General features: G+C 40.1%; 2 protein-coding genes and 2 long non-coding RNA genes across 4 annotated transcripts; 3 read left to right on the top strand and 1 right to left on the bottom strand.

Annotated features, from left to right (window-relative positions):
* Window positions 1-13,684: 13,684 nt before the first annotated feature.
* On the bottom strand, window positions 13,685-16,463 carry LOC311081769. Its single transcript, XR_014606006.1, has 3 exons — window positions 16,164-16,463; window positions 15,457-15,525; window positions 13,685-13,975 (listed from the first exon to the last, which is right to left on the bottom strand). It is a non-coding gene; the product is annotated as an uncharacterized lncRNA (long non-coding RNA).
* A 6,680-nt stretch (window positions 16,464-23,143) lies between these two features.
* On the top strand, window positions 23,144-24,318 carry LOC311082090 (uncharacterized protein; the record flags this gene model as incomplete). Its single annotated transcript, XM_084112834.1, has 4 exons — window positions 23,144-23,339; window positions 23,626-23,836; window positions 24,106-24,188; window positions 24,311-24,318. The coding sequence occupies exons 1-4, from the start codon at window positions 23,174-23,176 to the stop codon at window positions 24,316-24,318; spliced, it is 468 nt and encodes a 155-aa protein (XP_083968960.1). The 5' UTR covers window positions 23,144-23,173.
* A 246-nt stretch (window positions 24,319-24,564) lies between these two features.
* Window positions 24,565-25,055, top strand: LOC311081370. Its single transcript, XR_014605883.1, has 3 exons — window positions 24,565-24,649; window positions 24,770-24,860; window positions 24,937-25,055. It is a non-coding gene; the product is annotated as an uncharacterized lncRNA (long non-coding RNA).
* Window positions 25,056-25,380: 325 nt separating this feature from the next.
* Window positions 25,381-26,524, top strand: LOC311082089 (uncharacterized protein; the record flags this gene model as incomplete). The annotated part of the gene is made up of 5 exons (XM_084112833.1): window positions 25,381-25,432; window positions 25,519-25,776; window positions 25,921-26,088; window positions 26,196-26,344; window positions 26,441-26,524. The coding sequence occupies 5 exons, from the start codon at window positions 25,381-25,383 to the stop codon at window positions 26,522-26,524; spliced, it is 711 nt and encodes a 236-aa protein (XP_083968959.1).
* Between the last annotated feature and the right edge of the window lie 45,565 nt (window positions 26,525-72,089).

Below are 72,089 nucleotides of genomic sequence, written 5' to 3'. Positions count from 1 at the left end.
CTTTTTTTTATGGGTATTTCCCCAGCTGAGTTAATGCTGGGGTGGCGTAGTCGTGATTAATTATAGCTCTGTATTTGAGAGCGTGCCCTCCACCATCCTTTCGTCATATTGCCACACAACACAATGCAGAACAAGGTTCTGATTGATGGAAATAATGTTGTTCATGCGGAGGTGCTAATCCCTGATCACCTGTGGTGTTGGAAGACCAAAAAAGAGTCCAAGAGACCAGAGTCTGTGCACACTGTTCTGATTGGCTGTGGTTTATGATGAATTTTGTCCCATCTCATAGTTGCATCGTGTCTGGTGTGGAGAGACTAATTTCTTGTCGCTGGAATCTTATCGCATCACGTCTGGTTAGGATACGCTTTTAGCTGCTTATGTACATACTCCCATGACCAGAGGCAGCCTTCACAATTTGGAGGCCCATTTCAAAGAAACAGTCGGAGACCTTTAAAAACGATACAGACAAATATTAAAATATTGCTTTCAATGTGACTGCAATAACTGTATCTCTGTTATATTTAACAATGTTAACTCATATTTAACCCTTACCAGTCTATTTATAAACACATTCTACCACTATCCATGCACTGACTGAAAACAAAAGCAACATTCAGTCTTCGTCAATTCAATCTTACCTCTTGGACAGCACCTTGGTCAGCGTCATTATAGGGCTCAAAAGCAAAGAAATAAAAATTGAGAACAGGGATTAGACAAGTGATTTAATAGGAATTAGTTATACATATGAATTTATACGAATAGGCTACATCAAGAGGAAATATTTTACACTCCGAATTTGACATTTAGAACTTGGCTTTTCGAGTCCTGCAAAAGCTCTGACAAGTTAATCTTATTATCCAGCGATCTCATAATGTCCTGTTCAAATGACATCTGGGCAAGAGCGGATAGTCTTTCTTGCAGCATGTTGGACCACAGGAATGAGATAAATATAGAAAAATGAAATGATGATGGAAAATGAAATGAAACAAACTACCAGTAGGTGGCAGCAAATCGTTGTCTTAACGATTGAGTAATTTAATCATTCAGTCAGTCAAAAAATCTGTTCGAAACTCCTGATTCATTCAGGGACAAAGAAATTGTGACAGGGTTCGAAAGCTTGTTGCCTCTCTGTCTTATCAGGCTATGACTCGCGTTTGCACATGAAGGATCCTCACGAATCTGATTTCAGACAGACTTCTGAGGTAGCGTAGGTAGAGTGAGTTTTGGTGATAACTAAGGGAATATTTAATTCCTACAATAGTAATTTCTAAGAAATAACTTCAAAAGTGTATCATAAATGTACGTTTAAATAGGCTACAACTTTCAAACACTATATACACTAGTATATATTTTTAGCTCTGCATTTTTGTATAAAACCAACATGCTTCACGTTTGCAATAATATCTTACAAATAAAAATAGAACTCTATATCTTTCATTAAAAATATATGCTAGCAGCTTCTTTTTATTAAACAAACTCAACAAAATACTGGAGACTCTCTGTGACAGGAACAGAACAACCAACATATGTAATGATGTTGACAGACAATTAAACAGGACTAAACTCAGGCTTAAATACACAGGCAAACAAGAGTAACTTATGAGACTAATTAACAAGTAGTAACCAGGGATACAAACAGGCAGGAAGATTGAACATAATTAATATGGATAAGAGTTAGTAACAGCATTGAGAATCTGTGCGGGTGTAATGAGATCAACACCAATTAAAGCAATCCAGGTTGAGTTAGAAGTGCCCTCAGACCTGAGAAGAGAAACTCATGTGTAGCGACTGAGACAAATCAGACACAATTATTTACCATATGCACAAACAAATCTTTAAAAACTTTCATCCGAGAGCTGTGGTCCCAACCCCCCAGGCGGGTGAAAGGGGCCTTGTTGCCATGGCTGCGATCAGATAGGATGTTTTTATGACTCTCAGGAATGCTAACAAGTAACTAACTCTGACACAGATATCAGAACAAACTCTCCTGCATTCATTTATTGATGAACTGACTAACATGAAATGAACATGCATTCCAGAACATTTTGAGAATGATTTACTGTTGTGTGTTTTGTCTTTTAATAATTCTGTTGATACTATGATCTCTTTGATACTATGTAGTTATTACAGGACCAACTGTCAATGTAACCCCACTTATACCATGTTTGGACTCGATAAATTGGTACTTTGAAGATCGAAATGATTGTGTACATGATATGCCAATAGCTGTGCAACACATTAGTATTACTAAGAATCTTCCTTAGTAGTGTCATTAAACACCAATCCAGCATGCCAGTCCGAAAGAGCACGTTTAAGACAAAGGCTTGTAAATCCTGGTGACAGAGGAAACTCCCGCCAGAAATTCTACCCTTCTCATTGGGTGAACTAGCCTGCATAGGGCTGTCCTTTGTCAAGCTTTAAAAGTCACTGACCACAAGATCCGACCCTCTTAGCTCTTGTCCTCGGACCTAAACAGCAGCTTCAAGTGAATCCTGTGGGGGGGCCCTTCCCCCCACTGGGCCCTGCAGGCCGAGTCAGCCTGCCTTCCTAAAATACAACCAAGAAGAAAACGGACAACTCTTGCCTTAAGGATGCCGTGTGTTCCAGCATGGCCTCAACAGGCCCAGGGCATGAGGCTTCGAAGCTTCCAGGACATGTGCTCACTTCAGCATCAAGGACAACTTCAGGAGTTCAGAGACGTCATTCAACACGGACGAAGTCCCTCGCATCTTTCACCATGTGCTCTTTGTGTCCTGCCGGCAGAGCGTGGAGGCCACAATCTGCACTCCAGCCATGAGAACAGCGACAATACAAGTTCATCCTATCTTCTTCATCCAACGGAGAAGAAACGATTGCAACTCGCACCATGACTTTTGACATTCAAGGACCCAGCAACGAATTCAATCTTCAACCACTTCAAGAATTGATCATGCAAGTATCTATTTTTATGAGGTGCGCTGAAAATGATAAACTTATGGTTCTTCTCATACAAAAATAGATCTTGCTCCATAGTTCTATTTCCTGTTTCCGGTTCCACATCACTCACCCCTTTACCTATGCATGTATGTATGGATGTATGAATGTATTTATGTGTGTTAGTTATGTTTATGATTTAGTTAATAAAATGTGTGCACAATTATGAATTTGATTTCTGATCCTCTGTTTGCATACAAAGTCCCTTTTACGATTTTGATCTTATTACATTATGCTCTAATTTCTGTACATGCTAAGGAATAATTATCTTCCAGTGACGAGGAAAGATACATTGTTCTTAGAATAATTAATAATCAATCAGTTTGTTGGAACTGATTAATTGATTGTAATATTAATTTGGCTTACCTCAAAGTTAATCTAATTAACTGACCCAAATATTAATAATTAATCATAATTGGTAATTATGGATTATTATTAATATTTCCCCTTTGAGCTAATATCGTTACACATGCTTACATAGGCTACTGGAATCGCTTAAGTTATTATAAAATACAAAAATCAGTCAGTATAAAGAGTTACATGGAAAGGAACAGGAAAGAGGAAATTGTAATGACTAGACTCAGGGTGGATCACATGGGGCTGAATGGCACACTGTTTTTAATGGGGAAAAGGAATCGTGAGAACTGTGAAAACTGTGGGGTTAAAGAAAATGTAGAACATGTAATATTGTATTGCACATTGAATGAGGTGGAAAGACGGGTGTTTAAAGATGAGTTTCAGGAGGCAGGGCGGGAGCGGAATCTGGTAGGGATACCGGGATCAGAAGGAGAGGGAGAGGAGATAATCACTAGGAAGGCACTATTTACATTTTTAAAAGACACAGGGTTATGGAGTAGAATTTAAATAATTATGACATGATACACACTCCAGTACAGTAGGTGGCGGTATGCAACTAAAAGTTGTTTGCAATCCGTTATTAAATAGGAGAAGAAGTCATCTAAGTGGATGAGGGTATAAAAACCATGCAAAGAGCATTATTCAGGAATGTTGGGAGTATAGTTCTTTTAAAGGTAATGGCTTTGGCTGGGTAACAAAGGCTGCGTCCGAAACCGCATACTCAATGAGTAGGTACTTAATTTCAATAAGTACTTACTTAACGAGCGCTAAAAGAGTAGGTACTTTATAGCCAGATCTCGTTGAGTATGAATGCGAACCGGACATCTGCCATGTTGACGTTATCATGTGACCTACGACGCGTTATCACCATGGTTATCACACGCGCAACAACTTAAAAGTTTTGAACGACACGTTTAATTCATCTATCCGTAAATATCTTGATATTGATTAAACTTGTTCATTTTGTGGTCTTTTTGAAGAAACTGCTGCCCATTTATTTTGTGAATACATTTAGGGTTGATTTAAGTTATTTTATTTAACCCTACTAAAGTGATCCACCGTTTTATCCTTAACGATATTTATTTTTTTATTACGGAATCCCAAAATTGTCATCTCTTGAATATATTGTTAATTTATTTATTTTATATCCAAACATTTTCATCCACAAGCAAAAGCAGCTTACTGCTTTATGTTTTCCTCTTTTTCTGGTTGAATTTAATAACTCTCGTTTCATCCCTCAGGCCTAGGCCTATAAATAACAAAAAAATGCATTTCTTAAATGTATTATAATTAATTATTTAAGAAAATATATATTAAGATATTCAAACTTGTAGGTTCTTTTTTCCTGTGTAAATACTCTCATATTATGTATGCAAACCCATGATATATATATATATATATATATATAGGCTATATACCTTATAACATCAGTAACTCGACAGCCCTACCTAGAATGGTTTTCCTCAGCGTTTGTAATGTCTGCACAAAGGGCAGCTGTGCGAAAATTCGCCTTTGGAGAAAACTCGTAAGTATCATTACTATTAAAAATTAATATTACCCCAGAATTAATTGCATTGCTATCCCACCCCAAAATATACAATAATAACAATGATAAATGCTGACCAATACTTAATTATATTACTTTTTACTGAAAATGATATAATTCAATAAAACAAAATGTAATGTATGTCATATGACATAGCTATGCATAATTGAATACACTCTAGATGTGTATATAGTGAACATCTACATTTTCATTTAAACAATTAAATAAAGCATTAATTAAATTATTATATTTTATTTACCTGACAACAATGAGAAATATTAATAAATTAATAAAAGAATGAATGAAAGTCACCATCACACAATAAACAAATGCATACAAGTCAACACATGAAACAAAGCTTTATTCAAACTACAATCATGTATGTAGGCTACAGGCGCTGAACCCCACATCCTTCTGCCATCTCAACACAGCGGTTCCCATTCTGCGGCTTTATTCTGATGAATCAGCTGACCGCCAGAGATGAGCCGTTACTTCGTGCCTGAGCTTTTTGCATGATGTGTTGTGCTTCACAATCTGAGGCAATAAGGGCAGATGGAGTGATGGAGGGTCTCATAAGGACAGGTGGAGGGTCTCATAAGGGCAGGTGGAGTGATGGTGGGTCTCGTAAGGGCAGGAGGAGTGATGGAGGGTCTCATAAGGGCAGGTGGAGTGATGGAGGGTCTCGTAAGGACAGGTGGAGTGATGGAGGGTCTCATAAGGGCAGGTGGAGTGATGGAGGGTCTCATAAGGGCAGGTGGAGTGATGGAGGGTCTCGTAAGGGCAGGTGGAGTGATGGAGGGTCTCGTAAGGGCAGGTGGAGTGATGGAGGGTCTCGTAAGGACAGGTGGAGTGATGGAGGGTCTCATAAGGGCAGGTGGAGTGATGGAGGGTCTCATAAGGGCAGGTGGAGTGATGGAGGGTCTCGTAAGGACAGGTGGAGTGATGGTGGGTCTCGTAAGGGCAGGAGGAGTGATGGAGGGTCTCATAAGGGCAGGTGGAGTGATGGAGGGTCTCATAAGGACAGGTGGAGTGATGGTGGGTCTTGTAAGGGCAGGAGGAGTGATGGAGGGTCTTGTAAGGGCAGGAGGAGTGATGGAGGGTCTCATAAGGGCAGGTGGAGTGATGGTGGGTCTCATAAGGGCAGGTGGAGTGATGGTGGGTCTCGTAAGGGCAGGTGGAGTGATGGAGGGTCTCAAGAACAGGTGCAGTGATGGAGGGTCTCGTAAGGGCAGGTGGAGTGATGGAGGGTCTCAAGAACAGGTGCAGTGATGGAGGGTCTCGTAAGGGCTGGTGGAGTGATGGAGGGTCTCAAGAACAGGTGCAGTGATGGAGGGTCTCGTAAGGGCTGGTGGAGTGATGGAGGGTCTCAAGAACAGGTGCAGTGATGGAGGGTCTCGTAAGGGCTGGTGGAGTGATGGAGGGTCTCGTCCATGGCACCATCTCCAGGATTCAGCTCTGGGCTCCTCATCCTCAGTGCTGACATTTCAGATCCTACAAAAATGCACAAACATAACACAAAAGCAGTAATTTTAACAGCACAATGTCATTTGATTTCAGTATTAATTAGAAGACAAAAACGCTTTTTTTCACAAATGCCGCCATCATCTTCCCTTGCAGGTCCTGCTCCACAAAAGATCTGCAGCAAATGCACAGAAATCAAGAATCAGAAAAGTGCTGTAATAGCTCTGTTTGATATTACAATAATTAAAATAAACTACAACTTAATATTGAAATAGTTGTTGTTGTTATTCATTTCTGTAGTGTCACTCAAAGCCTTTGATGGCAGCATTCAGCTTCATGAGCCACTCTCCACCGGATAAACACACATCTGTTCATCTGTCCCTGTAACATCCAGACAAGATTCACATTTACATGTTGAGGTTGTTTTAACTTTTTATCCAACATAAATGTTCCTCAATTTATCAACAGTACTCATGGACAAATAAAATAGATAACTTATGTTTATTACTTTATAGATTTGTTCTACATAATAGCACACATCCATCACTCAGATGTCTATTTCATGTTGTAATGTGCTCTTCTGCAATACTTACTGAAGATTTTCCTGTCAGATGTAAATAGATATTTAAAATAAGCATCTTTAAGATGTATATGGTTTATGTAAATCCACTTTAGAGACATAACTTATGTGTCCTTACTGGAGCTCCCCTGTTAGCTAACGTTATACATAATAAAACGTGTTTTTACAGCAAAATCACAACTATACTATACTGTGTAACGTCTTTACACCTTCAACAATTCAACAGTTTACTCTACAGTAGTTCAACACTTGCAATTTTAACACAAGAAACCGTGTTTACTCACATTTGAAAGCACCCGCGTCGCTGATCTCTGCGATGTTTGATAATGATGTATCCTCTCGCGTGACCTCCTGGGATAGAAGAGTAGCCATCGGTCGAGCACTCGAAAATCTGGCCGAAAGCAGTAAGCCATCCGGGAACTTCTCGCCTACTCTTTTATGAATACTGATGTTTCGAACGTACTGCTTCCTTCACGTACTGTTTTCGCCTACTATATAGTAGGAAAGTAGGCATATTCGGACGCACTTAAGTCCGAATCTCGCGATAATTAGTACGTCATCCAGGTAATTCTCGCCTACTCTTTTGGATTCGTACATACTTTTTCGCTCGCCTACTCTTTTTCCCATACTAAATAGTAGGGAAGTATGCGGTTTCGGACGCAGCCAAAGACTAAATCAGAGGAATATAGAGTAAATAATATCTGGTTTAATTCCCCTACACCTATTAGTAATATCCCTATATGGTTATTTCCAGAAACTGAGATAGACTTATATTGGAACTAAAAAGTGAATGGGAAGAGAGTAGGAAAGGACATCTAGTAAGTCAGTACATAGTACATAAGTAGCAAATATTACAGTTACTTAGAAATGTATACAGACGGATCTAAAGATGAAGAGGACAAGGTAGGAATAGGAATATGTATGTATGTATGTAATGTATGTATTAATTATACACTCACCTAAAGGATTATTAGGAACACCATACTAATACTGTGTTTGACCCCCTTTCGCCTTCAGAACTGCCTTAATTCTACGTGGCATTGATTCAACAAGGTGCTGAAAGCATTCTTTAGAAATGTTGGCCCATATTGATAGGATAGCATCTTGCAGTTGATGGAGATTTGTGGGATGCACATCCAGGGCACGAAGCTCCCGTTCCACCACATCCCAAAGATGCTCTATTGGGTTGAGATCTGGTGACTGTGAGGGCCATTTTAGTACAGTGAACTCATTGTCATGTTCAAGAAACCAATTTGAAATTAAAGCTGCAAGCAGCATTTATCGGGGTTCAAGCAGTTAAGGCCTTTAAGCATACAAGCATCAAAAGACATTACGTTTTATTTAGCAAGCATTTAACAACTGCCATCATAGATGAAAAAGTCAATTTACAGCCAATACAGGCAGTTTACCATAGGAAATATATGGTTTTAAAGCATTTTTACAGTTATAGCACCTTTTCTTAAGGTCTTGCCTGATCTCCACCACTTTTATTAGTAGTACTCAAAGTGTGCCTATATATATGTGTCAAATTTGTTGTAAATATGTAATTTTGATAAGGAGTTTAGACAATTATATTCAGTGGCGTAACGAGCCAACACCGGGCCCTTAAGTAGGATTATCAAGGCGGGCCCCTTGATGACGCAATTGATGACATTGATGACGCAATGTCCGCGAGTAGGCTACTATGAATAGGGCAGGATATGATCATACACAGCATATAAGAGATGAGATGACTAACAAAATCAGGAGGAGCCTACACTCACCAAAAACAAACAAACAAAAAAACACTGGTGACAGCACACCATAACACATTGTTAGGCCTAGGTCCAAATACATAAAAAAGATGCTCTCTTACATTATAGCGGGATTTTCCGGGCTTTCCTATGTGCAACTGCAAAGTTGTCGATTAGATCAGGATTGTGCGCACGGGCATTCTCAATTGACCCTTCGCAGGGAGTTTGATTGACAGGCGATCTGACTAATCATAATCCGCCATTTTGTCCCACAAAGCAGTCAGGAGAGTTAGTAGATTAACTTTGGAGGATTTAAATTTGAAAAACAAAGTGTGCTGACGTCTTAGCACTTTAAAACAACATTCCTTTTATGTTCATTCATGTTTATTTTAATGCTATAAATTAACTAGAAGGAAGAGATGATTGGTTCACGAGCAGCTTTAACTGAGCCTCGAGTCTACAGCGATCTGTCAGACACATTAAAGAGTCACAAAACGGTATTTATTGTTTAAATGTCTCTAAAAAATGACTACATTTGAAAGGTGAGACTTTTGGCGCTTTTCCATTACCAGTACCAGCTCGACTCGACTCGACTCGACTCGGCTCGCTTTTCGCTCCATTTTCCATTGCAGATAGTACCTCCACAATAGTACCTGGTCGTCAAAGCGACGCCGCAGGAAACTGCCGTGACTTAATCTTCTATACGAGATACATCCATTGCCACACACACAGGACAATGGAGGAAATCGAGTGTATGCTGTTTTTGGATGTTTTTGTTTTTGCTGTTTTTTATTCAGGATACTCCGTCTGGCGCGTACAATAATGACGCAGTGAATAGTGACGATTCTCTCTGACCAATCAGCAGTCTGCCGTGTTTTCACGTCACATTTTAGTATCGCCTCAGCTCGCTTAGAACCTTGCCGGAGGTGGTACGAAAAAAAGTACCTGGAAGCAGGTACAGGTACAACTTTTACACAGTGGAAAACCAAACAAAGCCGAGTTGAGTCGAGTCGAGCCGAGCCGAGCCGAGGCGAGCTGGTACTATGTAGTGGAAAAGCACCATTTGTTTCATATCAAAAGTACTTGTCTGTCAGCGCGCAGTCTCCTCTCTGATCCGCAATGTATTTTTCACTGCGTGAGAACTTGGTGTGGTGTGAGAGTGGCATCGCTTGTCAGACATAGCAACAGTAACTAAAGTGGGCGGGTCTTTGCGAATGGTCATTGACAGTATGGACGGGGATTCGCCAGTCCCAATTCAAAACAAATTTCATCACAATCCATCATTGTTCGTTTCAAACATGTGAGAGCATCAAAATGATCCATGGGTGAAATTGATTGGATTTAATTCATTTTTTTGTCAGTTCCTATCATAATTTTAAAGGGGTGGTATAATGCCCTTTTCACAAGATGTAAAATAAGTCTCTGATGTCCCCAGAGTGTGTATGTTAAGTTTCAGCTCAAAATACCCCACAGATATTTTTATATAGCATGTTAAAATTGTCACTTTTTGAGGGTGAGCAAAAACGCACCGTTTTTGTGTGTGTCCCTTTAAATGCAAATAAGCTGCTGCTCTCAGCACAGGGGGTGGAGCTTCAAGAGCTCCTGTCCTTTTACCTCACACAGACATGCACTGGAAATGTCAATGTTTATGTTCAAACTGGAGTCAGACAATGATGGAGAGACTCCAGTGAAGAAGTGACAACATGTAGAATGCAACAGGACGTTTCTGAATGGTTAGTTGATGAATTTATGTAGCTTATGTGTAGTTATCTTCTAGTCATTGATTAGCATATTCTGTCATGATAATCTATAAATCTTGTTCCCAGGGGCGGGGCTTATGTAAATTATAGGGTTAGTGATGTCACTAACCCGGGAGGAAGCTCGTGTAGTCCCTACCAACCGTTTGCTGTAGTCGTTAAAAAACGATTTCTTTAAAAGCAAATATCTCCCTTTGCTTTGAACTTTGAGCGTTGTTACTTTGCAGATGTTGTTTATGCTCAAACAGCAACATTACACACTAACTAAAGTTATAAAAGTGAAATCATAATCAACCACCCCTTTAACATTTTGGCATTATTGTTTAGCTATGTACCTATGTTTTCAAATTTCCTTTGTTTTTTTGTTGTCTCGATCGGACTAACGGCTTTGAAGATAAACACAATTTTTTAAAGCTCTAAATGACACTTACAAAAACCATAAGGCGAAACCTGGCATGTTTGGTATTGTTGGACTCGGCAAGGATTCAGGAGTCTTAGGAGGTCACTCCTGTGAAAAAACACTGGCTTGAAACTTCTAAGGCTCCTTCAAGGCATTGTGCCAATGACGTATACTGAGTTTTTTGAGATACACCAATGTTAGACTATCATGGCACCCTGGACAAAGACACTGCATGCCAATTTTCAGTAGACTAACAGTTGGGTGCACTTATAGCTATTTTTATGATTTTTTTCACTGTTATAGCGCCACCAAGTGGCCAATTGTCACGATTTTTTTCATGTCAACTCAGATTGAGTTTATGAACGTGTCCCAAGTTTAGCGAAAATATCTCTTTCCGCTCACAAGTTATAGCCATTTTATAGTGCCACTAAGTGGCCAATTGTCATTTTTTTTTTCACGTGACCTCAGATTGAGCTCAGGAAGATGTATCCCAAGTTTAGCAAAAAAATCTCTTTCCGTTCACAATTTATAACCGTTTTAGTAAAAGTGGCCCTGGTGCCATCAAATATTTTGGTTCCCCTTATCGACCGCTAATTGAAATTTTAAATTTTTTGGATGATTATTGATTGTCAGACTCCAGAGAATATTCTTGCAGTGGTTTGGTTCCGATCGGGCCAAAAACCTAGGAGAAGTTAGCAAAAATAGTTTTTTAAAAAAAATGCAATTTACTCGAAATTGGCGCCTGAAGGGCGAGCAAATCGGAGATAGCCATTTTGTCCGCCTTGAGCCAAGGATTCCAACGATATAAGACACTTGATCCTGGGACAAACGGTCTAAGAGTTATGAGCGATTTTGAACTTTTGGTTGCTGTAGCGCCACCTATGGGCCAATCGGGGTCATACTCTGATAGGTTGTCCCCAAATTGAGGCCTACCATCTGGCCAGGTTTCAAGTCTCTAGGCCTTACGGTTTGTCCTGCACGATGCGTTTTACAAATCCTTACAATTACAATAGGGTTTCAGCATTTCATGCTTGAACCCCTAATTATTTGAGCTTTGTGACATGGTGCATTATCCTGCTGGAAGTAGCCATCAGAGGATGGGTATATGGTGGTCATAAAGGGATGGACATGGTCGGAAACAATGCTCAGGTAGGCTGTGGCATTTAAACGATGCCCAATTGGCACTAAGGGGCCTAAAGTGTGCCAAGAAAACATCCCCCACACCATTACACCACCACCACCAGCCTGCACAGTGGTAACAAGGCATGATGGATCCATGTTCTCATTCTGTTTACGCCAAATTCTGACTCTACCATCTGAATGTCTCAACAGAAATCGAGACTCATCAGACCAGGCAACATTTTTCCAGTCTTCAACTGTCCAATTTTGGTGAGCTCGTGCAAATTGTAGTCTTTTTTTTCCTATTTGTAGTGGAGATGAGTGGTACCCGGTGGGGTCTTCTGCTGTTGTAGCCCATCCGCCTCAAGGTTGTGCGTGTTGTGACTTCACAAATGCTTTGCTGTATACCTCGGTTGTAACGAGTGGTTATTTCAGTCAAAGTTGCTCTTCTATCAGCTTGAATCAGTCGGCCCATTCTCCTCTGACCTCTAGCATCAACAAGGCATTTTCGCCCACAGGACTGCCGCATACTGGATGTTTTTTCCTTTTCTCACCATTCTTTGTAAACCCTAGAAATGGTTGTGCGTGAAAATCCCAGTAATTGAGCAGATTGTGAAATACTCAGACCGGCCCGTCTGGTACCAACAACCATGCCACGCTCAAAATTGCTAAAATCAGCTTTATTTCCCATTCTGACATTCAGTTTGGAGTTCAGGAGATTGTCTTGACCAGGACCACACCCCTAAATGCATTGAAGCAACTGCCATGTGATTGGTTGATTAGATAATTGCATTAATGAGAAATTGAACAGGTGTTCCTAATAATCCTTTAGGTGAGTGTGTGTGTGTGTGTGTGTGCGTGTGTGTGTGTGTGTGTGTGTGTGTGTGTATGTGTGTGTGTGTGTGTGTATATATATATATAATATATATATATATATATATATATATATATATATATATATATATATATATATATACACTGTAAAAAAAAAAATCGTAAAATAACGGTAAAAAGTCTGGCAGCAAAGTTGCCAACCACTTACCGTAAAATTAAAGTAAAATATCTTAATTCCAATAAAGTGCAAAAACTATAATTTTACAGAATTTTTCCTTGTTTGAATTAAGATATTTTACTTTAATTTTACGGTAAGTGGTTGGCAACTTTGCTGCCAGACTTTTTACCGTTATTTTACGATTTTTTTTTTACAGTGTAAAACTTTTATTTTATGGATTTTTCCAATATTATAATGACCAAACACCTTTAATAAAGTTATGGCACTAAAAGTTCTACTGAGAAACACTGTTATTTTACAGGTATTTCCTAAATTATTACAATCAAACACCTTTAATAAAGTGACGGCACTAAAAGTTCTACTGAGAAACACTGTTATTTTACAGGTATTTCCTAAATTATTACAATCAAACTCCTTTAATAAAGTGACGGCACTAAAAGTTCTACTGAGAAACACTGTTATTTTACAGGTATTTCCTAAATTATTACAATCAAACACCTTTAATAAAGTGACGGCACTAAAATTTCTACTGAGAAACACTGTTATTTTACAGGTATTTCCTAAATTATTACAATAAAACACCTTTAATAAAGTGACGGCACTAAAAGTTCTACTGAGAAACACTGTTATTTAACAGACCTTTCCTAAATTATAACGATCAAACACATTCAATAAATTGTCAAGACGTGCTCAAGAATGTAATAAAACAGTTTTATTTTAGAAGACAAAATAAGTCTGTAAAAAAACTGTATAAAACTGATTAAAATCATCTCAAACTTTAATTTGCAGCACTTGTTTACATATAATTTAATAGTATTTAAACAATGTAAACTTGTAATCTAAATAAAATGGAATTATTCAGACCCCTGGGGTCACATAGTTCTGATATTAAATATTATATGGTCTTTACATTCAGAATCCACTATACAAGTTTATTAATAAGTTAAATCAAAACATACAACAAAAGTGTACCAGAAGTGACAGATACAGCAAATAAACAGCAATCCAGCAAACGGCCAGTAATCAGCTTGGTGCATCTGGGAAGAAAAAAACAAAAGGACACTGTCACACTATGATTTTCTCAAAATGATTTCAATTATTTTTGTTTCCTTTAAACAAGCTTAATAAATTTTTATTTAAATTGTCTGTTTGTCTTCTGATTTGTCTGGTATCTAAAACTTATGTCCAATTGAAAAATGTGCATCACCAAAAGAAGGAACATGTAGATTCACAACAATGGACATTCTTTTCCAGAGGTATCATTGCAAGGTAAACGCCTAAAAATGCCAATTTGTATTACAAAATAAAACCAACAATATTTGTATTAACTGGAGGTGTTTTCAGACTGCTGTGATATGGGTAATGAGGGTCTTTCTCTCATTCTCCAGGGAATTAAATATATGATATGTGTTTAAAAAAAAAAAAATTCTCATTGTGTGAGATTATTAAAGTACTTGAGATAGTAGTTCACCCAAAAATGAAAATTCTGTCATCATTTACTCACCATCATGTCTTTTCAAACCTGAAATGTCTCTCTTTTGTCAAGCATTAAAATGAGATATTTTTGAAGAATGTTGGTAACCAAAAAATGCATAAAGGTTTGGAACAACATGAGGGTGAGTAAATTATTTGGGAGAATTTTCTTGTTTGCCTGACTGTGAACTATCCCTTCAGTTCATGTGTGCCAAACTCCTGGAGGGCCAGTGTCCTGCAGAGTGTACAAACTGTTTCTGGTTATCCTGAGGATCTTGATTAGCTGGTTCAGGTCAGTTTAATTAGGGTTTGAGCTAAAATCTGCATGACAGTGGGCAAATTCCAATCAAAAGTGAGCATCCCTATGCCCTGGGGTTTTTAATATATGCTTAGTAAGGGGCCGTTTACACGACTCAGTTTCCAACTAAAATTGTCTCGGTCTAAACTACTGAAATGTGAATCTGTGAAAACGGTAAAGGCATACATATGCGTATTATGTGTTTAGTCTATAGGTATGCGTGTGTGAATGCGAATGCGCACAGGCGTGGTCTTTTACAGAGTGACATCACCAGTTACTTTGTGGCATGGATAAGAGCGATTTAGACGTTTTCGCCGATCTGTGAGAAACGGGAATCGTTTTAATAACGTTATCATCTGTACAAAGAAAAACTTTTTTGTTTTTAGTACATCGTTGTTGTGTAAAGTACCTAAGTTTGTGTGTTCTTGACGTCTTTTCTTTGAACCCTGCAGGTAGTTACATTTAACGTAGCTATTAATAGTTTTACCTATGGAACTTTATATGAAATGTATGATGAAAATGTGTGTAATATAGCAAACCCAAACAAACAACTCAAATTATTCTGTTAAATTGAATTCTTCCACCATATCTAGTTTTAAAATGAATCACTGGGACTTTCCATCCTAGGTCACATTACCATAAATATAAAATAAAATTACTATAAGATAAAATTACTTCAGTTAATTTACCATGGGAGAAAAAAAAGAGATAACTTTTTTTGTTTTATATACTGCAGTGGATACTTACTACTGAATGATGGGCTTGTTTCTCTGTTGGTGCTGTTGGCGCTCCGTAAACATTGTTCCAATGCTTGATCTAAAAAATATTTTAAAAACAATAATAATTTTTAAAAGTGTGTTAATTATTACATGTGTGTTAACAGACTATTGATCAGGGTGACATAGGACAATTTTTTAATGTGTTCCTTAAGTGTTATATAAATCTGGAGAACCCCAGAGTTTTGCTATATTAACCAAATGGTAATAAAGTATTGTAATCAATCCACCATAAAAACATGGTTTATAAACTTTTACTATGATAAAAACCAAGGTTAATTTAGCAAAGGACCCTGGGAACATGTCATTAAAAGAACAGCTCATCCAAAAAATAGAGTTCTCTCTTTATTTACTCCATGTTGTTCCAAAACTGTATGAATCTCTTTTGTAGAACCTTAATTAAGATATCTAGAGAAATGCCTTCATTGTTTTGTTTTCCCATACAATGGGTTCCAATGTTGTTTTATTCCCAACATTCTTGTGTTTCACATAAGTCATACAGGATTGAAAATACTTTCATTTTGAAAGGACATAAATGTTTGGGTCAGCTAGGCCTGTGAACTCAAGAAGATAGATAAAATATTGTCTGGAGGGTTTGAACCAGTGTGCCTTTGAGCAGAGTTTAACGTTACATGTTCTGTCTCTATTTCACGTGTATTTTAATATAACAATACTCACCGCATCTGAAGATCATGTGGCTGGATCATATTTATTCCCAAAATTTCTGGATCATGAGGGAAACACACACATACACAGCAATATTAGCTATTTGTATATTAGCATTTTACTAACAGAGACATTTGCGAAAGCTTGCAAAATTTTACTCACAAACTTCAAAACATATTATGATGACTGATCGGTAACGTTAGGCCTAACGTTATAACGTATCCCGCGATCAACAACTATTCAAAAGCCTAGTTTGCATATTCTTCTAGAGTCAAAGAGTGTGGTTCGAGTCCCTCTCCGTCTAAAGAGACAATGTTCTCAGTCATTGAAGTCTAAAACTATGCCGTTTTTTTTTTTACCTAAGTTAAGTTAACGTTAGCTGACAATATTTACACATGCTAGTAACACATAACATTAGCCTAATACATTGAAACATGTACTAATATCGATATCTAAAAGGTATTTTTAATTTTTAGATTAGTATACATTAGTTATCGTAACCACTATACATCATTACATATTATGAAAATTTGACTTTTTAAAACGTTTGCTGAAGTTGTCCGCCGTGTACCACTGCTAACCGTTATGCTAACACTACGAAACTAACGTTAGCTGCTAAATGTTGCTGAAATGAGACGACGTTATATTTCACATATTCATATATAGACATATAAAATCATAACACTACTGAATGTGTTAATTTTGTTGTTTTAGATGCCAGGGGGAAGAATTGCCAACGGACTAACCCCACAGCTGACCGACCGAGACACACACATACACACAGCTGCCAGCGCATTTGAAGACACACACACACACACACACACGGAAAGAGCACAACACCTTTACAATTGTTCAAATAAATACTTTGTTCCTTACAACGTGTCTGTTTTCTTTGGTTAGCCAGAAGTAAAATAAAATAAAAAAAGGATGTTAAAAGGACTTCTAATGAACGTTCTGTAAAGGTCCCCGAATGTTTTCCAAACGTCCCACGAAGGTCCCTCGGGACGTCGCACGACGGTCCTGCAAACGTCCTGCGAAAGTCCCCCGCGACGTCCTGCTAACGTTTAAAGAACCCTACACGAAGACGTCCAGAGGACGTTCGCAGAGGACGTTCAGGGACGTTCTAGGGACGTCTTTTTGTTAGCTGGGCAAACACTATGTATTCATATAAAATTCTGTATGTAGACCTATATGAAAAATGAATGGATTGGTATACTCTGGGTGACATTATTACATCCATGTGACCCATAATGACCCTTTTGCACTTTAACAAATTATTGACCTTTCCTTTAGAAACACTCTTATGCCTAATAATGTCTTGCTTTTCACCCTGTGTGGCACTGGTACACAACCTGTTGGTTTAGGGTTAATCCTCTGTCCAACACAACACTTTGCTAACATTGGCATAATTCTATACAAGTTGCAACATATACCCCGGGTTTCACAAGCAAGGCTTAAGCCTGTAGTCCCAGACTAAAATGCACATCTCAGCTGTTTTACCTGAAAGCAACTTGCACTGACTTATCTTAAAATATGTCAGTGCCATTGTTTTGTCTCAAGATGGTGTGGTCAGTGAGAAACATTGAGGAATACCACAATACTTATACTGTAGCAGTGACATTGTCAGGCTTTTCTATTTACAATGAAGTAAGCTAATGCCTGCACAAAATATGAGCATTATAATATAACAATATAATATGTAATGATACAGTGGCTTCATAAATTCATTTAAAACATAAAAAAATAAATAGTAAAACCTCATGAATACAAACTTCCCAGGAGGACCTAAACGCACCATATGTTCCACCATGAACCCTGTTGGCCTGCTGTCTGACCAGCAAGGTCAGTTTAACAAAAATTGTGCAGTTTGCTTGTATCCAGAATTACAGAGTTTAAATGTAAAAATACACTTAAATCTAAAACTAATAACATTTACTTTAAAATGACAAGGAAATATGTTAAATTGTTAGTATGGATATAAACCTTTAATATAATGAGCTACATATTTAATTACACAATTTGATTGTAATTTTACACAACTTTGTATGTAATTTAAGAAAAAACAGAAAAATACTGTATAAATAATACAGTAATTGTCCTGTGAAAAAAATAAGAATCACTGTAATTTGTAATTAATGATATAATCCTTAAATTAACAGTCAATTAATTAACTTACAGATATTCTTTGTAATTTTACAGAGTTTTGAATATAATTTAAAATAACAGAAAAATACTCTAAAAAAATACAAAAATTTAGAGTTTTTCTCTGTAAAATTAGGATTTTTTTTTACAGTGTATATATATATATAGGTTAATCAGTTTACATAAAAGGTACTAATATATAAAATAAAAATAAGTTAATCAGTTTACATAAAAGGTACTAATATATAAAATAAAAATAAAAGTAAATCAAAACCAAATCGTTTACAAGCTTTGACTGCAGGAGGCACAAAAGCAAAGGCATCTAACACCGGAGAGGCCGTCCTCTGTGAATCAGCGAACATTCCTTTCCAGAACATTCCCTTTTAAAGTCCATTCAGAAATCCCCTCCTGGAAACTCCCTAGGACTTGTTCATATAAAGCCTTTCGCCTCTTCGTCCTCCTTCTTCGCTGCATTCTGTGTCTCGTCCGCAACACATAGATGGTAATGCTTGCAATTTTCTTCTTTCTTTGGCAAAGCTCTTTCTAATACATGTTTTGTTCCTCACTATGCTTTTTAATAAATACTTAAAATATTAAGTGTGGTAGGTTTTTCTTTATAAATCACTTTCTCAAAACACCATTTTACAAAAAACAATTGCAGTGTTTTTCTTTATAAACCACTTACTCAATATATGGTTACAATGATTAAAGTGTCTTTCATTATAACACTTTCTTAACAAATCGTTTAAAGAACAGAATGTTTAAATTAGTTAAATTGCTTTAGATTATATAATTTATATTATACACTTTTAAAAAGAACTTTGGCATGATAATTATTATATAATTTATATTATATAAATTATATAAAGGATAGGATGTTTTACATATGAATGTGAAATAACTAAATGTTTTTTCAACCTTTAATTGTTTTAGATTATATAAATTATAGAATGTTTTATATATAAATGTGAAATAACTGAATGTGACATATATGAAATAACTGACCCCATTTATATACTGCTCAGGAATGTAATGGGAGGGGGGCGCAGGCACAAGCCATATAACCACACACGCACACACATAACCACACACAAACCCATATAACTGGGACAAAGTTCAAACAACCGGCAAAAATCACACACATATAACCATCAAAACTATGATTTAGGGCTAAAAAGGTTAATAAGGTCAAAACTAACCGTCAAAACTATGATTTAGGGCTAGCTAGGTCATAGGGCAAAAACTAACTGTCAGAAAACATGATCGATAGGCTAGCAGGGTCAATAGGTTAATCCCATGACCTCATTCCGGAAGTTCAACCCATCAATCATAAAGGTCACCGGAAGTTCAACCTGTCAAAAGGTCAAAGGTCAAAGTCATTAATCATTTTGACACAAGGTGCAGCATAAGTACTACTGATACTGTTAATCATGACATTTTATTATCTAAACTGACACATTTTAACTTCTCTTCAAATGCCATCCAATGGATTAAATCTTACTTGGACTCAAGAAAACAGTGTGTGAACATTAATAGCGTCAAATCGTCTTTCTTAGATGTCCCCGTTGGTGTGCCTCAAGGGTCAATACTTGGTCCCTTATTATTTTCTTTATTCACCTTATTCCGGAAGTAGCACTGGGTGGCGCCATCCGCGTAATCTCACTTCCTGGTTTAGCTACTTAGCGCTTTGTTTGCCCTGGTCCAATCTGTTATCTGTCTTGATATAAGTAGATAGACTATAATATTATAGCCAAATGCGTTGGCCTATGGTTATTAACAACTGCTGCAACGTACTAAAGTACATTTCACTTGAAGCTTTTGAAACAATGCCACAATCAAATTATTTAATAGCTGTGTCTTTCTAATAGCTATTACTTAGTTATGAAGATGTGCACAAACACTACTACATGTAAAGTTTGAAACATTATTACACCACAGTTTGTTTGCTTAATCACCAGATACATTTGCAGTGTATAGCCAACAGTTGAGAAAAAAATAGCCACGAACTGGTGTAGAAAGAAAGTAGAGCCTCAACTAGATGAACAAGAGGGTAACGTTAGCTTAGCTAACTGCTAGCTGCAATTTCTTATGGTTTGATCTCTAACACAAGTAATGGCTGTAAAATAAATCCAGCGACTGAATTCTAGAGGACCATAGCTTTCAAACAAGGTATAGCATGTGTATGTGTCCTGTAGTGAGACCATTACAACATTAGATGTTTGTGGCTAATGTAGGCTAAACACTACACATCGGCCGGGCTGCGATCAGACAGGCAGACGGGTCATATAAACACCTAAAAGTCGTTTAAAAATTACCACGAAAACCGGGCATTGCTGTGCTGTTGGTACACACGTACATAGCACATTTGGCACAAATTAGCTTATCTTATATGACATTTTATCAGTGAGACTTCTCTGCAGTTCTCCTCGAAATTGAATGAGGGTCCGCTAAACCGGAAGTTGGTTTACAACGGAAGTACTGGACAGAAGTAAAAGTGGGCGGGGCGGAATAAGGTGAATACATAAATGACCTTTCAAACACTTGTGTTGATGTGGAATTTCAAATGTATGCTGATGACGCAGTCATCTACACAAGTGCGAAAAGTGTTCAAGAGGCTTCTGCCATCCTGACCTCTGCTCTGGTCCCTATAAATGAATGGCTTTTTAAATCCTGTCTGCTACTCAATACTAAAAAAACAGTTTGTATGATGTTCACTAAACAGTCCCGCGACATAAAAAAATCTGGTGTATTTTTAAGAGGAGAAGAATTAGAAATCATCTCGGAATTTAAATACCTTGGTGTGACCCTTGATTCCACATTAAGTTTTAAAAAACATGTAAAAAGAATATCGAGTACAGTAAAATTTAATTTACGAAATTTTAAACAAATTCGTCAATTTATACCATTTGGGGCTGCTAAAGTGTTTTTACATTCTATGATTTTATCACATATTGAATATTGTTGTACAAGTTGGACATTGACTAGTATGAACACACTCAAATCAATAGAATCACTCTATAAAAATGCCTTAAAAGTCTTTGATAAAAAGCCAATGTCCTTCCATATTTGTAATATTTTACAAAAGCATAATCTATTAAGCCTAGAGAATTTTAAACATTTTAAATATGCCTGTTTTGTTTATAAAGTGTTAAATGGATTAGCCCCCACCTCCCATGTCGGACTTCTTTAAACCAAAGACTCACAGTGGTGCCAGGACACGGGCCTCCGCTAGAGGTGACTGTGAGGTGCCTTTTAGAAGAACAGCCTTTGGACAAAATGCTCTGTCTGTGAAGGCCTGTAAATTATGGAACAGTATCCCCATCACTGTCAGGGAATGTCCTACATTTTCTACATTTAAAACCAAACTCAAAGTGTGGCTTAAAGCAAACCAGTCTTGTGATCATTAAGTGACTCTTCTTTTATTTTGTTTGTATGTATTCTTTTTTTTTTTTTTTTTGTATGTTATAATCTTTCTATTTCTGTAATTTGTCTAGGGACTACGGATGTAAATTAGCCCTGTGGCTATAATCTGGCATGTTTACGTCTGTTTTTGTTGTTTCAATGCAGATGTTCATTAATGTGCATTGTCCCTATCAAATAAATAAATCAATAAATAAAAATAAAAATAAAATCACCTTAAAGTGTAAGTTGCAGGTTAAATTTTTCACGAAGATAATGCAATGTGTTTATTAAACATAAAGATAAGAACCGCCCACCATTGTTTTTTATACCAAAATGCTGAATATAATATGAAAAGTTGGCACTTTTAACAGTGGTTTTTAAAACTCCCGCTCCCTTCCACTAGATGGGGCGTGACGTCATAAGAGGAACTCACTAGTAGAGTTACCGGCATAATCCATAGTACGCTAGCAAAATGGTAAACCGTTGTGTTTGTGCGGGATGTACAAATTCGTCCAAAACAGGGTCCACAATTTCCCCAAGGCCAAAAGTTTGATACGTGCCTGGGTGAGGTTTGTGGCTACCAAGCGGGCGGATTTTACTGCTGCCTCTGTGACCAAGTCAGCCGTCATATGCAGCGAGCACTTCACTGACGATGACTATGACCCTGGAGACATGCGTCGGCTTAACATGGGGTTTAAATGCCGGGTTAAACTAATTTCGGATGCCATTCCCTCACGGCATTCCCATTCCTGCTCCTCTGCCTGTCCTGTCCGGATAAAGAAGCCTGTGAAGTTTCGGTGTGCCCGCCGAAAGCGAGAGTTGACTGAGGTAAGTCTCAGCTATTCTACAATAGTTGGCTAGTATGTGCGTCAGTGAGAGCTGTTTTTGTACAGTCAAGTGTCAGTTCTAGTCAGAATTAGCCAGGTTAGTTGTAAGTAGTGCTACGAGAGGAGATTTTCTCTAAGTAACTGGGTCTTCATGAGTTTTTTGAAGAGGGATGTCCCTGCTCTAGTATAACGTTAGGTACTGGTAGCGCGTTCTACCACCAGTGAGGACGGATGAAAAAGTTTGGATTGGCCTGAGCGTAACTTACTGGTGGCAGAGCTAGACGTTGTTCGTCTGAGGAGCGCAACAAATACCTTCGCCTTTACTTTGTTTTTGAGAGTGCACTCCCTCTAACGTCTTACGACTAATACTACTAGAATTATTAGAAAAGTATACTTAGTGAAAATTTCCAAAAATTTCCAAAGCTAAATGAAAATATCCAGAAGTAGCTAAATATTAGCATACCCGAGGCAGACAGACATTACACTTTTGCTACTGTAGCCATCACTGGTGCTGAAAGTTAGGAGTAGTGATAAGGCTATCTTCTCGCATAGCTCCCAAACGTTAAATGCCTTGCCATGAGTGTTTGCTCATAAGACCTGTGTTAGACAATGTATTATATAAATACATGTTTACATACTTTCTTACTCATTATGCTTGTGATTCTCCCCTGTTTTCACTGGTTCTCACACAAGATTTTGGAAAATGTAACACTCCAAGAAAATCCTGACATTCCTGAGCCCGAAACCCTTCCACCTGCATCTGGCCTATGTCACACTGGGTCGCAGTGTGATCTGAAACCTCATGGAAAGTCCTTTGGTAAGTCTAGGGATATCTTTTAGTCTGGGGTTCAGGATTGTAGTGGAGGCTAAACATCAGTAAACATAGTCAAGTCATCTTCATTTATATAGCGCTTTTAACAATGTACATTGTTTCAAAGCAGCTTTATATATTTGACATATTCCAAAATCACACTGTATGTATTATTCACATTCATATATGTACACTGATTAATAAGCTATTGTTGTTTAAACCAAAACATAGCAGCATTATTATACCATCATTGTCATTGTGGCTATGTTTGTCTTATGCTTCTCTGACACAGCTGTGCAGGTAAGGCCCAAGATGGTCAGTGTGGGGACACAGACCACACGCATAAGAACATCTACACCCCTTGCCAGTCCTGATAATAGTGATGAAGAGGCGTCTTTCATCAGAAGTGACACATCCTGGGTGCCTGATGAAGAGGACGTGTCCTCAGATGAGGAGGCATCATATGAGGATCCGCCACCTCATCCAAGTGACTCTGACCTAAAGTGAGACGATAAGCCTCCTAACTTTAAACTGTGATGTCTGTCTACCATAGCACCTAGTCATGGTCAATGTATCATAGGGTCAGTCCCTACCAAGCCTTTGTATCACTTTACATGCCCTTTACTTTACTTTTTACATTTCTGTGAGTTATTTTCATGTGTGTGAGATGTTTGTATGTGTGTTGTGTTGCAGTGTGGTTGTATAAGCTACTGGATACATACATTCCCCCTGGGATGAATGAAGTATCTAATATTCTCTTTTTGTTTTACAGTGGTCCAGATAAATACATTGTGTGCAAAGACCAGCTGATGGCCCTGTTCACCATTTGCCCTGCCTGTTGTAGTGAATCTAACGGTAGGATGGTGCAGCAGGGTGGCACATTTATCAAAATAAAGCAGGTAAGAAGAAAATGATATAGAGTGAACCTTTTATAATTTCAGTAATGTTTGGATTTTAGTGTTTTACTTATTCCACAGTGACCTGATCATTTTCTGATTTATTTTCTGCATATGGTAGGTCTGTGCAACATGTGGCTTCCAGCGGTTCTGGCAAAAGCAGCCAATTTTGCACAGAAACATGCCAGCCTGCAACCTACTTCTGAGTGGGGCAATTCATTTTTCGGGATGTCTACCAACCCAAACTCTCAGAATGCTGACATTATTTGGTCTACAGTGTATCAGCAAGAATACATTCTTCCGCCACCAGCGTTACTACACCATCCCTATCGTGATTCAGGCCTGGCAGGAAGAACAAGCAACCATTATAAGTGAATTGAAGGAGATGGGGGGTGGCCTGATTGTAGCAGGGGACTGTAGGTAATGCACAATTTGCCTGATGTTAATATGAGACATGTTTACAGATGACATGGTCTGATGTGCTATGTTGTATCTTTAACACAATTACAATTACAAAAAAATACAAATAATCATACCCAGGTCAGACTCTCCTGGACATTGTGCGAAATACGGGACCTACTCGCTGATTGAGGAGAGAATAAATAAGGTTGTCGACCTTCAGCTTGTCCAGGTAAGTGTGATGTTATCAGACAAAGAAATAAAGTTTATCCACTTTCACCACTCACAGTGATTGTGTCATGTTGCAGTGCTCAGAGGTCCCGAATAGCAACTGGTGCGAGTTAGAGGGTTTGAAGAGGAGCATAACCCTCCTCAGGGGGCAGGATCTTCAAGTGTCGACCCTCATCACCGACAGGCATCGCCAGGTAAATACAAAGATATACAATATAGATGTATAAATTCTCCCCTCTATTACTGAGTGGTTTCAATTCCTGCCAAAATGTCAAGGAGACCTGGGAATAAGTAAGTCTTACACTGACAAAGCATATCAGACCATGTAAATAGTGCATTAACTACAGTCACCTGCAACAATTAGGTCACCACCCTGCCAGGCCTGAATGATGACAGGGATGGTTTAATATACACTGATGCCAGAAGAATGTACTCATGCTGATGCACTGATGGCAAGATAGTGCAAGCTTCCTAACAGTTTGTGTATTACTTTTAAGGTTGCCAAGTGGGTGCGAGAGGAAATGTGTACTGAGGGGACAAGGCATTTCTTTGATGTCTGGCATGTCGGGAAAGGTATGTATCCCGATGTTGGAAGCTTTAAGGTAATTCTTGAAATTACATTTCCATCGATATAATACTTTCCATTTGTTGTAAACAAGGTCTCAGCAAGGCTTTGGATACGGCGGCCAAGGAAAAGGACTGTGGGGACCTGATGTTGTGGAGGCCTGCAATTATAAACCACCTCTACTGGACTGCAGCCTCCACTCCTGATGGCAACCCAGAGGTCATGGAGGCCAAGTGGAAGAGCATGGTGAACCACATACAGGACATCCATGAGCATGACACTCCTGCCTTTCCCTGTTGTGCTCATCTACCTCTGGAGGGGGAGCAACGGAAAAAGGAGTGGCTAGAACCAGGTATACACCATGAAATATGTGTACTCTATGGTTTTATGATAATGTGACCTGAGAGATTTTTTGCTGGAACCTGTGTTCTAATACAATTTAATCAGGGTAAAACAAAATGTTTTGTTTGGGACTTTTTTTTTTTTTTTTTTACAGGCTCAACGGTTGCGGTGAAACTGGAGGGTGTTGTCACAAAGGCATCCTTGCTGAAGGATGTGAAGCAGCTGTCGCCACAGCACCAAACCTTTTCCCTTGAGGCGTTTCACTCCCTCATCCTGCTCTTCGCTCCCAAACACACAGGGTTTTCCTACCTTGGGATGTACAGTAGGTCAGTGTTGCGAAATTGATTAACTACATCTCATATTGGCATGTCATACAGACATCTGATATTTCTATCTCAAAATCTGCTCTCATTTTGTGATTTCCTATAGACTTTTGTTGGCAGCTCTGCACTACAACTGTAATGGCAGCCGCGAAGTTGCGCAAACAAGTGGTGGTGTTGCAAAGTATGCCGTGCAATACCCGAGGTTCCGGAAAGGTGAACACACAGTCCGGACAGTTAAACAGAAGGCCTCATATGGTCAGTAGTTTCAGTCAGTTTCCATCATATTTGGATATGTATGCATGAGACCTTGGTAATCAGTGAATGTGATCTACATGTTTTTCATTTCCCCAGGATATGCATCAGCACTCATACAGTCATTACAAGAAAGCTACACCAGATCGCCTGCGGCACTCAGAGAATCCAGTGCTTCCTTGAATAGCACCTGCCCTGCCCCCATCTCAAAATCCTTTAATCAAATTCCAAAACAGGAAGCAGTTAACTTTTATCTTACACAAAAATCACGTTTTAGCAAAAGTTGAATTTAGAATCTGTTATTAATAATCATACCGTAAACATTTCCTAATTTTGTGATTTTATATTTGTAATTGGCAGCTGTAACATAACCTCTTTGTTTTTTTATAGTCATGACCCTACCGGAGTAAAGGTATGAGTGAGTGGGTATGTATCGTTCTCGGTACCCTTCATTATTTTTTGCATGCTGCATGTTTTTGTTTTGTTTGTGTTCTGTGTGCTTGTAGTGGTTGTTTGTTGGTCGCGCCTTCTCCTTTTGTTCTGTAATTTTACTTGGTGGTGGGATCCTGTCACTGAAATTCTGCATGTCGCTTGCCATGGTCTGTCATTGTGTGCTGTTGCATGTTAGTGTTGCTTTGTCTTTTATTTGCTTGTAATTGTACCTGGTGGTGGGAGCTTATAGTTGTTGTTTTGTCATGGGTCACTTTGCATGTGTTTGTGCATGTGTGAGTCCCAGAACGCAACCATCTAATAAATGTTTCAAATTTTGTCTAAGCTTTGACTCTTCAGATTTATTCTGTTTGATAGGACTTCCAAAATCATATAGCAAGATACTGTACTAAATGTATCACATTTTGTCTAACCTTTGAGTCTTTTCAGATTTAATCTGTTTCACAGGTATAATAACAATAACCAAATAATAATAAACAAATTTTATTGAAATTAAATTCATGTCTACTGTTTTTTAGATCTATTTCAATGAGGGGGTTGGGGATGTACGCTCACAACACCACAAACATACCACTAAACTCTTAAAAAAACTGAAAGGGGTAATTAAGCTAATCTTCATCCAAATGAGGCCTTTCAAATCCGTCCTTCTTGGAAGTGATTATCGGCATACGTATATGCCTCCCCAGAATGCCATATGCCCAACGTACAGCCTGCCTGTATGCTGTATTGCCTAGGTATAGGGATGTAGCAAACTTAATGTTGGTTTTTATCTAAATGTAATTACTCGTGCATTAAGTATGGTACTCTTCAATGTTGTATTTCTTTGAAAGCTATAGATGCCTTACATAACTACAGAAAAGTTGGTTGTATGTACTTTTATATGATAAAAAAAATTATGGATAAAATAACTCAATTGTAAACATACTCGTGTGTGCTGACTTCAAGGGGACCGTGATCCTGCCTGAAATGAGAATTATAAGCTATTCGCAAAACAAACGGGTTCAGGCACGTCAGATCAGCCGGTCACAGATCGAGCTGTTCCACTAAACTCCAAAACGCGTTCACCTCACGGCAGCACACACACTGCTGATTCAACTGATCCCACACAAACACAGTGATGGGGACATCGATCTCTCTTTTTCTTTTCTGACAATAAACATCGCTAATTAAATCGTGAGAAAATGCGTGGATTGAGGAAGGTTATTACATGATGTTTGAGGCGTCGATGAGACTAGCGATTGGTGCCTGTGCAGTGTGTGCATCTTACAGCTCTGATTTGGACTGACACCATGTAAGTAAATAATGTCTTCAGTCATTGTCCCTCCTTGCTATTCTACATGACGACTGTGGTCCATAAAGAATTTGATGGTTTCCCACATCCTCAGTCGTTCTCCAAATAGCCATAATACAGTAGGAATCTAGCAGAGTATGGGTTGCGAGTTCCTCTTGTGACGTCATCACCCAGTTAACGTAAAAACACGCTACCTTTGAAGAAACCCCAATAAATGTTATTTTAACGCATTTTAAGACAGAAATAAATACATATATACATATAGAGCACTTTAATTTACACATTAATTGGCTGTGGTGGTTAACCTGCAACTTACACTTTAACTAAAAAGACAAAAATATTATTTATCTCCATTTTTTTTATAATGGATATAACATTAAGGACATCGACCTGAGGAATGAATGCTATATCCGATGCAGGTTATACACTTGTTTAGTCAATCTCTCTCTCAGAAGAAGAAATTCAGTTAAATTCAATTTTATTTATACAGCCCAAAATCACAATTTGCTTCAAAGGGCTTTACAATCTGTACAGGAAATGGTTATGCAAAAAGGCTACATAGTATAGTGTAGTACTTAACTTCAATTTCATATTTGTAACACGGAGGGTTTCAGAAACAAGGAAGAGGAGGATCCAAGTGCAGTATGGCAGTTTATTAACAAAATAACACAAACACATCCAGGCAACAGGCAAATACCAGAGTAAATCCAAACACAGAGTAAAACAGAAGTGAAACCAACTCACACAAAACATCCACTAAGAAAAATACTAGACAAAAAAAAACATGAGAAACACTTGGGTATATATGCACTCAAGGGGAGATTGGCAAACAAGACACACCTGGGAACAATCAGGAACTAATCAACAAAACTACATAGGACTACAAAACATGGCAAAGAACAGGAAATAACCAAAGTCCACACAAGACAAATGCACATATGATGCAAAAATACTATACATACCTCACACTTAATAGCATGGGCTCAAGAATATATCACATTGAGGAAAGATTTCATTGTGGTCATCTCCTGAAGAGCAGGAAGGACACTAGCAGCTTTCTCCAAGTATGGACAATATTTGCCAGCCACATCCATTGCAAAGAATTGTGCCTTGGCTTGCATGAGCTCCTTCTGAAGATACAGAGGGAAGGCAAATATCTCCCCCTGTACATATTAAGGGCTTTCAGAAGGAATCCGTGGCGACACACAGCGACCTCTATTCATCCGATTTAGAAGTCCTCCTTGAAGTCTCCCTGCTGCTGTCCACTGGGAGTTCCCACATGTGCCTCTTCCCTGTGTCTATGACACACATAACAAACACAACAAATCAAATAAAAGCAATGTTGTCACACAATATATGGCATTTATTCTCTCAATTTGATTTTAGAATGGTTGGTAGACTGAAGTAGTTGAAGTGGGAAGGAAATCAAGGTCAGACTGGTTATTTTGTCAAGTTATAATTAACCCCCTGGGGTCGGCAATCACAACGGCGTGATCTGCTCGCTTTTTTTTTATCAGTGCAAAAGAGACTTAAAATACTCTGTTGATTTTGATCTTACATGTTTGTGTTATACATCATTCTGTTAAGTGTCTACTTTTTTGTGTATACTCACAATAAAAACAAAGTGTTGTTCTTTTTGCCAAATAAAGAAAAATAAACATGATGCGAGTTCTGCCTTCTCTCTGTCAGTATAGTCCATTCTGAAACGCGTCCGAAAATGAACAATAACTCAGCAAATACTCAGTCACACAGGCATAAAACTTGAATTCTCTTCTTTTAACCCTCTGAGGTCGGCAAACGCGCCGGCGCGTTTTGCTGGATTTTTTTCACATAGCAGCAACATAAACGTAAAAAAATCCGTAATTTATGGTCATATAAATAAAATAAATACATGATTATAAACTATAGAGGGTCTTCTTTTTTTGTGTACACTCACATCAACATCAAAACCTTGTTTTTATTTTTAAATAAATAAAATAAACAGGGTGCGCTTTCAGCTCACTCTGTCTCGGCAAAAATCTTTCTGAAACAAGTCTGGAAAATGAACTGAAACTCAGCTAATACTTATCACACAACCATGAAACATGCGTCTAAAGAAAGCTTTACATTTCTACTTTTAAATAAAACCATTCACATTCAAAACAAATATTCTCCTGCAATGTAATCTGTAAGAAACTAAAGAGAAGTACAGTTTCTCCCGTCTCATCTAATTAACTGTAATGAGTTCACACCCACTCGCAGAGCGCGCTATTCATAAGCTAATGAGCTGAGGTGATCTATGCAAAATAAGGTAAACGCCCCCTGAAATGCCTTAAAACCAGCAAGTTTCATTCATTCACTTTCCTGCGCCGTTGGAAGATGACACGATTCACTGGTGAGGAAGCCCTTCAGCTAGTCCTGGATACTGATGAAGAGTTCACTTTTTCGTCAGAAGAAGAGCGGGACTCTGACGACGAACGTTTGTATTTTGAAGAGCGACTTGATCCAGCCGTGGATAATATTTCGGATGAGTAAGTCTTTTTAAATTTACTTGCATTAGTTGACAAGCTATTTTATATAAACGTAGGCTACATATTTTACTGGTTGGACCATTTCCATACTTGTCATTCAGAGTAATCTATATTTAAATGGTCTAGGCTATGCTGTATAAAGTAGGAGAGAGGCTTCATGCAGTCTGTTTTCTTTCGTTTTTGATAGTTTTGTTTAAAATAACACATTTCGAGCTTTCTATATATTTCTCTGGTATTTTAGGCAAAGCTTATGAGTTTGGGTTCATTTATGAGGCGAGCTCCAGTTCACATGCCGACACGGAGCTTTATTGCCTGCTATTTTTAATTCTTATATATTAAATACAGGCAATTGGTTGATGAAACAACGATTAAAATTAAGATACAATTAATAGAAAATTCACTTTAAAGAAAGGCTTTATACAAAAAATAAACTTAATGAAATGGTCAAAATCTTGTCTGCCCATCATAGGCCTGTATGAAAGTTAGAATTTTTAAATTCATTTAGAAAATATTATGTATGTTTAGATTATATTTTGACTAGTGTTTATGCTGCCTCATTATCATCATGAAGAGTGCTTGCAAATATTTATTGCAAATGTGTGTATGTGCTGAAATGTGTAAATATGCCCAGCTGATGAATTGCAAATGTGTTAATGTTTCTAATGTTTGTGTTGTGCTATCTCCGTAATGGCCCATTGACACGCAATATATGCCTACAGCACGTGTCTACAATTATTCGCATCAGTTATTCATATAGACTAATGGTAATATACTTTGAAATATTTATGTTATAATAGTTTTCAACTTTAAAAAAAAAAAGGAATGTAGCTGCATCACCTTCATCTGCAACTCGGAGGGTGCGCAGCAACACAGTCGAACATCAGAAAGAGTAAGTACATATTTACATGTTCGTTCAATTTTGTTTATATACTTATTACAATATGAGCCTGTATGACTTTATTTATTTTTGGAGGTTGGTTGATAATGTTACATATTTTTTCTTTGTGTTATCTTATCAGCATGCTAATGCCCATCAGTTGTGCATGTGCTGGAATAGTACTCTAAAATATATGATAGTAATAGTTTTCAACTTTTTTTGAAAGGAATGATGTAGGTTCTGCAACTCGCACTAAGAGGGCACGCAGCAACATAGACAGAAATCAGAAAGAGTAAGTACATATTTACCCACTATTTTACAGAAGTTAGACCTGATGGTGTTTTATCAACATGCTGACTGTCCATCAGTTATGCATGTGCTGGCATAGTACTTTGTTCAACCTTTATTAATATTAATATTATTATTTTTATAGGAATGTGGTAGCATCACTCTCAGCCTCACCTGCAACTCGCACTGGGAGGGCACGCGACAGGTGTCGTTCAGTTTTGAGAACAACTGAAAAGTAAGTACACTTATTCCCTTTCTTTCAGATATTAGTATAATTCTGTTTACATAATGTTCACTTGTGTCTTCAGCTGAACAGGAACTGTTTTCAAAAATGGCACCAAGACATGTAACTATATTCTATCTGCCTTTATTTTAGTTTATTTTGCTCATTTTGCATTATTTTGCATTATTTTGCTTAGAGCCCGCATCAACAGGGCATAAGCATTTACTGTGAGATACCTGCAAATTTAGAACATTTAGTTCCTCCACATAGAGGAATTACAATAAAACAGATTGAAAAACAAAACCTTTGAATCTCCTCTACTTTGTTCAGGCTGCCTCACTTGATGGCCCATTAGCCATTGGGGGAGTGTCTGTCACACCCCTGGTCTGAATCTCATTAATATTGATGGGCCATTACCCCTCCCATGCATAAACCTCTTCTGACAAAAAAACTGTTTTACAAAGTTTAAATCAATGTATTGTTTTATGAGAACGATTAGGTAGGATGATTTTCACATCATTTTGAAGCCAGAACTCGAAGCGACAACATACATTAGTCAAAAGTCTGACAAGAATATATATATTTTTTTCTAACAAGACTTAAGATAATAGGTGGATTATTCATGTATAGTGGGTTGACGGAGGTGTAGATGGCCAGGCATATTGCCAGAATACAGGCTATAATGGCTGAATTCAAACAAAAGAATAAGGATAAAAGAATAATGAAGATTAAGTCTTTTACAGGCAGAGGTGTGAAAGGTTCGTCGATTTACATCAATAGAGCATGAATGGGCCAGTTCTCCTTGCCAGACATTAGTCAAATATTGTAAATGAGTGTTTAAAGGTGTTGCGTCCTAAGACGTTATCTTTTTTATTTTTTTGTAATCATTATGTGCTTTGTGGTGTTTTCTTTTTTTTCTTCCATGTCTACTGCCACCATGTTCATGCTGGTGATTGGGATCACCTGTTGCTGATTTGCTGCCCATTAACCTCAGCTCCACTAATTGGCTGCAGCCGGGAGAATGTCAGCATATAAAGCCAGCACCATCCCACAACAAGGAGAGAGAGAGGGTTGCAGATGCTAACTTGCCACTTGGACTTCTTTTCCCTTGTTCCAGATAGCTTCATCCTGTTATGTTGTTGAAATCTGTTAAAGTCCCTGTAAAGTCAAAATTAAGTATGTGTTCTGAGTTTGTCACACCACAGAAAAAGGTGTTATTAGCCACCCAGCCAAATTTGAATGATAAAAAAAGCCGGCAAGTCCATAAAATAAGCTATCAAAATCTTGAAAAAATGAGCAGTAGTCTCTGCTCTCAAACGCTGGGGGCGTGTCCACTGGCTGCGCTGAAACCACGCCCACTCGCGGGAAAGCTGCCGTCGCCACACTAAACTCTCACCGCTACAGTCGGAATGGATGCTCCTAGGTTTTACAAAGCCATACATGTTCGAGCCTGGACTACCTACTATAATTATAACATAAGCATACAAGGCAACTTACACTCATTGGTGGGCTCGCACTGCCGACGATGGCACCAGTTGTCGGCGCGACGGGAGGATGAAGGCCGAGGCGGGAGATAGTCGGTTCGGCCCCATTCACCAGTAACAGCGGGTTATCAGTGAATCCCAGTTGTCTCCGACGAAAGTTTATAAAACTATCCCGTGTAAAATGATCACTACAGAGGCGGGTTTTGGCGGTGATCCTCAGCTGTCCATCAAGGTGGCTCTTCACAAAATTAATCCACCTCTTCTTGATCGTTTTTCAGAAATTTAAATAAGGACACCGATCTGTTTTGTACGTGATCGCATCCAGGTAGTACGCATTTCCGTGACGAAGGCATAGCTAGCTAGTAAACTGTAAGCTGTAGTAATTAATAGTCCTGACTCCTGACAGTGACTCGCGATCGGCAAACTGATGTGAATGAATGTGCTATATTGTTAGGGGAGGGGCAGCGTCAGGGGCTCCAATGCGTCATCAAGTAGGGGCGTGTCCAGGAGCTCTGGGGCTTCAGTGCGTCATCGAGCCCCCGTTTTAGCCCCGCCCAAAAAATCCGGAACACAGCAATGGTGAAAAACTGTTTAACGGTCTAACTCGACAATTCAGTACTTCACAGTTCACAGTCTTTGTAATATGTTTTAGCAATACATTTCTAACATTTATAATGTGTTTAGAATTTTTTTTTAGAATTGCCTTTACAGGGACTTTAACTATTGGTGCAATTGTAGATATAGTTGAATACTTATGGTTTTGTTTAGAATTTAAGATTTTCTTTTAAGGAAACTTGTAGGGAGGTGGGTGCCATTTTTGTTTGAATCTGCTTTTCTCCTGGTTATGGGTAGTTAGGGAGAAAGGGAACTTTATTTGTTATTCATTTACTTTTTGTTTTAATGTTTAGGTAAGTTATGGTTAAAACTGAGTTAGAAACCTTTTTGTTTGTTTTGTTGGCCTTTGCCCCCTCCTGAAGTTTTGTTTCCTTTTATCTTTATTCTTTTGATTCAATAAATACTTTTTCTAAGCTCACTAGTTTTGGATTAGTGTTACTGGGACTAGAGACAAGAAGTACCTGTGCTCTCTCTCTCCAAAACTTTGTTACTGCTATGCCTAGGCCCCCTAGACTTAAAATAAAAGGGCTAGCACGTAACACAGGGAAATAAAATATTTGATAAGAATCTTATTAGCCTTCTTTAAAACTTCTCCAAAGCCTCCCCTGACATGGTCTCACAATAGGCATCATAAAATGCATAATTTTAGAGATATCATCCTCAGATTTAAGATGAAGCATGACCACAATTGCGGCTACACTTTAGTTGTAGTTATAAGTTGCAATACTACATTCACATCATATTTTTATACATTTAATAAATATATTCTTAATATTTGTTGTTTTTGTTTTTATGTTTGAGTTTATATACCTCTATATTAATAACAGTCTGATTAATTTTGAGTTTTGAACTGTAAACTCTCAAGGGTTGGCTTGCTAAATATGTTGTTAATGTGTCTATTCAGAATGACTTATGAGCAGAAACCTTTTTATTTTGGGTATGTCATGTATGCATCATTAATAAACAAAGTTCAGTTGGTCCAAAACGCAGCAACTAGAGTTCTCACTAGAACCAGAAAGTATGACATTAGCCCTGTTCTGTCAACACTGCATTGGCTCCCTATTAACCCTCTGGGGACCAAGCTGTTTTTGGGGTCCTTGAGATGTTCTGACATGCCTTGATATTTGTGCTTTTTTCAGTTATTTATAAACATGTTAATGGCAAAGGTGTAAATTCACTCTATATAGCACAAACAGGACTACCATAATATGTGAGCAACGTGTATGTAGATGTTTGTATTTTTAAGAGAATAATGTTTATGCGTGGTTATTGGAAAAAAATAAAATGAAAGTTGCTGATTTAAGAACACAAAACACATATTAAATATGTGTCCACAAGACTTTTGATTAATTGATGTTGTCCCTTTGAGTTCTAGCTTCAAAATTATGTGAAAATCATCCTGCCTAATTGTTCACATAAAACACTACATTGATTTAAACATTGTAAAACAGTTTTTTTGTCAGAAGAGGTTTATGCGTGGGAGTGGTAATGGGTCATCAATATTAATGAGATTCAGACCAGGGGTGTGACATAGACGCTCCCCCAAGTGCTAATGGGCCATCAAGTGAGGCAGCCTTAACAAAGAATGAGGAGATTCAAATGTTTTGTTTTTCAATCTGTTTTATTGTAATTTTGTTTAAAGTTGAAAACTATTTTTATCATATATTTTACAGAGTACTATTCCAGCACATGCATAACTGATGGACATTTAGCAAATCTGATAAAGCAACACAATATAAGCTCTTTTATATTAACATTACCAATCAATAATTGTTATATTGTGCATATAACAACACATTTGTTGCAAAGCCACACAGACACATATAGGCTACATTTGTATCATCACTAAGTATATAAACAAAATGTAACTAACATCTGTAAAATAGTAGGTAAATATGTACTTACTCTTTCTGATTTCTGACTGTGTTGCTAAGCGCACTCCGAGTTGCAGGCGGAGGTAGTGATGAAGCTACATTCCTTTTAAAAAAGTTGAAGAATATTATTACATAAATATAACTATAGTAGCATTAGTCTATAATGAATAACTGATGTAAATAATTTTAGACGCGTGCAATAAGCCTATATGCGTGTCAATGGGCCATTACCGGAGAGGCACACCGCAAACATTAGCCTAACACATTTGTGCACTTCATTAACTGGGTATATTTACACATTTCAGCACATTTACACACATTTACAACTGATATTTGCGAGCATGCATCGTTAATGATAATGAGGCAGCATTTATATAGTCAAAATATAATCTAAACACCTACTAGGCCTCCTTTCTAAAATAATTTCTAAATTCTATCTTTCATACATAATGATCTAAACATATCATTTAGGCTACACATACAAATACAAATTTCCTAACCAAGGGGTGTAGCATATGTACACAAAAAAAACAAAACAAAACATTTTTGACGTTGAAATGGTACGAGATATTAAATTCATGGTATAGATATGCACTTTCATTAGATCGTGTTGAATATAGGTAGATATCAAATGTCAATACTCTGGATGGCAAGTCCACCCAGTATAATATGTAAGCTCATGTTTTGAATAGCTTGTCAACTAATGCAAGTAAGAATAAATACTTACTCATCCGAAATTCTATCCACGGCTGGATCAATTTGCTCTTCAAAATACAAACGGTCGTCATCAGAGTAGTCGCGCTCCTCTTCTGATGAAAATCTGGACTCTTCGTCGCTAGTATCCAGGACGAACTGAAGGGCTTCCGCACCGGTGTACCGTGTCATCTTCCCAACGCGCAGGTGACTGAATGATGAAACTTGAAGCGTTTAATGCATTTGCTTGGGGGCGTTTACCTGTTTTGCATAGATGGCTTAGCACATTATCTTGTGAATAGCGCGCTCCGTGAGTAGGCGTGAACGAATTAAAGTCAATGAGCTCGTAATGAGCTCGACTGGAATCGCTCTCTTTTTATACAGATTACAGAAGCTGATAATATTTGTTTTTTATATAAATGACTTCATTTAAAAGCTGTGATCTCAAGCTTTATGCCCGTGGGTCTGTTTGCCTGTTTGACTGAATTTTCGCGGAGTTATAGATCATTTTCGAACGCGTTTCAAATGGGAGTTTACTGACAGAGAGAAGGCAGAAATCGCATCATGTTAAAGTTTCTTTATTTGTCAAAAAGCAAAACACTTTATTTTTATTGTGAGTATACAGAAAAAAAATAGAAACTGAACAGGATCGATTGATGTATAACACGAAAATTAAAGATCAAAATTAACAGAGCATTTTGTGTTTATTTTTCATTGCTAAAAAAAAAAACGAGCAAAACGCGCGGGCGCGTTTTTGGTCCCCAGAGGGTTAAACATCATATACATTTTAAAATATTGTTGAGTACTTACAAAGCACTAAATGGTTTAGCTCCGCAGTACTTGAGCGAGCTCTTAACGCATTATAGTCCTTCACATCTACTGCAATCTCAAAATTCTGGCCAGTTGATAATACCTAGAATATCAAAATCAACTGCAGGCGGTAGATCCTTCTCCTATTTAGCACCTAAACTGGTGAACCTGCGCCTGGATCCATCCACAACGCATCCCTGAAGTGCCAGCCTCATCAGCCCTGTTAAGGCCTCATCGACACGACAGCCATCGGCACTGATCCTCAACAAACTCGTCTCCATAGTTTGTTGTGAGGACTCCGATCCAAGTCATGAGGACTCCGATCTTCAATCAGATGAAACTGGATAAATATTCGGAATGTTCTGATCCAATCTGACTTCTGACCTGTAACGCTGCCTGGATCATAATCATACACTTTTCGCTCGTTGGCCAGAGGAGAACTTGCCCCTGACTGAGTCTGATTTCTCCCAAGGTTTTTTTCTCCATTCTGTCACCTGATGGAGTTTTGGTTCCTTGCCACTGTTGCCTTGGCTTTTGGCTTCCTTAGTTGGGGACATTCAATATTCAACAATATTATTGATCTGCCTTACTTAAGGTGGACGATGATGCAATTTTCTTCTAGAAACAAACTTTGTTGTATTATTTATATGATATCACTGGGAAGCTGCTTTTATACAATCTGTATTGTAAAAAGCGCTATATAAATAAAGGTGACTTGACTTAATTGTTTCTCTATCTTATGCTTCTGGGAGGAAGAGAACAGTGGAGAACAAGGAGTGGAGCCACTTTCTTAGTGGTTCGCAAATGCAGCGAGGCGAAGCTCGCACACTCCCAGTGAAAGCGCTAGTCTTTAATGAACGCGGCTTGGGTGGGCGTGGGCCTGGCTCTCGTGATCAAGAGAAAGAGAACGCTGGAGTAAGAGAGTACAAGAAAGCAGTCTGTGAACACAGCAAGGTGAGAAATTAAGGCGTCTTACGGGCCCAGCAAGCGACACAAGAATATGCTTGTGAGTCTCACCTTATAGTTACATGGGAGAGTGTCATTGTCAGCGCTGTGTACATCTGAGAGTAGTCAGCGCTGTGCTCGCTCTAACAGTGCAATCAGAAATGAATCCCCTCGTGGGAAATCCCCAGCTGCTAGACTCGCGCTCTTGTAATGAGAGCGTCAGTCTTCATTGAAAGCGGCTTGCAAGAATAATGCTCATCTGAGGGAATCCACTTGATAACGATAATTTCATAACGATCAATTGTGTTTCTTGTTTATTCTCACACCTTTAGTTCCACTAAAGCGCACAAATCAGTTTTTTATAACAGTAAACACTCTTTTCATGTAGTCGCGATGTTATATTGTGTCATGTTTATCAAAATAAAACTGATTAAAAAACAGACTCCACTTCATTGATAGTAGTTATAGGCTTATGTTGAACTTTATTCTTGTTCAAACAGACGCTGTATGAAGCAGTACATAAAGTATTGAATGAAAATGTGTATTTTCTGTGTATTATTTGGCAAATATTGCATTTATTTCACTTCAGCTGTGGTAAAGTATGCAAACACCATGTGAGCGGCCACTACAAGAACCAGAAAGTATCCGATTTCACATCTCCGTTTGCAGCTCCTGCCCGTCTGCACGTGGCAACTCTCACCGATCAGTTACATCCAGCCACAGCCGATGTTGAACACACCTATGCTCTTTTAGAGAAATTAGCTCTGTTTATACTCACCTGATAGTAGCAGGGGAGGAGCATCATTCTCAGCTGCCTGAATCAGCGGAGAGAAATCAGATTCTTAAGGCGAAATGAGCTACCTTTATAGGAAGACGGCCGGCCCCTTTTGATGGGCTTTGCGCTCACTCGGCGGGATGCGCCACGATTGGTTCCCGCAGACACACTGCACTCAGAGCACCGCTCTGTTGTGACTGTGCAGTAGGCACTGTATGTAACCGTATAACTGTGAAAACATATTTAAGGGTTAAAAGGAAATCAGCTATCTTGGTTGAGTTTACTGGAGTTCAAAGACATGAAAAGCGGATCTGCGAGAAGGATCTTTGGTCTTGGGAAAGTTACAGCTTGTGTGAATCAAGAAGATTATAACCTAACTTCGGCAGTAAACAACAGGAGTATTAAAGACTGAAGAGTTGATTGTCTCTTTGGATACTGATATTTCATTAAACCCCATACACCTAGAAGCTCAGAGCTGAAGACAAGAAACCCTGAGCTGACTACACCTTTAATTCAAAGCAGGATTATTGTAGTTTATTCTTTAATGATGGCGTTTTATAAAAAGTAACCAATTAATATAAATTCAATTGATTACAAAAACTGCTTTTTGAAGCTTTGATTAATAGTGTTTTAAGAATTTGATTAAGAACATACCACAGAGAAGTCTTCTGACCAAATTGTAAAATGCTTGTAATTTAGGCTAGACTCGACTTACTTTATCTAACCTGAGAATAATAAATAATAAGGTAAGGTGTTAAGATCAAAGTACACATTGCGAAACAACAGCTAACAAAACAAGTTAATGGAAACTTTATCATAAGGGCATACATTTCCCAAAATCTAGGGCATTCTTGTACATGAAAAGCTGTAAATCAGGTTAACAATTACATTTAATGTTTTTATACAGGTCATTTAATTTAATATCTTGTTTTGTGTTTAATAATGATAGTGAGTTTTACACGTATAGCTTGTTATCTTCAGTGTATTTTGTAAGTAACAGTAACAGCAAGGAAAAAATTTAAAAATTTAATTGATTTTGTATTTATCAACCCATGCATTATTTTCAGTTTTACTACTTTTGATACGGGATGTTGTTGCATGTGGGGGGAAATAACATTTGAAGGAATTTTGTAGATTCAACACAAGTTAAACTCCATCAGCATCATTTGTTTCATTAGTATTAGGTTTCAACATTATATATGTAAACATCACTTAATATTGTAGCGACAATGACATCCGGCCAGCTGCTTTTCAAATTAAGTGAATCATGAGGGTGTCGAACACATCTTCTTTGTCCTTAGGAAGACGAGCTCTGGTTATTATTACTCCATACGGGGCAATTCACCAGCACCAGTGTGACGGGGATCCCCCCAGTTCAGCGTGAACTCCCCGTGACTTTATAGACTCGTGACATTCCAGATACTCCACAGACACACACACACACACACACACAAACACGTGTGGACTTTGAAACGGACATTTCCACACATGTGATCCAATAGCAATGTTTTTGATATGTATTTTTATGTGTGTATAATTGGCCAGATAATGTCTGAGGTATCTATGCAATGTTATTATGATAATCAAAATCACTATGCTAGTGATTATGAGGAAATTATGTAACCCTGTATTTCTTTCATGCAAAAACGTCATTCGAGGTGTCAATGTAATGGGAAAAACATGTCGGAGTCGAATCTTGACTGCAAAGTACAATAATATGCATTTATTCCAGGAAATACCATATTTCTAAATATGAATGTTATTTTCGATCTCTCACATGACAGTAGGCGAGTAGGCGTTTCTTCACAAACAAAGAAACCTCTTCCCGCTTCAGATCAGAAGATCCGATTCGCTGTTGTCCCAAAAAGGGGACGTGGGACACTGCTCACGGGACACTGATAAAAGTCCAAACTTTCAGTTTGCTCTCTCTCTCAACTCTCTTGCTCTCTCGCTCTGACCTCCTCCACGCGCAGCGCTTCTCCTCCCCAACGGAACCAGCAGGACAGGCCTTGGTCTCTCCCTCTCTCTCTGGGACGCATGCCCCGCGTCATGTAGAAGCTGCCGTTCTTTTGCAACTAAGTTCCTATTCGCCTTTCCCCTCCACAAGGGAAATGATCTGAACTTTCTCGGTAACGTTAAATTCAAGTGAGCCTTTACATCGTCTTGCGAAACGACCCAGAAGACGAAGCTAGACGCAAACCAGCCGGACACGTGCACACGCGCGTTCCCTTTCTCAGCGTCACACTGAAAGAGTACAACATCGTGCAAGTATCTCTCTCTAAAAAGCTGATTTCAGGTGTCTAGCTCTTAGGTCTGTGAATTAAGTTACCCTCTATCTCTTCTCTCTATTTCTTTCTTTCTTTCTTTCTTTCTTTCATTTCATTTATTCTGACCACGCTTTCATTTCATTTATTCTGACCACGCTATGTTTTATGTTCTTGTTTGGTTAAATGTTTGTTTGTTTTATTGTTTGCATTTTTACGTACGTTTATATTTGTAGCTCATATAATCTCTAGTTTTACATTTATTAAAATCCATTTATACTTTTAACTGTCTCTGTGTTTGAAAACCCACCTTATAAATCAATGAAATCAAAGATCTAAGCTACAAGCTCGATATTATAGACTACCTTGAGTAGTTTTTAATTCATAAACTCAGAAAGTTTGATGTTCGTGGCCAGAAGATAAAACTTTCTTAGAGTTTTGTAAACAGGGATACCCCTTCTTAACTGTGATAATCTTACATTTATTCGAGACCAGTTACAGAACGAGGTATTTCCGAAAATTTATAAAGTAATGTATATGCGATTTATGAATTATGACCATGAGTTATGATTAGTAATATTTCCCAAATTCCCTATATTCTTGAGCTAATTCGCATTGACCCAGAGTCGTTTACGTTACAATATATATATTTGTTTTCTTTGTAAATTAACATCCAGTCTTTACTTTTTTGTCAAAACATAGAGCTTATAAACCTGGTAACTTTTATAAGATATGCACATGGATACCAGAGAGTTGTCACATGCCTGACCTGTCTCGTGTAGCACATGTGGTGTTTGTGTTCCTGTCTCTGTTTTGACCCCACCCTCCTTGTTATCTCATTATTGGTTTCATTTGCCCCACCTGTTGTTCCCTCATCACCTGCCTGATTTGTCCCTTTTATAAGTTCCTTTGTGTTTGCAGTCTGTGTCGGATTGTTGTCTTGTACACGTCTCCTGTTCTCCCGTGACCCTTTTTGGTATGTTCGTTTTTGAAGTTGTTGTTGTTTTGTATTGAGTTATGTTTTCCCCCTCGTGGGTTTTGTTTTGTGTTTAGTGTTTCTTTTATTAATAAATATTTCATATTTCTCTGCACTTGAGTCCTCACACCTTTTTGCAATCATCCCACCCGTGACAGAACGATCCGACCAATGAGGACTCAGCGGAGAAAGGGGGCGCAACCAGTCTCCTGTCCGCACTGGGAGCGGATTCTCCGATTTCAGAAGCTAATCTCCCTTCGTCAGCAGGGGACGGGGGTGAGAGAATTCAGTCACGTGTTCTGTAGCGCAGCTGAGGGGCTGAATCTTGACGAGGAGGCTCGTAAGGACTTATTTAATCATGCGCTCGACGAACCGATGGACTGGCTGATCCGATCGCCGTTTGATCGGGTCAGTTTTGAGGCGATGGTGGAGGGTCTTATTCGCCATCAGGAGAGAATTGCCAGGAAGGTGGTCCCGAGTCAGGTGGTCCCAGTTCCGGTGGTCCCAGTTCCGGTGATCCCGAGTCCGATGGTCCCGAGTCCAGTGGTCCCAGTTCCGATGGTCCCGAGTCCAGTGGTCCCAGTTCCGGTGGTCCCAAAACGGAGGAGGAAAAGGAAGACTCCCTCCGTGACTGTCCCGGTGGTCCCAGTCCCGGTGGTCCCGAGTCCGGTGGTCCCGAGTCCGGTGGTCCCAGTTCCGGTGGTCCCAGTTCCGGTGGTCCGGAGACGGAGGAGGAAGAGAAAGGCCTCCTCAATGACCTGTCCGGCGGCTCCTAACCCGGAGGCCATCCCGGAGGTGACTGCCGTCCCTGATGCGCCGCCCAGGCGTCTTGCTCAGCCCGCGCCGCCCAGGCGTCTTGCTCTGCCCGCGCCGCCCAGGCGTCATGCTCTACTGGCCCCGCCCGAGCTGCTCGCACTGCCTGCACCACCCCAGCGATCCGTCACGTCTGCCCAGCCAGAGACTGTTCAGGTCACGTCTGCCGAGCCTGTGTCTTCAGACAAGATGGCCGACGCCGAGCCTGTTCACGTCACGTCTGCCGAGCCTGTGTCTTCGGACAAGATGGCCGCCACAGAGACTGTTCACGTCACGTCTGCCGAGCCTGTGTCTTCGGACAAGATGGCCGACGCCGAGCCTGTTCACGTCACGTCTGCCGAGCCTGTGTCTTCGGACAAGATGGCCGCCACAGAGACTGTTCACGTCACGTCTGCCGAGCCTGTGTCTTCGGACAAGATGGCCGACGCCGAGCCTGTTCACGTCACGTCTGCCGAGCCTGTGTCTTCGGACAAGATGGCCGCCACAGAGACTGTTCACGTCACGTTTGCCGAGCCTGTGTCTTTGGACAAGATGGCCGCCGCCGAGCCGGTGTCTGTTCCAGTGCCTGAGTCGGTGGTGCCAGTTCCAGTGCCTGAGTCGGTGGTGCCAGTTCCAGTGCCTGAGTCGGTGGTGCCAGTTCCAGTGCCTGAGTCGGTGGTGCCAGTTCCAGTGCCTGAGTCGGTGGTGCCAGTTCCAGTGCCTGAGTCGGTGGTGCCAGTTCCTGTTTCTGAGCCGGTGGTGTCTGTTCCTGAGCCGGTGGTGTCTGTTCCAGTTCCTGAGTCGCTGGTGTCTGTTCCAGTTCCTGAGCCGGTGGGGTTTGTTCCAGTTCCTGAGCCGGCGGTGTCTGTTCCAGTTCCTGAGCCGGTGGTGTCTGTTCCAGTGCCTGAGCTGGTGTCTGTTCCTGTGCCATGGCCTCCTGAAGGGTCGTCTCCTCCCCGGCCTCCTGAAGGGTCGTCTCCTCCCCGGCCTCCTGAAGGGTCGTCTCCTCCCCGGCCTCCTGAAGGGTCGTCTCCTCCCCGGCCTCCTGAAGGGTCGTCTCCGCCCCGGCCGCCCGAGGGAAGGTCTCCGCCCCGGCCGCCCGAGGGAAAGTCTCCGTCCTGGCCGCCAGATGGACTGACATTTCCGTCCTGGCCGCCAGATGGACTGACATTTCCGTCCCGGCCTCCCGAACTCTGTGGTCCGCCCTGGCCTCCCGAACTGTCCATTTTCCCTGCCCCACCCTGGTCTGTCCTTCCTGTCCCTCCCGTCCCTCCCTGGTCTGTCCCTCCCGTCCCTCCCTGGTCTGTCCCTCCCGTCCCTCCCTGGTCTGTCCCTCCCGTCCCTAGTGGAGCGTCTGGTAGCCGCTCCTTAAGGAGGGGGTAATGTCACATGCCTGTCCTGTCTCGTGTAGCACATGTGGTGTTTGTGTTCCTGTCTCTGTTTTGACCCCACCCTCCTTGTTATCTCATTATTGGTTTCATTTGCCCCACCTGTTGTTCCCTCATCACCTGCCTGATTTGTCCCTTTTATAAGTTCCTTTGTGTTTGCAGTCTGTGTCGGATCGTTGTCTTGTACACGTCTCCTGTTCTCCCGTGACCCTTTTTGGTATGTTCGTTTTTGAAGTTGTTGTTTTGTATTGAGTTATGTTTTCCCCCTCGTGGGTTTTGTTTTGTGTTTAGTGTTTCTTTTATTAATAAATATTTCATATTTCTCTGCACTTGAGTCCTCGCACCTTTTTGCAATCATCCCACCCGTGACAAGAGTGGTGTGAACATCTATATCAGAGGTTTTATGTAACTTGAGTATACAGTGTCCCACTGTATGTTACTAGTCCTGAAAGAGGCGGACAGGTAAGAACGTCACGTGACATACACTACAACACGTAGGGTTTTTTGAGTAGTCTAGTACACTAGGTTAGGGGCTAGTGCCACTCCATGTACTTTTGGTTTTGGGTAGTTAGTTAAGATTAGATAGGGCATCATGGACGCTGAAGATCTTTGTTTTCTTTCTTTATTTTCTTAGTTAGGATTAGAGGTAATTTAAAAGTTAGACTTCATTTGGTTTTGTTACTTTCTTTTCTTTGGCGCCGTCCACGTCCCCTCTTCCTCTTTGTGGTATTGACCATCTTACAGAAATTCTGTATCCACTGTATATATTTATCTATATTCTTTATGTGTTTGTCTTACTTCACTTTTGCCTATAACCTTGCTGTACTGAATAAAGGTGTTGGCTTTTTGCACAGTTACCTGGATTGGTGGGTCTTTGTACAACATATAGATTATATATGTTTCTCTTTAATGTCAATTTTAAATGTTGGACCCCCGAACCCCTAGACTATATCGGGGGTTGTAACAATTCCTCATAGTCATACAGCATGTTTTATTAAGTTAGATACTATAAATGCTATTGAAGTGTGAGATTTTAACCTGCGCTGGTGCGCAGATCAGACAATCCATTCACACAACTGGAGCTTTCTTTGATCCCTTCACATGCTATAAGAGTATAAGGATGCCGACCGCTGATTTATATAAACATTTAATACTTTGAGTCAAAGTTATTTTCTGTTGAGATCAACATAGTGTAACAAATTGTGGATAGAGATCAATATCTACTGAACCCGGAACATCCCTTTGATTATGATTAACAATTAACTTGACCTACTTATTTATCTGAAGCAATGTAAATCATGTACAAAAGACAGTAAATCAGGACACTATAAGAGGAACATGAGAAGCTGTGAGGATGAAGAGCAAGAGCTGGAAACAAACATCAGTGAAGAATGAAGGGTTTAGTATGTTTACTGCTGCTGTTGGAAACCTTTGTGTTTGTCGTACAGCAACAGGTAGAAGGAGGACTCAATGATAATGAGATCAGTCAACAGCTCAGATCTGAGGACGGAAGACAGAATCCACCTCAAACAGACACTTTGAGAGATGAAGCTTCAACTGACAGCCAACAAAACTACCATCTGTTCTTCAGTGACATCCATGCAGCGCTGAGAGAACTGACCGCCACAGTTACAGAGCAGAAAACCATCAACAGAGAACTGACCGCCACCGTTACAGAGCAGAAAGTGAACATCAGAGAACTGACCGCCACAGTTACAGAGCAGAAAGCAAACATCAGAGAACTGACCGCCACCGTTACAGAGCAGAAAACCATCAACAGAGAACTGACCGCCAACATCAGAGCTTTAGAGACGAGACTGAGGGAACAACAGACGTTTATCCTGGAAGAGATGAATAAGAAAAATGATGGTACCTCACCAAAACATTCACTCTTTTATCAATGATCCTCAAAGTAAAACACCACTGCAATACATTGCATAGTGTAAATGTTAGTGTAAAATTGAGTGTATACTGTGTAAATTGTGTTATCTATCTATTACAATAAGCATAGTAAATGTCATTTAACAGAATCTTTATTCCTTTACAGAAATTTCGAATCTTACTCTGAGTCAAGTGGAGTTGAGAAAGGAAAATAGAGGTGAGAGTGTGCTTGAATGATGTTAAATTCTGTGTATACATTATCAGCATAATAGAGTAATATATAAAAAATATTGCTTATGTTTTTCAATATCAGACAGAGAAATAGCTTTTTCAGCTGCACTGATGCAATCTGGCAGAGGAAATATTGGTCCTTTTACCACTGAAATCACACTAACCTACAGGAACGTCTTCACAAACATAGGGAACGCCTACAACCCAGTTACAGGTAATTATCAATTAAATGAGTCATAAAACTCAGTTTATAGTAATGAAAACCCTTCTGCTCCATTCAGACCTCTCTGCAGTTGTGTAATGTGTATTAGAGAATTAAGGGCCGTTTACACGACACCAGTTTCACCAAAAAACTGAAAACTTTGTAAGCGTTTTGGCCGTTCATTCACATGACAACTGCGTTTTGGGGACCTGAAAACGCAAACTTTTGAAAAAGTTATTTACAAACACTTTGAAAGTGCAAGTTTTTGGAAACAATACCGTTATCGTCTCAGTGTAAACCACAAAAATGTGAATTTGTGAAAATGGTGATGTCATGCACATGGGTATTACATGATCTGTCTATAGTCTATATTACTATATCCGTAGTGTTTCTTTACAAAGAGACATCGCCAACTACTGGCCTAGCAGCAGAATACAGCGTTTTAAAGCGTTTACACGGATCTGTGTGAACGGGGATCGTTTTGACAACGTTGTTGTCAGTACATGAAAAACGCAAAGAAAAAACATGTCTGTTCTTCGTGTAAACGTAGCCTGAAATCATCTGCCATCTTTCAAAGCTTTTACGTAGTGTGCTTGGTAATAAAGCAATCATACAGGAAACATCTGATTCTGTATCTCTTGTTATTTGATTTAGGTGTTTTCACAGCCCCACTGAAAGGAGCGTACATGTTCAGAGTCTCTGTAGTGGGTCATGGACCAACTCTATCAGCTGCATCCATTTATAAGAATGGAGAGCGTATGGTTTCGGCATATGGTCATCAGGCTGAGAATGTGTTAAACTCCTCGAATGGAGTTGTGTTGATCCTGGAGGTTGGAGATGTTGTCTATGTGAGACTTTGGTCTGGCGCGAGGATACATGATAGCGACAATAACCACAGCACTTTCAGTGGTTTCCTACTGTTTCCCTTAATATAACAGGAGCTTTGCAGAATGTGATTCCAATAATTCTGAACCTTCAGCGTATGACTTAAAATTAAACTCATGAAGAATCATTAACATATGAACCTGTATTAATGAGAACTAATGTGTTTGAAAAGTCTGAACTGTCTATGTATCTTTATATAAAGAGTTTCAGCACTGAGACAGACTGGAGCCATCAATATCACATGTGACTCAAATGTAGGGCTGTCACAATTCCTCAAATAAATTCAATACTCTTTTTTTTTTTTATCCTCAATTGAAATTTTGCTGCCCCACATGATCTGTTTTCATTTACATGCGTGGAGCGTCTCAAACTCAATCTCTGCATATGCTGAGAGTTTGGGTTGCTTATAACGTTCAGCTGGGAAAGCAATGTGCGCCATATCATTAGATTAGTAACGAAAATCATTTATAAACCTACATCAACACAGGAGAATACATCAATGTTTCTAAATATGCAAACTGTTCATTGCGATTTCAAAATAAAAGTTAAAACCCTCGCTCTGAGTTTGCATGTTTTGATGTCCACTTATTTTTGAAAGAAATCATAAATCATAAAGAAGCCAAAAACTCAAAAAAAAAATCATCAAAAGCCATTTGGCCCATATAAGTGTAACAACACCAGGCCGCTGGCGTCCTCTGCAGGAATTTGTTTTGATACATAATATACATTAAGTTGACTGTCTATATTATGTATATTATATTATGTATTTGAACAGTGTTGTTCTATAAAACTATATGATTACTTGCTATTAATACCAAATATTTATTTGAACCAAAAATTATTGCCTCATTATTATTATTATATATTTTAAGTTATTTTAAAGGCTATTAATTCATTATTTGTTTTTAATAATAACAATAATAATAATTAATTACATTTATATAGCGCTTTTCTCGGCACTTAAAGCACTTTACATAGATGGGGGAATCTCCTCAACCACCACCAATGTGCAGCTCCACCTGGATGATGCGACGGCAGCCATATTGCGCCAGAACGCCCACCACACACCAGCTTACTGGTGGAGAGGAGACAGTGATGAAGCCAATTAGTGTGTATATATATATGGGGATGATTAGGAAGCCATGATGGACAGAGGCCACTGGGCAAATTTGGCCGTTACACCCCTACTCTTTCGAAAGACATCCCGGGATTTTTAAAGACCACAGAGAGTCAGGACCTCGGTTTAACGTCTCATCCGAAGGACGGTGCTCTTTGACAGTATAGTGTCCCCGTCACTATTCTGGGGTGTTAGACCCACACAGACCACAGGGTGAGCGCCCCCTACTGGCCTCACTAACACCTCTTCCAGCAGCAACCTGGTTTTCTCAGGAGGTCTCCCATCCAGGTACTGACCAGGCTCAGCCCTGCTTAGCTTCAGTGGGCAACCAGTCTTGGGCTACAGGGTGATATGGCTGTGTGATATGGCTATATTGTTTACTTAGGTCTATTTTTATTACCACAAAAAAAAAAAAATCGTTCTAATACTCGTTCTAATACATCAAAATAATCGTTAGTGACAGCCCTACTCAAAAGTTTTTTGTTAAAGTAGTATACATAGGCCCGGTTTCACAGACAGGGTTTAGATTAATCCAGGATTAGCCTTAAATTAGGACATTTAAGTAGCTTTTATAAACGTGCCTTAGACTGTCTGTGAAATTGGGGGCTAGAATGTTAAATAATACCTTTTCAAGTGTAGCTTGTTAAGGGACATTATGGCATTTTCTTTTCCTCGTATTTACATTGTTATGGAATATGCAATTATTCTATTATAATTATGCCTTTTTCTGTATGAAGTACTTATGTGTTGTAGTTAACCACAATTGTAACTTTATATAATGAAAGTGTTTTTATTAAAGCAACAACATGGAACTTTTCCTCTGCGGTCGCCCTACAGGTTGGAAGCGGAATTGTCCATTACCGCTGTCGTAAAATGATTTACGGTTACTGTCAACGCATTTTCATCCCCAAATCGTCACTTTCAAACATTCTTCAATATCCGACGCACAAAGCACCCTTAGCGTCAATATGAGACGCTTCGGTTATGGGTAGGTTTAGGTCTGTGGTAGGGTTATGCGTCTCATATGGACGCTAAAGGGTGCTTTGTGCGTCAGATATTGAAGAAATTTTGAAAGCGTCAGTATATGACGACTTGGGATGAGAACGGGCTGTTACTGTATATGAAGCATGCAGGTTTTTTTCATATGGGCAATGATAATTGATATGATAACCATCTAAAACTAGCATGTTAGTGTTTACTAGCTACCAGATTGATAATTCGCTCATCTACTAACGTTAGCTGATTCATGAAGATAAATGGAGGACCAGATAGTTTCCGTAACGTAGCCAGGCAGACAACAGATTAGAAAAACTAAAGATAGTATGCAAGCAATTTACTTACTAGTTCAACAGCATGACGGCCAAGTCAGCATCGGTCTGACGATAAGCTCACGCCAGCGAGCAAACGCTCGACCAATATTGATCCTCGTCCTGCCTTTCAGTTTATCACTCTCCCTTTTCCTCTTCCGACTCTACTCCGACAAAACCTTGGACTTCTTACGTTTCGCTGCTGCTTCAGCCATGACGAAAACAAACGCGCTGGTTGGCCTGTCACGGCCGAATTTGAGGAAGTGATTGGCGAAGTGACGTATGCCGTAAAGCAGTCGAATTTTGTAGTTCTTTTTGAGCTCTGGTTACTACCCGCACCCCGAAGTTACATAGTGCCAGTAAAAGCGATACAGACCCCGTCAGGCTCTGGCAGACGTGTCATTCAACCTATTGTAAGTCGATGTACCATCACAAGGGTCTTGGAAATATATTATGAAGGTTGAAAAACTACATGTTGTTACTTTAAGCAAGGCACCAGAAGTTGTTGTTAAACGATTGATTAAAAAAGTGTTATAATGAAAGACACTTTAATCAGTGTAACCATATATTGAGTAAGTGGTTTATGAAGAAAACACTGCGATTGTTGTTGTAAAATCATTTATTGAGAAAATGGTTTATAAAGAAAAAACTACCACCCTTAATGTTTTAAGCATTTATTAAAAGGCATAGTGAGGAACAAAACATGTATTAGAAAGAGCTTTGCCAAAGAAAGAAGAAAATGCAAGCATTACCGTCTATGTGTTGCGGACGAGACACAGAATGGCAACAAAGAAAAGGTCCGAAGAAGGAGGACGAAGAGGCGAAAGGCTTTATATGAACAAGTCCTAGGGAGTTTCCAGGAGGGGATTTCTGAAGATGTCAAAAAGTTGAAGGACTTTAAAAGGACTGGAAATGAATGTCAAGGTAGACGCGGATTCACAGAGGACGGCCTCTCCGGTGTTAGATGCCTTTGCTGTTGTGCCTCCTGCAGTCAAAGCTTGTAAACGATTTGGTTTTGATTTATTTTTATTTTATATATTAGTACCTTTTATGTAAATTAGTTAACCTGTATTTAATAAAATATATATATATAATTGAAATTAAGATCACCTGCCATAAGTCTCTGTTTTACAAATGATTGAGCTGAACTAACCACGGAGAAGTCTTTTGTGATCTAAATATTATAAGAATGGAAATTCAAATGCTTATTATTTAGGACAGATTTGACTTACTTTCCCTAACCTGAGAATAATTCAAATAAGGTAAAAGGTGTTTATAATTACGCACCATAAAACAACATGATTATATCATTCCCATCTGGATTTCGCAATTTGTTTTGTGTGTGTGATTTTTTTACAATTAAAATGACTGATTTTGTGGTGGCAATTTCCAGAATTTGTTTTATTTATAATTCGGACACCACATTTACCAGATTATGTATTATATAAATACAAAAATGACCTGTGGTATTCCATGTGATAAAACATCAAAAGTACCACACAAAACTGGTAATTATGTAGTAGTGTGTTGTTTTTTGGGACGCTTTACCACAGGATTTTGTTGTACATTATGTTATATTCCTGTAATATTCTTGCGGTACTGTGTGGTATTAGTGTCATATTTCTGCCGTATTTACCACAGGATTTTGTGCAGTATGTTTTATTGCTGTGATATTCTTGTGGTACTACTGTCATATTTTTGTAGTAATACTTGGAGTTTCTTGTAATAAACTTATGGTCCTGAATTGTGTTATATTTTTGTAGTATCCTGTGGTATTCCTGTAACCTTTTATTTCTAGAATGTTATGGTAACATTCTATGGTATTCCTGCAAGAAAAGTGTTGTTTGTCCATGGTAAACCTGTAGTCACAGTTACCAGCTGGTGTGCCCAGGTTGACCACCAGAGGGCACTCCTTCTCTGACCTTTGCCATTCAGCCATGAACTTCAGTTCCCATAATCCTTTGCCTGGACTCATTACTAATTATTGCATTCACCTGTGTGTCGTTACATTGTTTGTCTCACCCTATTTTTACCATGTTCTCGCTGCCATTTCTCATCCAGGTATTGTAATTGTCACACGGCATTCCTGAGCACTCTCCCTTGTCTTTTGTTCGTCTGTGGATTGTTTGCAAGTGTTTTTGACTCTTTGCCTGGCATGACTACGATTCTGAATTTTCCAATAAAGCTGTGCTTGGATCTCACCTAGTCTCAGAGCTATCCGTGACAAAAACCTCGATCAGCTCAGATCCAGCAGCATGGGAATTCGGATTCTTCCTCCAACCACTAAAAGGGAGCGGAGGGCATGACGTCTGCCCTGCGTCAGCAGGGGTGCAGCGTAGGTGGATTTGCTCAGCTGTTTTGGTCCCTGGCTGTGGGCCTGGAGCATAATGATATTGGACTAATAGTTGTTTTTATTGGATGCCTGGACTACCCATTGCCTCCGTGGGAGATGGAGGAACTTAAAACTCTGGGTTTTTGGGGCTTCATTGACTACCTTCAGTATCAAAGTTGTTACTCCTGGTCCGATAAAGCCTATTCCCAAGATGGCCGCCACCGCTCCAGAGCCTTGTCCCAAGACGGCCGCCGCCGTTCCAGAGCCTTCTCCCAAGATGGCCACTGAGGCAGAATCTTTAGCCAAGATGGCTACCAATCCAGAGCTTCCAGACAAGATGGCCTCCACACCAGAGCTTTCAACAGCCATGGGTTCCTCTGTCTCTCAAGGCCCAAAACCCACTGCCGGCCCGGAGGCTGTCCCAGAGCCTGTCCTGACTCCGCCCAAACTCCTGGCCCTGCAGGCTCCACCCATTCTGCCTGTCAACCCTGAATCTCTTAACGTCAGGCAGGCTGAACCTGAGCTTCTTCATGTCAAACCTGAATCTCTTCACGTCAGACCTGAGTTCCTTCACATCATGCCTGTCCAGCCTGAGTTTCTTCACGTCATGCCAGAGTTTCTTCATGTCAGGTCTACTGAGCCAGAGTTTCTTCACGTCAGACCTGAGTTCCTTCAGATCATGCCTGTCAAACCTGATTTTCTTCACGTCATGCCAGAGCTTCTTCACGTCAGACCTGCTGAGTTAGAGACTGTCAAAAACCCATGATGGCCACATCTACCCCTGAACTGTCTGGTCCGCCCCGGCCGCCTGCTCCACCCTGGATGCCTGCTCAGTCCCACATCATTTCACGAGTTCACACTTACATACAATTAGAGGGAGTAAAGTTTAATGCGTATTTGGAGTGCTGTCCGGGGGGAGGGCTCTGAGCTCTGAGTTTGGCCCAAACCTAGAGTACTCCCCCCAAATGCTAAAGAGCAGAGGACAGCCGCCGGACTAAAGACCCCCCCCAAAGCAGTGCCGAGCTTGGCGGGCTGGCATCTCGAGAAGGGGCCTGGTTGCTTGACCAGGAGGCCCGTGATGGCGGCTCTGTACTGCGAGGTACTGGAGTTGGGAATTGATCCGCCTCTGGAGCCAGCGTCCTGAATTTCTGAAACAGAAAATGAGACAGGGTGTCAGCAATTTGGTTTTCTGACCCAGGGATGTGTTTAGCAATTATGATGAATTGGTCGCAAGCTGAAATTCAGGTGAGACGCCTTAGGAGTGGCATCAGAGCAGGTGAATGGGAACGGCCTTTATTAATGCAATGCACTGTTGCGTCGTAGTCACAATGCACTAAAATGCTGCTAGCGGCCCATTCTTTCCCCCACAGAAAAGCTGCTACTATGAGAGGGTAAAGCTTGAATAGCGCTGATGATTGTGATATGTCCTGGAGCTGCGGTGGCCATGGAGACGCGAACCAACGACCTTGATAAAATCCCCCGAAACTGATTGAGGGGGCGGCGTCTGTGAACAGTTGAATATCGAGGGGGGACGAAACGAGATTGTTATAGAAAAAGAATAGGCCGTTCCACTGGTTTAGGAATATATTCCATAACCTGAGTTTGTCGCGACATGCTTGAGTTATGGAAATGAGGTCCTCTAACGAGTGGACGGAGGACGCGAGTGAGAGGAGATGCGATATTAAGGGGCGGCCCTGCGGAAAGATGCGCATTACGAAGTTTAAATGGCCGAGCAGGGATAGGAGTTAACGTTTTGAACAATTCTTTTTTTTTTTTTTTTTTTTTTTTTTTTTTTTAAGGAGAGTAGATGAGACGAGAATTTTTCGGTCGATTTTCTCTTTGGACAGGGATGCTTGGAATTTGACTGAATCCAAATTAATTCCTAGGAACTTGATGGATGTTGCAGGGCCCATGTTTTTTTTCCTGTGCAATGGGAATTCCGAGCTCAGAAAAAACTTTTTTGACTGTGAGGATGTGCGCGGCTGGGATGGCATCGGGAGGCGAGATTATTAAAAAATTGTCTAGCAGGTGAATGAGGTGGGGAATGGCATAGTTGTTCGACAAAATCCAGCAAATGGCTTCTGATAGCATGTCGAATATTTTAGGGCTGCTTTTGCATCCGAAAGTTAAACGCACTGCTAAATAGTATTTCCCGTGCCAGCGAACTCCGAATAGGTGCCATGAATCTGGATTGATAGGCATTACTTTGAAAGCAGATGTAATGTAAATTTTGGCAAGCCAAGCGCCCAGATTGCCTGATCTATGTCTTGGTATTTAGCGAAAATTCGTCGAGAGGGATCAAGCTGTTTATGCTTGGGAACGGGGAAATGTGCGGGGCTGACAGGTCGATTATTAGGATGTTTGTTTCCTCGTTAGATAAAGAGCTTTGACGTTGCGACATGGTGGCAAAATGGCGAGCCAAGATGCTGCTAAACTGTCAATGAATTGAGGTGAGACTGCTGAATATATATATATATATATATACCTCTTATCGTTGATTGCTGAGTGCTCTCCACTTGTGTTAATTATCTGAATGTGCTCCTCCCAAACTTTGTTAAAAACTTCTTTTAATGACACTCCATCACATCAGACTTCTAATTTGGATCATTTAGAATTAGCAATAGATCAAATCCCCGATATTAAAGGTTGTATCAGCGATTTCAGGCCCAAAAAAGACCCCAAAAAAGACCCAAACATAAATGATCACATTCATCTAATCTTTCCTAACGATCCGCTAGCTGCCCGCCCCATAAGCAGGCCGTCAAAAAAACGCGTCTCTGTAGGCAGCCTAGGCTCTGAGATCTGCACACAAAAACAATTGGTTTCACCAACCACTCAAAACCAAAATAAATAGTGTTCCAACCAATCACCGACAGGGGGTGGGTGGGTGTTGTGAGGTTTTGCGCTCGTGCACGCGAAGTCGGAGCTGAAGAAGTCAGCGTCTATCAATGAACAAAAGAAATTGAACATGGCTGATCACATCAATCCCCAAGAGGAGGAGGAGGATTAGGGCGAGGGAATACCATCGTGTTTATTCCAAGACACGAATAGTTATCGGGAAGGCTTTTGAAAGGTAGAGAGAACTTAAAGAACTGAACACTTTTAAATCGGACGCCGAGGTTGCACTGTTTCTTCTGGACAGGTGAGTAGCTGCTAGTGCTGACTTGTTTGGATGTGAACTGTGTGTGAAAATATCCTTCTTGAAAAAATATGAGCGAAGCTCGACTAAACTTATGACTAGGCGACATTATGCTGAACAGAGTGAATATCAGATTGTAGAGATTTAGTGTGTGAGTTGCGTTTGTTAGCTGGCGCTAACTCACAATTGGCATGCTAGTGAGCGAGCTGATTCTGACGAATTGGAATTCGTTGATCATGTAGTTCTGTAGTTTTGTATGAAGTTGAACTGAAAGGGGTGACGAACAGTAGACATATCAAAGTAGGCCTATCTATGAAAGACGTCACGTCTTTCATAGATAGGCCTACTTTGATATGTCTAGCCAACACATTGTACTATTAGCAATAACACTAGCCAGGTATGCACAATAAACACTATGGCATGGTAGAGTACACAAGTATGCACAATGGCCACAGGTAGCGCTTGGTCTCCATTTATTTTTCACACAATTTCATTTTATTATCACAAACAGAAATTTGATCGGTAGACATATGTTGCCTATGTTTATAGCAAATGAAGCTATTACAGTCTATCATTGTTTTTTCAGCTTGAACTGAAAATACAATCACAGCTGACACAATCAACGTGGATGCCTTCAACAACCTGAAAAATGCCACGTAAGGTCATCTGTGCCTTATGAGGTCATGAGTGTGGATCACAGTGACAAAGTATGGTTGCAAAAGTTGGAAACCCCTGCCATCAGGGTTGCCAGGTCCCAGAAATATTTCCAGCCCAATGACAACTCAAAACCCGCCCAAATGGAATGAAAACTAGCCCAATTTTCCCGTGTCCAATCAGATTAGACAACGGCTGGATTCCCACAAATGGTCTTAAAATAAATGTATATATGTATAAGTTTAAGTCTAAAGTTTTGGCCTTTTGTCTTACCCAAATTCTTAATATCATACACTGTTTTTTTTTATACACAATCTCATACAATAAAGGTCAAATAAGAACATGTCCTCTCTGATATTTTCTAATCCTAGTCAGAAGTATTAACTTGTACTTTTTCTCTTATCAGGACTTCTCTCTGATGCTTTTCTCTCCAGATCTGCGATTGTTCTGTTTACACACAAGCATCAATATTGAAATTAGCACACTGTTAAACTAAATTAACATAAACTGGCTTTTATCAATATTATTCCCAATAGCTTACTGGGTGAACCTGAACACTTGGCCCTTTATTTTTGTTTGTCTCTTCTTTTTCCAGAACTTTTCACAACATTTTCTTCTTAGATGGTCTAACTGTGCAGCCTCATTTTGATTACAGCTTTGAACAGAATCTCAGGGCTGATTTATTTTAGACATTTTTATGCCCTCTTCCCCACCCTTCTAAGGTAGTGCTAAATGGATTTCAGCAGTAAAGAGAGAAAGCATCCATGGTGATGGTTTAAATTAATGGCAGCATATGTTTCTTTTTTGCATGTAAGCTCGAATCCTCATTATATTTAGCAAAGAATTCTCAGCTTGGTGAGCTCTTGACATTTACAATATTTACAGAATGCGTTTCTATCATCATTTGGAACACTACGAATCCACTCCTTTAATCATTACTCTGTCTCCCATTCTTTGCGATACTTCTTTCCATACTTTACCCATTTACCTGACATTTTAGAATGCTGCTTGTTCATCCATGGACAACCGAACCGACGCTTCTACAACGCTCTCATATGATGTGATGATACTTGATTTGTGATGTTGTTGAGTCAAAAGCACACGTCTCGCGAGCAGCAGCAATTGTTGCCAAGTATTCATTCCCGGGATCAACACCCACTAATAAAAGTTCCCTTTTCATTTGATCTTTGTCTACAATTTATTTATTTTTATAATTTTTTTGCGGCCGCGGTACATTATAAATGTAGCCCAAAAAACCGCAACCCGCGACTCTGTAATTTTTCCCGCAACTCTTTTTTTAAAATAGCCCAATTGTGCGGGAAAACCGCTACCCTGGCAACCATGCCTGCCACTGCCACACTGCCATTGGCTTATGATTACAGCAGCCAGCCATAACTCTTGAAAATGTGTTGTTTGTTTCCACAGGTCACTCTGCGACACATCAATGAATGAAAGAAATTAAAGAAGAGGAAGAGAGAATTAAAAGAAGAAGAAAGAAATGTCCAAAGTGCCTTGGGTGTTTTCAACATTGTGTTGCAACTAGGCTACAGTCCTAATTCAGAATCCAGATAGCCTTAGAATAACTTTCATGACCACACTTGTTTTTGTTTTTTTTTTGGTCAAAATAAAATTTATTTTAAAATGTATTGTCAAAATAACTGAACATAAAAAGGAACTATTACAATTATGTATAAATAAAACATTGAAATCAGAAAATTCTAAAGTATTTACATTATTTATTATATACACTAATTACACTATTTACACCCTACTTGGAATGTAATGTATTGCCCGTGTGGGTCTGGGTAGCGGTCCCTAATCCTCCGGACACCGCAACTTGGGATCACCACCCTGTGTCCCTGGCCAAGTGCCCCATACTGCCACACCACAAACTGCTGGTAGGCAGAATAACGGAATTGTTTCAAGCTCTCACCGGGGTCTGGAAGGTCCTGGGTAGCCCTGACATCATTCCAGATCCTCCGGGAGAGCCTTAGCACCCCTTCATCAATTATGTAAAGGTCCGTGTGAGGCAGGTTTGAGACACAGTACTCTGGAGGCTGCCCACAGCACTTCCGCTCCAGGTCTGTTGGCATCTCCCTGCAGGCCTCGCAGACACACCAGGGAGGCTGTCCAGGTACAGGAGGGGGAGTGGCAGCAGGGTTGCCCTCAGATGATGGAAGAAGGTCGAAAATTAGACTTGCATCCCTAGCCAGACAGCACTGTAGCAGCTGACGACATTCGTTCAGGTTCATATGCTGAATTCTGTCCTGTAACGAGTATAAATTCATTACAATTACAACATTCACTCAGGTAACACTACCAATGACCTCAAATGACGCATTTATACTATCACCATGTAATGTGGGCTTTGATTAGCAGGATTTTTAAGTCATGTTGAAATTTGGTGCAACAGTTCAGGTAAGATAACATACTTGCTCGACTGCCAGTCGTCTTGCCCGCATCAGCTGGACACGCTCAACATCAGCTGTGGTAGGCTGTAGCTCTTGGGAAGCAGCCCTCCCTCTCCCTCTCCCTCTCCCTTGTACAGAACTGTACTAGGTAAATAAATGATAATAGGCAACGTTATGACACCTTGCTAGTAACCATTTATATTTCAAATGACTATTCTGTTAGCTGGGAGCAAAGCTGGAAGCGAGCTATGTAGTTGATAACATAATGTTCATGCATACAAAGTAAAAAAAAAAAAAAAAATTCTCTGCATTAGCCTATTTTAGAATACACAATATTGAATGTGCAAGTAATGGCTATTATATTTACTTGGTTATAAAATTATGTTACAAAACAACTATGATGACTTGACCAGCAGAATGAGCCATCATTGAGGTAGAACGTCAATCTGAATATCGTGTGTCGTTTTAAGAAATGTGCGTGCATGATCGTTTTTTTTCATGATCCACGAAACGGGAGGGAGGGGCGAGCTAACTTGGTTTGTTTGGGATCTCGCTTCAAACACAAGCAGAAGTGACGTCACCCACAATCGCTGATACAACCTTTAATTTGTGTGAACGATTACAGGAATTGTTAAACGCACACAACACATAATGTACAAGATGGCGGTGCTTTAAATAATAGCCATGGACCGACATGTAGCAACACAGTTCCTCCTACAGGTACTGAGTGTGATCACATAGAGATCCCTACAGGTAATGTTGGTACTGAACATCCGTTGACTAGCAAAGCAGGACTCGCCGTTGTTAAGTCACCCAGACATTGAAACGTTGATTCGGGAGGGTGCTTCCGTAAACGGGTATCATGTTTTACCGAGACTCCGTTTGAGACCACCGCAATGGACACAATGGTTGGGTGAGCATTTGTGCTGTAGTCTGTTTGCCTCACCATGTAGCTTCGTATGGTATGTTACATAGTTTGTATAAAAAATATTTTATAACATCGCACAGAGCATTTTCCAGACCAGGGGTCATTTTTAGAGATAAACATCTACTGAGGCTGGAACATCCCTTTGATTATGATTAACAATTAACTTGAATTACTTTTTAATCTGAAGCGACAATCATGTACAAAAGACAGTAAATCAGGACACTATAAGAGGAACATGAGAGTCTGTGAGGATGACAGAGCAAGAGCTGGAAACAAACATCAGTGAAGAATGAAGGGTTTAGTATGTTTACTGCTGCTGTTGGAAACCTTTGTGTGTGTCGTACAGCATCAGGTAGATGGAGGACTCAATGAGAATGAGATCAGTCAACAGCTCAGATCTGAGGACGGAAGACAGAATCCACCTCAAACAGACACTTTGAGAGATGAAGCTTCAACTGACAGCCAACAAAACTACCATCTGTTCTTCACTGACATCCATGCAGCGCTGAGAGAACTGACCGCCACCGTTACAGAGCAGAAAGTGAACATCAGAGAACCGACCGCCACAGTTACAGAGCAGAATGCAAACATCAGAGAACTGACCGCCAACATCAGAGCTTTAGAGACGAGACTGAGGGAACAACAGACGTTTATCCTGGAAGAGATGAACAAGAAAAATGATGGTACCTCACCAAAACATTCACTCTTTTATCAGTGATCCTCAAAGTAAAACACCACTGCAATACATTGCATAGTGTAAATGTTAGTGTAAAATTGAGTGTATACTGTGTAAATTGTGTTATCTATCTATTACAATAAGCATAGTAAATGTCATTTAACAGAATCATTATTCCTTTACAGAAATTTCAAATCCTACTCTGAGTCAAGTGGAGTTGAGAAAGGAAAATAGAGGTGAAAGTGTGCTTGAATGATGTTAAATTCAGTGTATACATTCTCAATGAAATACAGTAATATGTCACTATATTGCTTATGTTTTTCAATATCAGACAGAGAAATAGCTTTTTCAGCTGCTCTGATGCAATCTGGCAGTGGATATATTGGTCCTTTTACCAATGAAATCACAGTAACATACAGGAACGTCTTCACAAACATAGGGAACGCCTACAACCCAGTTACAGGTAATTATTAATTAATAAAATGGAGTCATAAAACCCAGTTTATAGTAATGAAAACGTACTCGGTTACTAACGTAACCTCGGTTCTCTCTAGAGAGAGGAACGAGTACTGCGTAGAATACGCTAGGGGAAAATCCTTTTCCACGAGAATACTGAAGCCAAAAAAATTATCCTTTAATTTTGTATTAATGTAAAACGCGTTGCGGCAGCATACAGACATAGGCGAGGCAGCTCGCGCGCCTATTGGCTGGTCTGCTGGCAACTGCTTAAGCCTATCGAGCGAGACCTAGAGTGACGTCAGACCCAATGAGGGCGCTTCGCGCCCTCTGCGTCACGTCCCGCCGAGACGGGCGTGGCTTAGGTCTATAAATACCGCTCGCAGGCATTATTTCTCTGGTTTTTCATAGTCGAAGCAACCAGAGCGCGTGCAGGCACGGCAGGATACGCAGTACTCGTTCCTCTCTCTAGAGAGAACCGAGGTTACGTTAGTAACCGAGTACGTTCTCTTACGAGAGATACTCTCGTACTGCGTAGAATACGCTAGGGGAACCTACTGTAAAACGCCGTGCGTGCTGGGATCTGATACCATAGACTCAAGGGCGACAGCCCGGAGTTCATACAGTACATAATCACCCAGGGGACTCACAGGGAATCCTGGAAGAGAGGGGGGTTAGCCACTATCTTCCTTATAGCAGCATAGAGCAAGGATTGCAATACTCAATAGCTGCATAACTGACAGCGCCAGTTATGAGATTTTGGCCATACTAGACCGACAGTAGTAGTAGTAGTAGTGCGGGAACCTCTAGGTTGTAAAACCTTATAAATGTAGACGGAGAGGCCCAGCCTGCCGCCATACAAATATCTTGCAAGGCAATCCCACTTGACCATGCCCACGATGAAGCCATGCTTCTCGTGGAGTGCGCTTTGACACCCAACGGGCACTGCATGCCCTTGGTTGTGTAAGCTAGCGCTATTGCGTCCACTACCCATCTGGATAGGGTCTGTTTCGAAGCGGCTAGTCCCTTAGAACGCCCGCTGAACGAAACAAAGAGCTGCTCCGTCTGTCTGAAAACAGACGAGCGAGACACATAAGCTCTTAACGCCCTGACTGGGCAAAGGGAGCTTTCGTCCATATTTCCTTCAGTGACCGGCAGGGCAGACAGGGAAATGACCTGTGCTCTGAACGGTGTATTGAGGGATTTAGGAACATAACCGTGCTTAGGTTTGAGTATAACTCTAGAGTCATTCGGCCCAAATTCCATGCACGTCGCGCTTACTGAGAGCGCGTGTAAGTCCCCTATGCGCTTCACTGAAGCGAGAGCCAGAAGAAACGCCGTCTTGAAAGACAGGTGTTTAAGATCAATCTCCTGCAAGGGCTCAAATGGATGACCTTTCATGGCTTCCAGTACCGTAGAAAGGTCCCATATAGGGACTGTGGGAGGTCTGGGAGGATTCAGTCTCTTAGCTCCTCGAAGGAAGCGAATGACTAAATCGTTCCTTCCAATAGACTGGCCGAGCGTGGTCGAAGAGAACACTGCTATGGCCGCTACATAGACTTTGAGCGTGGAAGGGGACCTGCCCTTATCCAACAGCTCCTTTAGGAAGGAGAGAACCTCCGTCACACCGCAATGCAGGGGTGACACACCACGAGCTGTGCACCAGCTAGAGAACACTGACCATTTTGAGGCATAGAGACGTCGCGTAGACGGAGCTCTGGCCTGTGTGATAGTGTTTAACACTCCCTGTGGGAGGTCAGCGGGTACCCGTTGATGGCCCACACATGGAGGGACCACAGCTCTGGGTGAGGATGCCAAATCGAGCCGTTGGCTTGAGAGAGGAGATCCCTCCTCAGAGGCACTGGCCACGGGGCGGTGCTTGCTAACTGCATCACAATTGGGAACCAAGGTTGGCTCATCCAAAGTGGGGCTACAAGCAGCACTGAGCATCCTTCTTCCCTGACCCGTTCTACCACCTGAGTCAGGAGGGAGACGGGGGGAAAAGCGTAGAGAGGACGGCGAGGCCACTCGTGGGTCAGCGCGTCCTTGCTCTTCGAGAAAAATTCTGGACAGTGAGCGTTTTCTTGAGACGCGAACAGGTCTACTTCCGCTCTGCCGAATTTCTTCCACAGCAGCTGGACTGTCTGTGGGTGCAAAGACCATTCTCCTGTCGGAACCTGGTTCCTGGACAGTCTGTCTGGTCCTATATTTAGGAGCCCTGGCACGTGCGCTGCTCTCAGCTGCCCATATATCAGGAGGCGCCTGGTTAGCCTGTACAGCAGGGGTCGGCAAGTAACTTTGGCCGCGGGCCAATATTAGCCAGTAGATGGCGGGCCAGCTACACGGGAGCAGGCCTATGGACAGTGGCGTAACTTTGTTTTAAAAAGTGGGTGGGGTGGGGGTTGCTACAATGCTAAATCAGATATATGTACAATAACATTACGATGTCCAGCAATCGATTTAAATAGTAGGCTACATTTGTTGTTTAATAAGATGTAGCTTAATAAAGGCTGTTTTGTCAGTGCCGAGAATTTTCGTGTGAATAAATATATAGATCCGCCTGTTTGTCCAACAAGTGTTTTATTGGACCAGTGGTAGAATTTTCGCCCAGCGTGTCAGAGGTTCTGAGTTCGAATCCACACTCGTAGGGCTATAGTTTTTTTTTTCTCGTATAGGTTTTTTTTTCCTCATCAAAACCGATTATGTTCATCAGTGGTTGTATATCAGGCAGGGACATGTTTGTGTGCATTTTTGTTTTGTGATTTCACCAGAACGAATAGAGCCCCAGACAGCAAGCCAACATTGAATAAACATTGTTTTTCCATCTGAATCATCATTATATGGTTGATATTGAAATTTCAATGTAAAATAAATGTTGAATCACCATTACCATATCGATGAAAACCTGATGTTATTAATGTTGATGGCAACAATATTGGAACAACATTGATAGTTATCTTTATGATTGATTAAGCATTGATATTTGGTTTACCGGGCGATCGCTGAATGTGTTGAAAAGTCATTGATTTATAGTTGACCGGGAAACGACGCATTGTTGAAAAGTCATCGACATATTTTGACCGGGAAATATGATTGAAAATGCATCGATATATAGTTGACCGGGAAATGTGATTGAAAATCTATCGATTTTTGGTTGACCGAGAGATCAACACCAACGTACTGCACCGGACACAGCTCATTTCTGGACTCTTGGCACAAGCGTACAGGTAAGCTTGCTTATAATGTTCGATATGAATGAATTGTACCTAATCAAATACTGTTAGGCTGATCGTTAACATTGATGGTTAGTGTAGTAGGCTAACCGACACAGTGCTGGTCACTGAAATAGATTTTTGTTTTACCATGTGTCAAAATCTGCCAAACGTACTTTGTGGTTCTCTTCTAGGTTAACCCTCTGAGGTCTGAGCTGTTTTCTGGGCCCTGGAGGTGTTCTGACATGCTCTGACATTTCTGGTTATTTCTGTTACTTGTGACATTTTCATGGCTAAAGTCTAATTACACTGTATTCAGCACAAACTCTGCTACAATAATATATCAGCAGCATGTATGTAAAAGTTTGTAGTTTTGAGATAATGACATTTATGCGTGGTTTTTGAAAATACAAAAAAAAATTCTCACTGAAATAAGGCCATGAAACCCATACTGATTATTTCTTCACAAGACTTTTGAAAATTGTATGACGTAGCCTAGAATATTTGCTGCAAAACTATGTGAAAATCACCCTGACTGCTCATTCAGATAAGACAATATATTGATTTAAAAATTTTACGACGTGTTTTGTGTGAAAAAGCCTTATGCGAGAGCTCATTAATATGTAAGCTTTTCTCACCTGAGAAAGACAAAGAACCTCCCCTAACGGCCCTATTAGGAGCTATCAGGCCCCTATCATTCTGAGCAACCATGCACAATACTGTAAATGAGGAGATTTAAAAAATAATGGCTTTTAAATTGTTTGGATTTATTTACAACACAACATAATCCAAAGATACACAACAAATGCCAAAAAAGCACTTCAAAGACAGAGACCTTTGTGCCATTCCTAAAAACATTGTACATACCTTTCATTTCCAAGATTTTGACTTTACCATGTTCACGTACTGAGACTCATGTGAATGTTGAAGTCCTCAGTGGCATCTGGGACCTGAAAAAAAAAAAAGTGAACATACTGATATCAAGAGAAAGGCCTGCACGATTTTGTAAATAAATATTAGATTTTTCTGGTTAAAATTGCTTTTTAAAATTCCTTTTTAAAATTCACAGAATACACACACACACACACACGTTTCCAACGATATATAATATAATGAACACCAGGTTTGTTGTGCCTTGTAGGCATAAGGTATATGCGCAGTGCGGATAAAATAATAATAACAATAAATAACCTATAGCAGCCTATAAATCTTCCAAAAGAAGCTAGAGAAAAATATATTGATTATCATGTTACTTCAAATGTTTCCATCCGTTATGATGATATGAAATGAGATAATAATAAAAACATGAAGCCGTTTGGTGCGTTTTGCTTTCATCCAAAATATGATACATTCAAACGCGATCGCTTGCAAAATATGATACATTCAAACGCGATCGCTTGCAAAATATGATACATTCAAACGCGATCACTCTCAAATATAAAACATTATGGTTACCATAAACATATCTATGTTTGAGCAGATATCCACAAACACAGTAAACACATACATTCAAACGCGATCGCTTGCAAAATATGATACATTCAAACGCGATCGCTTGCAAAATATGATACATTCAAACGCGATCGCTTGCAAAATATGATACATTCAAACGCGATCACTCTCAAATATAAAACATTATGGTTACCATAAACATATCTATGTTTGAGCAGATATCCACAAACACAGTAAACACATACATTCAAACGCGATCGCTTGCAAAATATGATACATTCAAACGCGATCGCTTGCAAAATATGATACATTCAAACGCGATCACTCTCAAATATAAAACATTATGGTTACCATAAACATATCTATGTTTGAGCAGATATCCACAAACACAGTAAACACGGGTCTAAATATTATAATATTCCCCATATATCTAGCAACAGTTCAGCTGCAACGTGACATTTATGCAACAATAACAAACTAGGCTATGTAAGAATTTCTTACCTTATCTTTCTTGTCTTCAAATCGCGTTCTTCTTCTTCTGAGGTAGCCTAAATCCAATGTAAGCTCAGGCACGTCTTTCAAACTGAAGTGAAGTGAAGTGTTTTGTTGTTGAGGTAACGAGCGCGTTCGCGTTCCATGTGGAGATTTGCATGTGAATATCTTTTGCGCGAGTAGGCGTGGCCAAATTAACTGTAATGAGCAAGCGTTTGAGAAGCTGGACATCTTGTTGGTTTTATACAAATTACTTAAACAGAGAATATTTGTTTTCGTTTTGAATCCGATCATTTAAAAGTACACACTTAAATGTTTATAAAGGTATATGGCTCATAAATGTGTGACAAGTATTCGCTGAGTTTTGTTTCAGTTTATAGACGTGCTCAAGAAAAAAAAGTTCACCGCGACGGAGAGGCAGAAAGCACACCCTGTTTATTTTCTTTATTTTACAAAAGCACAATGTTTTGATTTGATTGTAAGTGGACACATACAAAAGGAGAAATATCACAGATTCTTTTTTTATATTTCTTTTTTCTGTATGACCATAAATGATGGAGTAATTTAAGTTTATAGTGCTACAATGTGGGGAAAATCCGGCAAAACGCGTCGGCGCGTTTGTCGACCTCAGAGGGTTAAGTTCGCAAAACCTCCGAGTCCAGTCTATTTTTGTGATAGCTCAAAATACATATCTGTACATTGCTAGTGTCGTGAAATCTATTAACACAGCACCGCCACGAAATGCCGATTAGACCATCTCGTCGTAATACATACAAAATATTAATAATCCTCGAGCAGGGCTGCGATATGCTTGCGATACAGTTTTGTAACTCAATTGTGTTTGTTTTCAGAAATGATAACAGTCGTTTTATACTAGTGCTTATGCGATATTACGATTTTTGATGATCTTCTCCAAGGTCTGCTTTTGAGGAAAACATTTCATTGGCGTTCTGTTCTGACTGACATGCACCTTTTCTGAGCGCGGGGAAGCGCGCGCGCACTGTCAGCGCCTGACAACCAGGCCTGGCATCAAGGGGGGCTTAGCCCCACATACTTCATATAGAAACAATTAAAATGCCTCGTTAATTTTAAAGACATAGCCTATTTATTATTATTAGCCTGTTTTTGCCTGAGATTTGCGGTGAGATTTATACGCATGTGCTCGGGCGTATGCTATATTCCTGCATGCACCCAGTATTTAAGCAGATATTAATATAATTGTGCAATTAGTCGACCGGAAAAATCTTTTGTCTGGTAACTCTAATTTATTTACTTACATTATTTATTTACATTTACTATTTACTTAGTTATAAGTATCCAGTTATTTAGCCTATTGAATTTGTTCCCAGTGTTTAAATATGTGTTCTGTTTAACTTAAATGCTATTTTTTTTGCATTGTGATTTTATTTTCTGTTTTAGATGCTCTAATGGGGACAGCCGCCGTCACCCACAGGCTGTGCAAAAGTGGCTGCGCTATGCGCCAGACCGGGAGGACTTTGAAGTGTAAATAAAGAGTACAAATAATTAAATAAAAAGGCTAATATAAAATGAATTTGTTTTAGTGTGGTGTGTTCAGTGTTTTATACGAGATTTCAAATGTTCTATTACAACTGGCTGTAGATAAAGCAGGCTATTTAAATTATGGCATTACATTTAAAATTAACATTTAAAAACGATTGAAATTCCATTGAAATCACGTTGATCCTTAGTTTAGTTGAAATTTCAACATTGTTTCAATATTCCTGATAATTGAAATGCCATTGAAATTCCGTTGATCTATGGACAGGATTTCAACGTTGTTTCAATATTAAAACAGGGTGCAAAATGATGTAGAATCAACACCAGAGTTCGATGTTGATTCAATGACTTATTGTTGAAAAAGGAATGTTGATTTAACATAGTTTCAATGACTGTTTGCTATCCGCAACGGGTTGAAGCGCGCGTCCGAATGAAGACAGTGCAGCGTGTGCGCAAGCCACACGAGAAAACACTGTATCCGCACCACTGATCGCAGCGGCAACGCGCACTTTGATCACTTGATTTAAAAAACTCATTTCACCAGTGATTCCTGCCGCTCAATGGGTTTGTTGTGAATAATATATATTGGCCGTGGCCAAAATATGTGCTACTGTTAAGCTACTGTTAAGCTGCTGTTGCCACACTTACGTGTTTTATTCGTCCAATAATTACCCCTCTTTTGAATTAGCCTAGTATAGGCTATCCAATCTTTTGTCAAGCAACTTTGTGTTTATTTCCGATTTAAAAGACGAAAGACGACATTAAAAATTGCTACAAAAATGGTTGTTCTGGTGTTTCTTTGTCTGTTTTGCGCCCGCAGTAGGTATATAATCGTGGAATATGATGGGTCAGTGTTGCATTCGTTCAATCGTTTTTTCAAATTAAAACCAGAAATAAAAAAAATGAAAAACGACTTATTTTTCCATTATTTATTTCCTGACCTAAAATGAAAAAACGAATAACGACGGGTTTTCTGATTGTGTGCTCAGAACAAAAATAGAAAAAATGAATTACTAGATTAGACAATTTTTAATTTAGATTTTTAATTTAACATCTTAGGCATATATCAATGAAATCATTTTAAACAGATCAAGTACTATTGTGGTAACAGATTACAGCCATTTTAATAAAGGTGTGAATAGCAATCATGCCTCATTCGCTTACAGTCCGACAATAAACTTGACTGACTAATATACTGTTATATTATCTGTGCGTATACATAATATCGATTTTAAATGCTTGATGCTCTTTAAATATTCTGTTGCATTGTAAAAAGTTTCGGTGCATAGGACGGACCTATCCGCGATCGCTCTCCATGGTTCTGACCAAAGAAGAGCGCTTTGGAATCTCCATTACGCGTCATAGGCATCATACCTGGGCTGCGTTTCCCAATAACGTTTTCTCTTAGCGCGCTACGATGACTCTTAAGCTTAAGGTATAACTTAACTAAAGGTTAGCTACCACTAAAGGTATACCATTGCTAGGCGTCTTCAGGGCTATCATCCACTCGCGAGGCAGAGGCGCTGAGAGGCAGAGGCGCTGGCGCCCTCCAAGCAACGGCGCTGGTCGTGCTATAGCATCCTGGGGTGGCAGAGACAAAGATGTGCTAGGTGATGTGGATATCAGCTCTCTTCATCTCCTGGTTGCAGCGATGACTCTGAGACTGTACGTGCGCGTTTAAGGTAGCCTACCTAAACAACGACTGTTGCAACAGGGCCGAGGGCTGAGTTGGAAAATATGTGACGTCTTTATGTTTTTTTAATTTAATCAATGTGGATTATGAAAGTGAGCATGCAGTATGAGAAAGATATGATACATCATGAGATACGCAATATGTCTGGAGACATGGATTGGGTAAAACATGAGTTTTGTTTTGTAGAAAGTCTCTTTTTAAAAGATTTTCGTTTTGTATAAATTGTATCTTAATTTTGATCAATGTTTTATCAACCAATTGTCTGTATTTAATAAATAAGAAGCAAATATATAGCAGACAATGTAATAAGGCGCCAGCACTATCACTTGCATTGCACGTGAACTGGAGGGCGCCGAAACTCAGCTTGTGCCTCACAGATTTGAGAAATATAGGCTATCTATTATAGAAAGCTTGAAATGTCTACTTTTAAACGAAAATATTCAAAACCAAAAGAAATAGGCAACTCTCTGAATATGTAATCCATATTAAATGTGCATTTCTCTCTGGCGTTCATGAGTCCGCTTCGTCAACTTCATCTTTGCAGCAACACATAAAACACCAATTTATTAATAAATAATTAAATGTCTCCTGTGTTATACCCGAATAAATAATAATGAAAAAAGTTCAAAAGTCGGACTGTAAGCGTATGAGACTTACAGGAGAGCATGATTGCTATTCACATATTCACATACATTAAAATGGCTGTAATCTGTTACCACAATAGTACTTGATCTGTTTAAAATGATTTCATTGGTATATGTCTGCTAATGTGTTAAATTAAAAATCAAAATTAAAATTTGTCTAAACCCATCATTATTTTTTTCTATTTTTGATCTGAGCACACAATCAGAAAATCGGAAAACGAGTCGTTATTCGTTTTTTTCATTTTAGTTCAGGAAATAAATAATGGAAAAAGTCGGGTTTTTTTGTGTTTTTTTGGGGTTTTAATTTAAAAAAAAAAAAAACGATTGAACGAATGATACACGGGGCCCTATTTGTAAGCCGTTATTGTAAAATAAAAATAGGCTGATTAAAAAAAAAACAAAAAAAAACGGACTTTCAAAATAATCCGGCGGGCCAGAAAATATTGCTGGCGGGCCAGTTTTGGCCCGCGGGCCGCCTGTTGCCGACCCTTGCTGTACAGAGTCAGGGACCTGAGGCCGCCCTGGCGATTTATGTAGGACACCACTGAGACGTTGTCTGAACGTATTAGCACGTGGTGTCCCTTTATGAGGGGACAAAAGCGCTTGAGCGCTTTGCTCACTGCCAACATTTCGAGGCAGTTGATATGTAAGAGCTTCTCCTGCTTTGACCATTGGCCAAAAAGCGGTCTGCCCTCGAGCAGCGCTCCCCATCCCGAGGTGGATGCGTCCGTGGACACCACCATCACTCTCGAGGAAGTCCCCAGGCTTACACCTGATTGGTACCAGTCTTTTGCCTCCCAAGGTTTCAAAGCTGCAATGCATGCTTGATTGACCTTGACGCGAAGCCGACCGGAGGCCCACGCTGTGCGTGGTACTCTCTTTCTGAGCCAGAACTGCAGTGGGCGCATGCGCAGAAGGCCCAACTGGAGAACTGAAGATGCTGAGGCCATCAGACCGAGCATCCTTTGAAAGGCTTTGAGAGGGACTATCGCGCCGCAGCGGAACGAGCCGGCTGCGCGCCGAATGTCCAGTGTGCGCTGAGATGACAGGCGTGCTGTCATTAGCAGCGAGTTCAGCTCTATTCCCAGAAAAGATATAATCTGTCTGGGGAAAAGCGAGCTCTTTTCCCAGTTCACTGCGAGACCGAGATTCTCGAGGTGATCGAGTAAAATGGTCCTGTGCTCTACGAGCTCTGAGTGAGATTGGGCTAGAATCAGCCAGTCGTCCAGATAGTTCAGCACTCGTATGCCCCGTAATCTGAGGGGTGCGAGCGCTGCGTCCATGCACTTCGTAAATGTACGGGGTGCCAGGGACAAGCCGAAAGGCAGGACTGTGTACTGATATGCCTGGCCCTCGAAGGCGAATCTCAAAAATCGCCTGTGACGTGACGCTATCTGTATTTGAAAATACGCGTCCTTTAGATCTATTGACACAAACCAGTCCCCCTGGCGGACGTGCGCGAGGATTTTTCTGGTTGTGAGCATCCTGAACTGGCGCTTCATAAGCGCTCTGTTCAGCTGCCGCAGATCTAGTATGGGTCTGAGACCCCCGTCTTTTTTGGGCACCAGGAAGTATCTGCTGTAAAGCCCCCCTTCGCTTTGAGCTTGAGATAGGGGTTCTATAGCCCCTTTACTCAACAGTTTCAAAATCTCGGCTCGAAGTAGATGAGCTACTTTCGATTCTACCGTGGTCTCGACGCGCGCCATGAAGCGGCGAGGGCGTCGGCGAAACTGCAGCGAATAGCCTTCTTTTATGATGTTCAGCACCCATCTCGAAACCCTGGGAAGCTTTTCCCACGCAGGTGCGCGAGTAGCTAGGGGCTGGATGCGAAGCACGCTCTGATCGGCTCGCGATACAGCGGCTTTTGTGTGCTGTGACATAAGCGTCGCGCTCATGACATCTGAGGCAGGGGGCGCGCTGATAACAGCGGGCAGAATGCCCGCGCTCGACTCCTCCGCAGTGTTTAGCTGAGAGGAGGAGGGCTGGGCTAGTTTCATGTCTGTGTGTGGGCGTGGGCGCAGAGCAGCGGGCACATACACCACCTTTACAGCATTGCTCGCGTGAGCAGAGCATATGCATACTGGTCCTGTATTTACAGGGACCGTGAGACATGTGGGAAGTAGCGTTTGTGGGCACTGGGTAGTGGGCACTTTTGCTACATTTGAAGCGCAATCGATCTGAGTCGATTTTATGTGCGCGGGCCCTGTGTGAAGGGCTGTGCTTGTGTGTAGGAATGGGCACTGCGTAGTGGGCATTTTTTCTA

Source organism: Abramis brama (assembly GCF_963993115.1).
Source record: "Abramis brama genome assembly, chromosome: 4".
NCBI classification, from domain to species: Eukaryota; Metazoa; Chordata; class Actinopteri; order Cypriniformes; family Leuciscidae; genus Abramis; species Abramis brama.
The sequence above is the reverse complement of the archived record's forward strand: the minus strand, read 5'-3'. Positions and strand labels throughout refer to the sequence as shown.